This window comes from Mercenaria mercenaria, unplaced genomic scaffold (genome assembly GCF_021730395.1).
Source record: "Mercenaria mercenaria strain notata unplaced genomic scaffold, MADL_Memer_1 contig_1188, whole genome shotgun sequence".
Lineage (NCBI taxonomy): Eukaryota > Metazoa > Mollusca > Bivalvia > Venerida > Veneridae > Mercenaria > Mercenaria mercenaria.
In genome coordinates this window covers 1-56,003 of record NW_026459169.1, presented here as the reverse complement: position 1 = coordinate 56,003, position 56,003 = coordinate 1, and the positions used below count along the sequence as shown (strand labels likewise).

Genomic DNA, 56,003 nt, shown 5'->3' with positions numbered 1-56,003 from the left:
TTCATGAAAATTGGTCAAAATGTTTACCTTGATGATATCTAGGTCAAGTTCAAAACAGGGTCATATGCCGTCAATAACTAGGTCAGTAGGTCAAATAATAAAAACCTCTCTAGAGGCCATATTTTTCAATGGATCTTCATGAAAATTGGTCAGAATTTTTATCTTAATGATATCTAGGTCAGGTTCAAAACTGGATCACATGAGCTCAAAAACTAGGTCACTATGTCAAATAATAGAAAAAACGACGTCATACTCAGTTCAGAACTGGGTCATGTGGGGACAGGTGAGCGATTCAGGACTGTCATGGTCCTCTTGTTTCTTACATTACAGTTACTGACGTCAGATGCTGGAATAATAGAGTTAGGAGCGGATGTGTACTACAAGGTCACAGATCCAGTAAAGTCTGTGACGTCAGTGCAGGATTTGAACACCCAGCTGAGGGGACTGGTGAGAAACAGGCTGATGAACACGCTCACAAAATATGACCTGCAGGATATAGAGGATAGGAAAGATGATAATGTTGCTAAAATTGTTGTGAGTCAGCATTTATGATTTGGAGTCTACTTGATTGTAGTTTTTCTGTTCAAGTTCCCCTTAAGCTGTTACTAGAGAGCATTATATGTTTTGCACATTTCATTACCTTTTGAGAACTGTTTTTCTGCCCGCTTAGCTCAATATGGAGAGCGCAGATCTATCAATTGCAAGTCTTGAGTTTGATCCCTGGGCCAGGAGTTTGTTCTCTGCGCCTGTTGATAAAGACATTGTGCCTGAAATCATTTTGTCCTTCATCTCTGATTCATGTGGGGTAGTTGACAGTTACTTGCAGAGAACAGGTATGTACCGGTACAGAATCCAGGAAATTTGAGTAGGTTCACTGCCATTACATGAGTGAATTATTATACCCCCATAAAACAAAGTTTGGGGTGGGGGGTATATAGGAGTGAGCTTGTCGGTCGGTCGGTCCGTTGGTTTTCATGGTTTCCGGATGATAACTCTTGAATGACTTGACCGATTTAAATAATTTTTGGTACACAAGTGCAACATCAGAAAATACAGGCCAAGTTCGAATTTGGGGTCAGTAGGTCAAAGGTCAAGGTTACAGTGACCCTGAACAGTAAAACGGTTTCCAGATGATAACTCATGAAAGGCTGGACCGATTTAAATACTTTTTGGTACACAGGTGTAACATCGTAAAATACAGGTCAAGTTCGACTTTGAGGTCTGTAGGTCAGAGGTCAAGGTCACAGTGACTTGGAACAGTTAAATGGTTTCCGGATGATAACTTGAGAACGCTTGGGCCTAGGATCATAAATTTTAGTACACGGGTGTAACATCATGAAATACAGGTCAAGTTCTACTTTGAGGTCAGTAGGTCAAAGGTCAAGGTCACAGTGACTTGGAACAGTTAAACGGTTTCCGGATGATAACTTGAGAATGCTTGGGTCTAGGATCATAAATTTTTGTACACAGGTGTAACATGATTGAATACAGGTCACATTCGACTCTGAGGCTAGTAGGTCAGAGGTCAAGGTCACAATAATACGAAACAGTTAAACAGTTTCCGGATGACAACTTGAGAATGCTTGGGCCTAGGATCATGAAAATTGATAGGGAGGTTGATAAGCACCAGCAGATGACCCCTATTGATTTTGAGGTCAGTAGGTCAAAGGTCAAGGTCACAGCGACTCGGAAGATTTAAACTGTTTTCGGACAATAACTTCAGAACGCTTGGGACTAGGATCACAAAACTTAATAGGGAGGTTGGTCATGACCAGCAGATGACCTTTAATGAGTTCCAAAGGTCAAAGGTCAGAGTGACCTGGAACATTTAAACCTTTATCGGACAATAACTTGAGAACGCTTGGGCCGAGGATCTTGAAACTTCATAGGGAGGTTGATCATGACCATCAAATGACCTCTATTGATTTTGATATCAGTAGGTCAAAGGTCAAGTAAGTTCAGCTTTGACATCGGCTTAGTTCTGTGACAAGGCCATATTGTGGGGGTATAATTTGTCACTCCTGTGACAACTCTAGTTTTTGTTAAAAAATGGTGCTTAACCAAACACAACAGTCAAATTGTCCACATTCTATACTTCAAGTGGCTCTTCTTACAAATTTAATTGATAAGACTTTATATGTACTGGAGTGGCAGCTGTGGCAGTAACTACCCTAAATTCAGAGGTTACAGGTCATACCCTGTTGAAACCATGTTCACGAGTCCAAACAAAACCACCAACAGTATACTGGAGTTAAATCTAGAAAACGGTCACTTAGCTTAAGTAAGAAAGGTTGTAAGGAATTTCTCAACAACTAATGGTGAAAAAATATTATATAAGTATGTGTCATGTGTATTATGAATTATACAGACCTGTTATCTATGTTTAAGCTACACAGTGATATATCTGTAAAGATGCTGACAGTTTGTAACTTGTACTAATATCCCAAAAATGTTAAAAAGATTTATGGGAACATGTTTTGTTCCATGTCCTAGTGTGCTCTTATACTTTTGTATTTTCTTGTAAAGTAGAATTAGTATGGAAATGTTTCATTTTGAAATATTGAATTTTGTAGCTGAAAATCTTTATGTTACAGGCCGAATGTAATAATACTGCAAGAGGATGGGGAGCTGATATATGTAGACTTGAATTGTAAGTAGGAGAACTGTTCACTATTCAGTCAGTTAATTTTTAGTAAACACCCATTTGAATGATATATGGTATTGCCGAAATTGAATGATGGACCAATCCATTATAGAAATTTAGCAGGGTAAAGGTTAATTTCACGTGTCAGTATCACTTGAGGAATACAGCTGTAATTTGTGTAATTTTAACATACTGTATAGCGGGTTATTTTCACGGTGCCAAATGTTCGCAGTTTTTGAAGAGTTTTGAATTCACGGTTTCTTAATTTCGCGGAAACTACTTCGGCCACGAATTGTAAACCTTTGTTGTAAACAACAGAAAGGTTGGACACTCTTCCTAGACATGCAAATGATAATAATTACGCAAATTTTGAGGTAGATTGAAAACGAAAGTAGGATTTATATCGCACCTGATAATAAATTACCTCCTTTGTGGAGAGCGTAATCAGTCTCACTGAACCATCGAGTTTCGTTTTCTTGAAAATATACTAGTAACTGATAAAATATTGTTATATTTGTTGTTTCCTTTTTAAAATTTAAATATTTTTATGAATGGATAGAAAGAAATTTTCAATATCTCCGAATAGCATTTTTCAAATGACACCAACTTATCAATTCAAACCAATAACAAATGGTGTCATCGTCATTTGTTACATCTGTTAAACTTTGAAGATGAAATAGCAATTAATTATCGGCAATGTGTCAGTTTTGATGTTCACAGTTTTATCTCTGTTAAAGATTATAGTCTATCTATTATTAGTATCATATTTTTGTCTTCAAAATACGCCTATTTTTAGCTCGACTATTCGAAGAATATGGGAAGGGGAGCTATCCTACTCGCACCGGCGTCGGCGTGAGCGTCACACAAATGTTAAAGTTTGCGTACCACCCCAAATATTTTCAAAGTCCATTGAGATATTGCTTTGATATTTTGCATACTTGCTTACCATCATGACCCCAGTCTGTTAAAAGGAGGAGGCAACTCTATCAAGCATTTTGACTGAATTATGGCCCCTTTTCGACTTAGAATAAATGTTAAAGTTTGCGTACCACCCCAGATATTTTCAAAGTCCATTGAGATATTGCTTTGATATTTTGCATACTTGTTTACCATCATGACCCCAGTCTGTAAAAAGGAGGAGGCAACTCTTTCAAGCATTTTGACTGAATTATTGCCCCTTTTCGATTTAGAATAAATGTTAAAGTTTGCGTACCACCCCAAATATTTTCAAAGTCCATTGAGTTATTGCTTTGATATTTTGCATACTTGTTTACCGTCATGACCCCAGTCTGTAAAAAGGAGGAGGCAACTCTATCAAGCACTTTGACTGAATTATGGCCCCTTTTCGACTTAGAATATGCTTATTGTAATGTTATAGTTTTACTCATAGCTTATATTATACTATCAAGCACTGAGAATAGTCGAGCGCGCTGTCCACTGACAGCTCTTGTTATATAAAACTAGAGCTATCACTGAAGGTGGTGAATGTAGCCCAGGCAAGCATTGACACAGTACATTGCAATTTGACGTACACAATTTAAAGTAACAAAAACAATGTCAATAATGCTCATGAGTAAAGTTTGTAATAGAGTGGTTTTCCTTGGTGAAATTTATATGTTCATGGTAACAAAAAATCGCGGTGTTTAGATTTCACGCTGTCAATATTGACCGCGAATATAGCGAAAATTAAACCTCCGCGAATTATAACCCGCTTTACAGTATCTTTGTTATACGCCCGAAGGGATGTATTATGTTATGACGCTAGTGTCCGCCCGTCCGTCTGTCCGTTAGCAATTTTGTGTCCGCTCTGTAACTCTTGAACCCCTTGAAGGATTTCAAGGAAACTTCACACAAATGTTCACCACACTGAGACAATGTGCAGAGCGCAGGTTTTGGGTGTCTTGCTTTAAGGTCAAGGTCACACTTAAGGGTCAAAGGTCATATATGACTTTGCTTTGTGTATATTGCTCTACATTGCAGTGCTCTTGTTTTTATTAGCTCACCTGAGCCAAAGGCTCATGGTGAGCTTTTGTGACCGCTCAATGTCCGTCGTCAGTCGTCCGTCGTGCGGTGTGCGTCAACAATTTGTAAAGTTTTATATAGACTTACACAGGAATAAACTTTAAAAATCTTCTTTTCTGAAACCATGTGACCTAGGCTTTTGATATTTGGTATGATGCATTGTCTAGTAGTCCTCTACTAAAATTGTTCAAATTTTAGTAGAGGACTTAGGGTCAGATATGGCCCCGCCCCGGGGGTCACATGGTTTATATAGACTTATATAGGGAAAACTTTGAAAATCTTCTTGTACAAAACCACACGGCCTAGGGCTTTGATATTTGGTATGTAGCATCATCTAGTAGTCCTCTACCAAGATTGTTCAAAGTATCTCCCTAGGGCCAAATATGGCCTTGCCCCAGGAGTCCCAAGCTTTACATAGACTGATATAGGAAAAAAAGTTTAAAAATCTTCTTCTGAAACCACAACACTTAGAGCTTTGATATTTGGTTTGTAGCATTGTTTTATGGTCCTGAACCAGAATTGTTCAAATGGACCCCTTAGGATCAAATATGGCCCCACCCCGGGGGTCCCAAGTTTTATATAGACTTATATAGGAAAAAACTTCAAAAATCTTCTTGTCTGAAACCATGTGACCTAGGCTTTTGATATTTGGTATGAATCATTGTCTAGTAGTCCTCTACCAAAATTGTTCAAATTATGCTCCTGGGGTTAAAAGAGGCCCTGCCCTGGGGTCACTTAGTTATTATGAGTTGTATAGGAAAAATACTTAAAAAATCATCTGATCCTATTTCCAAGACTGTTTAACTATAATTACATGAGGACCCCAAGTAAGCTCATATTACTCAGGTTAGCAATCCAGGGTCATCATGACCCTCTTGTTTGGCAGATCTTTCTTTTATATTACTATAAATAGCTTATTTTGAAACTTTTTTATTACCGGTATTGGCCGTAGGGAAAAACCGAGACCACTTTTCTGTGGTACAACATGGATGGTACCTCCAATTTTTAGGTGTATTTTTACATACCTGTACCTGATAACGATTTTTTTTGTGGACTTTGAATATTTTTTTTGTGGACTTAGATTTGTTTTTTGAAGTTTTCCTTTTGTTGTTCCAGTCCTTTGGGCTACAACAGTCAAGTTCTTTAAATTTTGCTCCCATCCTATGATGTAACCCTTCTTTCAGGTCACCAATAAAGGTATTACAAGCTGCTAAAACTGGAGCAAGTTTACCAGGGCTGGGAGGACAAGAAGGTCTCACACAAGTATTCCAGCACCTAGCACAGTCATTTTTATCATCCGGTATGTATTTTTTTGTTGTTGAAAATATACTACATTTGCTTGAGAATTTTAGACAGTTCAGTGATGGAAGCGATGTATACCCCCAGAAACTGAGCCAGCTTACCCAGGAAGCCCGCACAGTTGGCTGAGCAATTGGAGTTTGAGACTTATGAATTAAGATCGAGGTCTGTAGTTTGATCCTCTTGCATCACAAATGTTGTAAGTAGTGATTTGATGAAAGACAGCATACTTGTATGATATTCATCCTGTGTCAGATTCAAGTGGATAAGTTATCAGTTACTGATACATTCCAGCACAGGTTTGTTTAACTGTTTTCTTTTACATGATTTAAATACTTCCAAAAAGTAATATTACAAAATAACAACAAAATTATAGTTGGGTGGTCCTACTGAACTTGCTTGTTTTTAGCTCACATGTCACAGAGTGACAGTGTGAGCTTTTGTGATCGCGCAGCGTCCGTCGTCCGTCCGTGTGTGCGTCCGTGCGTAAACTTCTGCTTGTGACCACTCTAGAGGTCACATTTTTCATGGGATCTTTATGAAAGTTGGTCAGAATGTTCATCTTGATGATATCTAGGTGAAGTTCGAAACTGGGTCAACTGCGGTCAAAAACTAGGTCAGTAGGTCTAAAAATAGAAAAACCTTGTGACCTCTCTAGAGGCCATATTTTTCAATGGATCTTCATGAAAGTTAGTCAAAATGTTCACCTTGATGATATCTAGGTCAGGTTCAAAACTGGGTCACGTGCTGTCAAAAACTAGGTCAGTAGGTCAAATAATAGAAAAACCTTGTGACCTCTCTAGAGGCCATATTTTTCATGGGATCAAAACTGGGTCAACTTTGGTCAAAAACTAGGTCAGTAGGTCTAAAAATAGAAAAACCTTGTGACCTCTCTAGAGGCCATACTTTTCATGAGATCTTCATGAAAATTGGTCAGAATGTTCACCTTGATGATATCTAGGTCAAGTTCGAAACTGGGTCACGTGCCTTTAAAAACTAGGTCCTTAGGTCAATTAATAGAAAAACCTTGTGACCTCTCTAGAGGCCATACTTTTTATGAGATCTTCATGAAAATTGGTGAGAATGTTCACCTTGATGGTATCTAGGTCAAGTTCGAAACTGGGTCAAGTGCCTTCAAAAATTAGGTCATTAGGTCAGATAATAGAAAAACCTTGTGACCTCTCTAGAGGCCATATTTTTCAATGGATCTTCATGAAACTTGGTCAGAATTTTTATCTCGATATCTAGGTCAAGTTCAAAACTGGGTCACATGAGCTCAAATACTAGGTCACTATGTCAAATAATAGAAAAAAAACGACGTCATACTCAGATCAAAACTGGGTCATGTGGGGACAGGTGAGCGATTCAGGACCATCATGGTCCTCTTGTTGTTAATCCCCCGCCACGAGTGGTGGGGGGTTATAGGAATGGTCTTCGTCCGTCCTTCCGTCTTCCGTCCTTCCGTAACATTTTGTGTCCGCTCTGTATCTCCTAAACCCTTTGAAGGATTTTCATGAAACTTTGGTCAAATGATCACCTCATCAAGACGATGTGCAGAACCCATGAGTCAGCCATGTTGGTTCAAGGTCGAGGTCACAACTCAAGGTCAAAGGTTTGAGCCTTCCATTTCGTGTCCGCTCTGTATCTCCTAAACACCTTGAAGGATAATCATGAAACTTTGGTCAAATTATCATCTCATCAAGACGATGTGCAGAACCCATGAGTGGGCCATGTCGGCTCAAGGTCAAGGTCACAACTCGAGGTCAAAGGTTTGAGCCTTCCATTTCATGTCCACTCTGTATCTTCTAAACCTCTTGAAGGATAATTATGAAACTTTGATTAAATGATCACCTCATCAAGACGATGTGCAGAACTCACGAGTCAGCCATGTCAACTCAAGGTCAAGGTCACAACTCAAGGTCAAGGGTTCGAGTCTTCCATTTTATGTCCGCTCTGTATCTCCTAAACCCCTTGAAGAATTATCATCAAACTTGGGTCAAATGATCACCTCATCAAGACGATGTGCAGAACTCATGAGTCAGCCATGCCGGCTCAAGGTCAAGGTCACAACTTAGGGTCAAAGGTTTGAGCCTTCCATTTTGTGCCCACTCTGTATCGCCTAAACCCCTTGAAGGATTTACATTAAACTTGGGTCAAATGATCACCTCGTCAAGAACTCATGAGGAACCACCTCGGTAGCCTAGTGGTAGAGCGTCCGCTTCGAGTGCGGGAGGTCGTGGGTTCGATCCCCGGCCGCGTCATACCAAAGACGTAAAAAATGGTACTAGTTACTTCCTCGCTTGGCGCTCAGTATTAAGAGGGTAGTGCTAGGACTGGTCAGCCCGGTGTCAGTATAATGTGACTGGGTGGGGTATCATGTCACGTGCCTGCGGCGTGATATTCCAGTGAGGCAGCACTATAAAGTTGGGCATTGTGCTCACTGCTACAAGTAGACACCGTTGTTTATATGACTGAAAAATTGTTGAAAAAGACGTTAAACCCGAACACACACAGAACTCATGAGTCAACCATGTCAACTCAAGGTCAAGGTCACAACTCAAGGTCAAAGGTTTGAGCGCTGTATCTCCTAAACCCCTTGAAAGATTTTCATGAAACTTGGGTCAAATGATCACCTCATCAAGATGATGTGCAGAATTCATGGGTCAGCCATGTCAGTTCAAGGTCAAGGTCACAGCTCAAGGTCAAAGGTTTACCCTTTCACCATCCATACCAGTGGTGGGGGATTTAGTTGTCTTTCAGACTGCCTTGTTTTTTTTTTTTAATAAATACACTAAACCCATGCATTCTTTTATGGTTTAGGTGTTTCTTTTTACTTTTTAAGATGACATTTATCTGATTTAAAATACTTGAGAAGTATGAAAATCAATAACAGAATAAAAAGTTAGGTCAAAGGTTAAATAGAATTTTGTTCATGTCTGCACTATATCTGTTAAACTTTTGGAAGGATTTTCATAAAACTAGCATCAGTTGTTTATCCAAATTGATTTAAACCTGATCTTACCTCAACAATAAGATGTTATGAATGCATGACTCTAGGTCAAGATTGCACTTTGGAGGTCAAAGGTCAAATGGCTTCATTTCATGTCCACACTACTGGATTGTCTTCTAAACAGCAGGAAGTCTCAGGGGTGTAAAATTCTTTTTCACACCACTCGCCCTGCAGGACTAGTAGCTAGTAAAATCTACTCGCCCTCAGTGGACAGTCACTCGCCCTAATATTTTAATATTGTCATGTTTTATGGAAGGAGTATTATATACAACAAGAAAATTTCAAACATAACACATAGCTCGTACACTACGTTTCCTTTTTATTATTCATTTTTGTTACTCTTAAATTTCCTTTTCAAACCAGACATTTTTCTTTCACTAATTTTGTCATCTCCACCATCAAGTTGCTCTCCATAATAACTGCATTGATAGTAAAAATAATCAGTCTAACCCCTACCGTAGTTTGCCAAAGTGTCAGGAAAGTATTAAACATCAGTTATTTGCATTTTCTCAACTTATTTCCCGAAAAATAATTATTTTGAAAAGTGTCCTAAAAATATGGACACAATAATCATCATACACCTACCCGTCTTGAAAGCGAAAAAAATGTTGACGATCATCGGTAATTATTCTGTCGATAAACTAAGTAATTGGCCTGTTTTCATCATCAATTAACATCCTCTCAAAGAGCTAAAAGAAGTGTGTCGGTATCATGACATCTGATGTGGAGATCAAAGCGGTATTGCTGCACGAGATTGTCATGGCATTACGTCATATTACAGTTTTCGCGCCATGTGACCTATTTGCCCTCAAGGAATTTACATTATCGTTTGAGAAGAATATTTTATAAAAAAAAATACATGTAGATCTACAAAGATTCATTTAAAACTTATTTAAAAACGCAGCAACATCATTTTGTTTTATTTTAAAATTACATTTCTATTTACGTTCACGAGGTCACGTACCCTATTCCGTCGCACTAACAGAAACCTTTTTACCAAAAAATCGTTTTACTCAATGTATATAAATTACTGCAGCTTTTTCATTATTTAAGATTTTTTAATTCTGTCTTTTGTTCTTTCTGGTCAAAAGTCCGAATTTTATGCCCATAGTATGTATCACTTATTTTCACTTAGAAAGAAATCAGTAATTAAGATCGCGCTGTTTGAAATTTAACAAATGATTATATGAAAATTCGACCGTTTTCATACAAATTTGCTTACATTTCCGTCGATATTTTATTGAAATCTTAGTAGAATTAAAATTGTATTACTTCTCAAGCGATGTTGAAAAACTGAATCGATAATGTTAAAAAATGAATGCACTATGCGCGTTTTTTGTGTACGTGTTGATAAATAAAGGTAACGGAGATGTAAATTTGACAGGTCGCACGTGCTCTCGGAATGGAAAATTACCGGCATGACGTTTTGATATCTTTACGATTCGCGGGTAAATTCCAGTCAATCAAAGTAGCAACTGAACTATCTTAAAGTTTGTTGACGTTTTTCAAGATGTAATTTCTGAATTTCATTAAAGCTACGACGTAAAAACCACTCGCCCGATCGGTCGAGTATACAGCGAGATCCACTCGTCCTATCCAGATTTTAACTCGCCAATGCGAGCGGGCGAGTGGAATTTTACACCCCTGCTGGAAGTACTTTCATGAAACAAGCATTAATTGTTTACCTCATCAAGACAATGGACAGAAAGCTTCCTGCAGGCTGCTTGTTCAAGTTAATGAAAATCAAAGATCTTTATATCTTGTCTGTTTCTTAACGTCTGTACTGCTGGAAGGACTTTCATAAAACTTATGTTACTTGTTTACCTCATTAAGATAGCATGTAGTCCCATGAAATAGTTCACTAGGGTCAAAGTCAAGGTTACACTGAGATATAAGGTCAAAAAGGTGTACTTTGGGTCCATTCCGTGTTGTCTAAACTGCTGCAAGGATTTTCACAAAACTTTTTAGAGTCATCTTGAGGTAATGATTACCTGCTGTAATAACTCTAGTTTTTATTTCACTTATTTCAGGTCAAGGACAGAGGAATACACCTCTGCAGGCAATCAATGAATCTCAAGAGGCTGCTGGAGCTGCTGTTGCAACTGAAGATGTAAAGTTGTTACCTCAGGTTACACCTGCACATCTTGTTGAACTGGTTCGAGGTGTCCTTAGTGAGTCCTTAGTGAGAACTGTTAATGCTGTATACCAGTTTAATCTGTCTGGTGATAATGGTGGAACCTTCTACTTAGATTTAAAACGTGGTGAGTTTTTGTAAATTTGAACTATTTGCATTAAAACTATGATCCCACGAAGTTGCAGGGGATTAGTAAAATGATCTAGTCATACAGGGTTTCAAGTGATCCTGATGTAGAGCATATAACGAAAACATTGGGAACTTCATGAATTTAGGTATCGATGCCCGAGTGAGCAATGTTTCACTGTACTTCAGGATGGGAAGCCAAAGTAAGAAAAAAATTAAACACTCTTAGAGGCCACATTTTATACCTGATGTACATGAAACTTGGTTGGAATGAGTTTTTTGTGTTCAATTAAATGAATATCGTGTTCTATCAGTTATCCATTAATGGGGTCAATGGATAGTTAGTATTTGCTACTGACAATCAAAGTTCTGTATCTTGGAATGAAGTTCATCTGAATAAGAGTTTCACAGGCTGTAGTTACATGTTGCACACATGTACATGCACATGTACTTCCATGGCCAAGTTGTTAAGGTTGGAATGAATTGCCACCCATCGATGTTGGTTTGAAATGTTTCATGGGGTGTAGAATTCTTCATGTGTCAGAGGAAGCCATCCAGCCTGCTTATGGAAAGTTGATAGTTCTACCCAGATGCCTGCCCATGCCTGAAATAATACTTGGAGGGGCTCCTGGATTCTTTCTTCACCATGAAAAGCTGGAAATGTCATCATATGACTTTATTGTTTCTATGCTTCACAAAGTCCTAACATAGCAAAAACAAACATGCACATGTGACAAAGGCCATGCATCAAGTACCACAAAAAATGGATGTAAGGTTTTATTTTTCTAGAGTGTAGACACTACATCTTCTTGTAGAAAAACCTTTTAACATTTTAGAGGCCGTATTTTCTACCTGATGAAACCATGTCAGAATGTTTTTCTTAATAAAGAACGGTAAAGTAACATATTTCATTCTGTAATTCCAGGAAATGGATTTGTTGGGGAAGGGCCAGCTACTATGCATGAACCAGACGTGACGCTAGATCTATCAGTGAGGGATATGCAGCGAATGTTTGCAGACCAACTCAAACCTTTACAAGCCTATATGAGTGGGAGACTAAAAGTGTCAGGTGACCTATCAGCTGCTATGAGACTGGAAGAAGTGATGGACAAGGTTGTCAGTAACACAACCAGTAGCTCTGTAGCTGGACATACTGTAGTGAATATATGAGACAAAAGTGTTAGATTTTAATGATAGTGTATGTAACGTCCATTTTTATCAGCGTTTGAACTAAATGTGCCAAAGTGTAATAATTATTTTAGACTCAGTGAAATTAGCTCAAGCTAGGATTGATGTATTACTACGTCAATTAAAGTTTATCTCCTGTATTGTGAGCAGTATTTTGACAAAGTTGAATGTTGTTTCCCTTTCCTACTGAGCTGTCTGTTAAAAGTAATCTTCCTGTGACCACACAAAATTGCTAAGCTTGTAGGTGGAGCATTTGTATTTTACTTTCCTAGTTTTCATTAAAGAAATCGGAGCAAATATGGAGCATTATTCATAAATTCTGTATCTGGTTCTCATTTTATTTAAAACAAGTGACCTAGTATTGCAGAGGCAATACAGAAGTCCCCTACTGGTGGGAAACTTTCAATAGTGACCTTGACCTTTGACTGACAAGAATAGGTCATGTGTTGACACATTGTCTCATCATGTGGAACATTTCTGCATAGCACTAAGATAACCCATCAATGCATATAAAAGTTATGGAGCGGAAACAGTTTTTACTTGACCTTCAGTAGTGACCTTGAGTTTTGACCTACAAGCATGTGCATAATCCACATGTATTGCCCTTTATTCATATACCAAGTTTTATGAACCTAGCTTGAGTAATTGCAGGATCCAGATTTGTGGATGGATGGGTGTGATTAAAAACACTTTTTCTTTAAAGGTCTATTGAAACTAACTTTGCACTGGAAAACAAGCTGTATATGACTTTGCAATAGAAACTATTTACTGTTGTTTATTATTCTTTATAATATCTAGTTTAAATGTAGAGTAAAATCTGATTCAGGCTAAATACCTTTTATTGTTGATATATATACATTTTTAGCTCATCTGATTTTTTGAAAAAAAATGATGAGTTATTGTCACCACTTGAGCGGTTGTCGGCGTCGGCGTCGGCGTTGCCTGGTTAAGTTTTATGTTTAGGTCAGCTTTTCTCCTAAACTAGCAAAGCTATTGCTTTGAAACTTGGAATACTTGTTCACCATCACAAGCTGACCCTGTATAGCAAGAAACATAACTCCATCTTGCTTTTTGCAAGATTTATGGCCCCTTTTGTACTTAGAAAATATCAGATTTCTTGGTTAAGTTTTATGTTTAGGTCAACTTTTCTCCTAAACTATCAAAGCTATTGCTTTGAAACTTGGAATACTTGTTCACCATCATAAGCAGACCCTGTACATCAAGAGACATAACTCCATCTTGCTTTTTGCAAGAATTATTGCCCCTTTTGGACTTAGAAAATCAGTTTTCTTGGTTAAGTTTTATGTTTAGGTCAGCTTTTATCCTCAACTATCAAAGCTATTGCTTTAAAACTTGCAACACTTGTTCACCATCATAAGCTGACCCTGTATAGCAAGAAACATAACTCCATCTTGCTTTTTGCAAGATTTATGGCCCCTTTTGTACTTAGAAAATATCAGATTTCTTGGTTAAGTTTTATGTTTAGGTCAGCTTTTATCCTAAACTATCAAAGCTATTGCTTTAAAACTTGCAACAATTTTTCACCATCATAAATAACAATGTACATCAAGAAACATAACTCTATCCTGCTTTTTGCAAGAATGATGGCCCTTTTTAGACTTAGAAAATCATGGGTAGGACAATATTTCTGTTATACAAAAAAAAAATCAGATGAGCGTCAGCACCCGCAAGGCGGTGCTCTTGTTTGTGTTGTATTGTGTGTCCATATCATTCTGTGATATGTAGTTTGTACAGCGCTTTTGAACATTTATTTTATGGATGAAAAGAGCGCTATAAAAATCTGGTAAAAAATGATAATAATAATAATGGACAGGGGGCATTTCCTATAGTCCCCTCCAGTTGTTAGCTAGAGGACTAATAAAGGAACCAGAATAGGACATCCACATTCTTTCATCAGCCTGAATGACTGCTGAACTAACCATACTGTATGTGTAAGCTGTAACTAACCGTACTGTATGTGTAAGGTGTAACTAACCATACTGTATGTGTAAGGTGTAACTAACCATACTGTATGTGTAAGGTGTAACTAACCATACTGTATGTGTAAGGTGTAACTAACCATACTGTATGTGTAAGCTACAACTAACCTTACTGTATGTGTAAGCTACAACTAACAATACTGTATGTGTAAGCTACAACTAATAATTCTGTATGTGTAAGCTACAACTAACCATACTGTATGTGTAAGCTGTAACTTACCATACTGTATGTGTAAGGTGTAACTAACCATACTGTATGTGTAAGGTGTAACTAACCATACTGTATGTGTAAGATGTAACTAACCATACTGTATGTGTAAGCTACAACTAACCTTACTGTATGTGTAAGCTACAACTAACAATACTGTATGTGTAAGCTACAACTAATAATTCTGTATGTGTAAGCTACAACTAACCATACTGTATGTGTAAGCTGTAACTAACCGTACTGTATGTGTAAGGTGTAACTAACCATACTGTATGTGTAAGCTGTAACTAACCATACTGTATGTGTAAGCTACAACTAACCTTACTGTATGTGTAAGCTACAACTAACAATACTGTATGTGTAAGCTACAACTAATAATTCTGTATGTGTAAGCTACAACTAACCATACTGTATGTGTAAGCTGTAACTAACCATACTGTATGTGTAAGCTGTAACTAACCATACTGTATGTGTAAGCTACAACTAACCTTACTGTATGTGTAAGCTACAACTAACAATACTGTTTGTGTAAGCTACAACTAATAATTCTGTATGTGTAAGCTACAACTAACCATACTGTATGTGTAAGCTGTAACTAACCATACTGTATGTGTAAGCCGTAACTAACCATACTGTTTGTGTAAGGTGTCGGCACAGTACAATTTCTTCTTCTTTGATGTATAGTAAAACAAGCACCTTCTGACATGGATTGTGACTTTCACAACAAAATTGCAGCATTGACAGCTCTGTATTTCTAAAGAATAACCCTGTTCAAGTCAATATAGCTTAGAAAATCACTATCATCAACAATGAACTTTTTTGCTACACATAAAAGTTTTAAGTCCATGTTCATATTTCCAATACACATCTATCATGGCTACCAGTCTGGAGTAGTTTTTAGCTCACCTGTCACATAGTGACAAGGTGAGCCTTTGTGATCACCCTTCGTCCGTCGTCAGTCCGTCCGTCCGTCAACAATTTCTTGTCTGCATGATAGTGGTTTCATTTATGATTTTATTTTAACCAAACTTGCACACAACTTGTATAATCATAAGATATCGGTTCCTTTCTTTTACTGGCCAGATCCTATTATGGGTTCCAGAGTTATGGCCCCTGAAAGGGCCAAAATTAGCTATTTTGACCTTATCTGCACAATAGCAGCTTTATTTATGTTTTGATTTTTACCAAACTTGCACACAACTTGTATCACCATAAGATCTTGGTTCCCTTCTGGAACTGGCAAGATTCCATTATGGGTTCCAGAGTTATGGCCCCTGAAGGAGTCAAAATTAGCTATTTTGACCTTGTCTGCGCAATAGCAGCTTCATTTATGATTTGATTTAAACCAAACTTGCACAAAACTTGTGTCACCATAAGATCTTGGTTCCATTTTTGAACTGGCCAGATCCCATTATGGGTTCCAGAGTTATGGCCCCTGAAAGGGCCAGAATTGGCTATTTTGGCCTTGTCTGCACAATAGCAGCTTCATTTATGATTTGATTTTAACCAGACTTGCACACAACTTGTATCACCATAAGATCTCGATTCTTTTTCATACCCCCACAGGGATGTATTATGTTATCGCCTCGGTGTCCGTCTGTCTGTCTGTGTGTTGATTAGCAATTTCCCTTCCGCTCTGTAACTTGAACCCCTTGATGGATTTCAGAGAAGTCTGACACAAATGTTCACTCATTGAAAGGATGTGCAGAGCGCATGTTTCAGATGGCTAAATTCGATGTCAAAGTCACACTTAGGGGTCAAAGGTCATATGACTTTGTTTTATGTGAATATTGCTCTGCATTTGCGTTGCATTGCAGTGCACTTGTTTTTATTTGGCAGATCATTCTTTTGTGCTTACAATATTTTGTTTTATTACTTCCCTTTTATGTTACTATAAATAGTTTATTTAGTAACTTTTTCATTATTGGCCGTAGGTAAAAACTGAGACCACTTTTCTGTGGTACAACATGGATGGTACCTCCAATTTTTAGGTGTATTTTGACATACATGTACCTGTACCTTGTAAGAATTTTTTCTTTTTGTTTTTGGTTAAAGCAATGGTACTCAGGTGAGTGATATAGGGCCATCATGGCCCTCTTGTTTAGTTTAATCCATCCGCACAGGAATATAGTCCTGAAAAACACAGACGAAACAACTGTTAAAGACATCAGAAATGACACAAAATGTACACAGTGACAGTAAATACATTTAGAATTTAACATGTCAAAGTAGGGATGGCTTTAAATTGGGAACTTCAAAATTTCAAAGAACTACTTCCTAGGATACAATGACCTGGAAGTACTTCAATACTGGGGTTACACCTAAATCTAACCAAATTTTAAATTAAGCCAAATTTTTTACCCATATTCTGGTAAATTAGGGTATTGCGAGAAATGCTCAACAAGGCATTCTCACCGCAAACTAAATTCTGTACCGTAGTAACACTTTAAACATGAGGCCTACTTTGCGGACAGATTGGCTCGGAAACTGGTATTTCAAGTGAAAATAGACACATTAGGAAAATTGTTAGATCTTGAAAAAAAATTGATGGATTTTTATGAAATAAAGTTTTATGTCACCAGTTGGTCTTGTACAATCTTTTAATAATATGTAACAGTATGCCTTATTTTATCTGTAAACTGGTATATCATATAAGAAATTACTAAAAAAAAAGACATTTTCATTAAAAAAATACAGAGTTTGCTAATTGAAATGAAAATAAATTGATATTTTAAAGATTTAAAGGACAAAATTCCATGACAAAGACCAATTAGGATTACTGCAACTAATATCTGAAAGTAAAACACACCCATACACCACCCTACTTACTACTAATATCAATTAAGATCAAAAGTGATTATCTAAGACTTATCACCTCTTAATGATGCATTTCAAACAGACTTTCTGATAGCTGGATTAGCATATATTATCCTTGAAAAAACAAACTGAATGTGTTAATAATGGTACAAAAAAGACTTCTAGTTACAATATTGCCAGTCTTTAAGCAGACAGCATCAAAATCTTACATCAACTGTATAGAATTCAACATGGCAAACGGAAAACTTAAGCACCGTGCAGCTGGCGGACATTTCAAGCAAGGACACAAGAAACCACCTGCTTACCTTCTTCCTTCTAAGGCTGCAACCAATCCTGGATGTAGTTCAACTGTAAATGAAGACCAGGTGGATAGGGGCTACCCAAAGAAACCCAAGCTTCGACCACGACAGCCGGATCTGAAAATGGAATGTGAACCATTAGGGAACAGGGTTGTAAATCTGGACCAACTAATTTACCTTATGAACAATGTCTATCAGCAACATAGTTCTGGAAAGTGTAAACAGTTAAATATTTCACTGCACAAGGAAGAGATATATGGACTAGGCTCAAAATTGCAGTTCAAGTGTAATTCCTGCCATTTCCTCTCAAATAAAATGGAAAGATAAATGACGCCAGGATGGCAAAGGAGCAGCAATTAACATGTTACTTGCGTCTGCCCTCCAGGATACTGCCATCGGAATAGAAAAAGTGAACTTGCTCTTACTTCGATGGACATACCACCAGCAGCTAGAAGCAACATGCAAACTTTGATGAATGCTGTCGGCCTCAACACTGTCAAGCTGAATGAGGAGGACATGGCAGAAAAAAGGCAGCTAGTCATTCAGCATAACCAGGAACAAGGACGGCAAAACCCGTAACTTCTAGACCTGTCCTTTGATGGCCACTACAATGCAACAAGAATGGTGTCCTTCTACAAACCTGGACAGGCAGCTTCACAAGCCTGAAAACAATACAAGCTACAAGTACATAGTGGGATTAGCGGTCCAAAATAAGCTCTGCTGGACAGGGGCTTATCTGAGGAACAAGGGGTTCGACATAACTTGTCCTGGTGGCCATGCTGAATGCACAGCAACAATACCATGGAGCCTCATTCTGAAAGAAAAATGGCGTACGACATTGTTGAGCAGTTGTCAAATGAAGACCTACTTGTCTGCACACTGACAACTGATGGAGACATGGCAGCCCATCTGGGAATGAATGACTTCTATGATAAGCTAGGCTATGCCTGGAGTGTCAACTGCCAGGCAGATCCACATCATCTTGGAAGCAGGCAAGTAAGAAAAGCCTGGACTTCCAACTGGAACCAGACAGTATTCCAAGGCAAGAAACTGACAGGCAGTGCCATACAACAAGCCATTTCAGCTCTGGGTAAAGACATCAAGGCTAGATGTAGCGCAATCATAGAGAAACTTCATACCAATGGAAATGGGCTGACAGAAGAAGTAAATTGCTTACTGGCAATAAGAGCAGGGGGTGTTGGTGATTGGTGGTACCATTCTAAGTTTCTACCAACACATGGAATTCATCACCTGCAATTGAACAAAAATGACCGTGAGCTGTTGTCAGCAATTCTTGAGATAAGACTCAGTGAGTGTGCCATTATGAGTGTGACAAGCAACACTTCAGCACAGAAATGTGAGGGGTTCAACAGGGCAGTACTATCTACTACTGTGAAATCATTTAATTTCGTGGGCATGAAATTTCGTGGTTTTGGTCAAAACGGCAATTTCGTGGGGATATGAATTCGTGGGTTTCAACTTTTGAACACAAATTGAATTGGAATTTTACTTGTTCGTTGGGATTAAATTTCGTGGATTGACTCAACCACGAAATCCACGAAAATTAGTCCCCCACGAAAATTTGTGATTTCACAGTATGCCGAAAGACATTAACCTGTCCAGAAACTTTGCTGGTAGTCTGGCATCAAAAACACTTCAGCTGAACAATTCACTGCAAGCTTCTGTGGAAAAAAAGTCAAAAGCATTACCGGACAGGCTCTCACCACGAGCAAAAAGGTATCTCAAAACATCTTTAAAGAGGTCACAGAGACATAAATATCATCAAACAACAGCCAAGTTCAAGACCAGCAGAAAAAATAATCGAGCAAAGCTGGAATATGTCTATCATCAAGCCCGCAGTTCAGGCCAGTATCCGGACGAGTATGTGAAAGGACAGCTTGATGAGGCCCCGTCAGCAAAACAGTGTTTCTAAAATTTAATGCCTTAGAAACACGGTGGTTGTACACCTAAAAAAAAAAGAAAAATGGGAAAGAGCACCGTCCCATTCATAGCAGAATGTCTGATGATGGTCTGATGCCAGCCGAAACGGAAAGAGCTCTTGAACATATACTGAAACTAAAATAATACATAAACAAGAACAACAACAACAACCAAAACAACAGGCATAACTAATATCCATCTCAAATTCCTTGTAATACAGACATTGCCCTGCAAATTAAAAAAATAAATAACAGAAAAATAGAACTATAGTCAGTATGTTGATAAATGCACTAGACAGTCTGCTAAGCGGTGCCCTGCCACGTCAAAATGCCCATAACACCTACATGTAGAATGAGAAAAACAATTTTTCCTTAAATTATTTGTACTGTTTCCCTCAAAAACAAGGTGTTCAACATTTATGCACAGTTTATTATTGCACAAATGTGATGCCTGTTGACTGGCTGAAATACCAAAATCTCTATAATGAACCATTAATGCAACACAGTGACTGGTTCGTGTTCTATAACCGGCAGACAGTGGGTCTCTTTGATCTCTGTAACGAAACTGGCCGTAGCCAAATTTGTTAATACAACCGGTCCAAAATATACATTCTCCATTTTCATGCAAGACACTGTTGATCTGCAGTTTGTTGCGGCATTGTTCCAGAAGTTAATCCATCCTAAAAAGACTTTGAAAAAGCAATACACAAAAATAGTGAGGTTTTTTTTAAGTAAACAAATTAAAAAAATCTTCTTTTTTTTTTTTAAATCAATAATAATCTGTATGATTTTCTTTTATATAGCCTGGTTAATAGTCTTTTTCTTGTTCAGAGTCTTTGCGCTATTGCAGACGACTGAATAATCAAGGGGAGATGACTGTTACTTAATTTAAATGAAAAAATAACTTAAATTTTTAAAAATTCAATAAAATTGAAATTTCACAAACCTTGATAAAATCCTTTTAGCCACTGGTTTTTTAGCTCACCTGTCACATAGTGACAAGGTGAGCTTTTGTGATCACGCAGCGTCCGTTCCGTCCGTCCGTAAACTTCTGCTTGTGACCACTCTAGAGGTAACATTTTTTGTGGGATCTTTATGAAAGTTGGTCAGAATGTTCATCTTGATGATATCTAGGTCAAGTTCGAAACTGGGTCACATGCCCTCAAAAACTAGGTCAGTAGGTCTAAAAATAGAAAAACCTTGTGACCTCTCTAGAGGCCATATATTCATAAGATCTTCATGAAAATTGGTCAGAATGTTCATCTTGATGATATCTAGATCAAGTTCGAAACTGGGTCATGTGCCTTCAAAAACTAGGTCAGTAGGTCTAAAAATAGAAAAACCTTGTGACCTCTCTAGAGGCCATATATTTCACAAGATCTTCACGAAAATTGGTCAGAACGTTCACCTTGATGATATCTAGGTCAAGTTCGAAACTGGGTCACGTGCCTTCAAAAACTAGGTCAGTAGGTCAAATAATAGAAAAACCTTGTGACCTCTCTGAAGGCCATATTTTTCATGGGATCTGTATGAAAGTTGGTCTGAATGTTCATCTTGATGATATCTAGGTCAAGTTTGAAACTGGGTCACGTATGGTCAAAAACTAGGTCAGTAGGTCTAAAAATAGAAAAACCTTGTGACCTCTCTAAAGGCCATATATTTCATGAGATCTTCATGAAAATTGGTCAGAATGTTCACCTTGATGATATCTAGGTCAAGTTCGAAAGTGGGTCACGTGCCTTCAAAAACTAGGTCAGTAGGTCAAATAATAGAAAAATCTTGTGACCTCTCTAGAGGCCATATTTTTCATGGGATCTGTATGAAAGTTGGTCTGAATGTTCATCTTGATGATATCTAGGTCAAGTTTGAAACTGGGTCACGTGCCATCAAAAACTAGGTCAGTAGGTCAAATAATAGAAAAACCTTGTGACCTCTCTAAAGGCCATATTTTTCATGGGATCTGTATGAAAGTTGGTCTGAATGTTCATCTTGATGATATCCAGGTCAAGTTCGAAACTGGGTCATGTGCGGTCAAAAACTAGGTCAGTAGGTCTAAAAATAGAAAAACCTTGTGACCTCTCTAGAGGCCATACTTGTGAATGGATCTCCATAAAAATTGGTCAGAGTGTTCATCTTGATGATATCTAGGTCAAGTTCGAAAGTGGGTCACGTGCCGTCAAAAAGTAGGTCAGTAGGTTAAATAATGAAAAAACGTTGTGACCTCTCTCTAGAGGCCATATTTTTCATGGGATCTGTATGAAAGTTGGTCTGAAGGTTTATCTTGATGATATATAGGTCAAGTTTGAAACTGGGTCAACTGCGATCAAAAACTAGGTCAGTAGGTCTTGAAATAGAAAAACCTTGTGACCTCTCTAGAGGCCATACACTTGAATGGATCTTCATGAAAGTTGTTCAGAATGTTCATCTTGATGATATCTAGGTCAAGTTTGAAACTGGGTCACGTGCCTTAAAAAACTAGGTCTGTAGGTCAAATAATAAAAAAACCTTGTGACCTCTCTAGAGGCCATACTTTTCATGGGATCTGTATGAAAGTTGGTCTGAATGTTCATCTTGATGATATCTAGGTCAAGTTTGAAACTGGGTCAACTGCGGTCAAAAACTAGGTCAGTAGGTCTAAAATAATTAAAATCTTTTGACCTCTCTAGAGGCCATATTTTTCAATGGATCTTCCATGAAAATTGATCTGAATGTTCACCTTGATGATATCTAGGTCAGTTTCGAAACTGGGTCACGTGCGGTCAAAAACTAGGTCAGTAGGTCTAAAAATAGAGAAACCTTGTGACCTCTCTAGAGGCCATATTTTTCAATGGATCTTCATGAAAATTGGTCAGAATGTTCACCTTGATGATATCTAGTTCAAGTTCGAAACTGGGTAACGTGCCTTCAAAAACTAGGTCATTAGGTCAAATAATAGAAAAACCTTGTGACCTCTCTAGAGGCGATATTTATCATGGGATCTGTATGAAAGTTGGTTTGAATATTCATCTTGATTATATCTAGGTCAAATTTGAAATTGGGTCAGCCGCGTCAAAAACTAGGTCAGTAGGTCTAAAAATAGAAAAACCTTGTGACTTCCCTAGAGGCCATATTTTTCAATGGATCTTCATGAAAATTGGTCAGAATGTTCACCTTGATGATATCTAGGCCAAGTTCGAAACTGGATGAACTGCGGTAAAAAACTAGGTCAGTAGGTCTAAAAATAGAAAACCCTTGTGATCTCCCTAGAGGCCATATTTTTCAATGGATCTTCATGAAAATTGGTCAGAATCATGTTCACCTTGATGATATCTAGGTCAAGTTCGAAACTGGGTCACGTGCGGTCCAAAACTAGGTCAGTTGGTTTATGTTGTTTGTGTGTCCGTGCGTAAACTTTTGCTTGTGACCACTCTAGTTTAAGATCCAGCCTTGAAATTTGGATGACATGTACAGTTTTGCAAACCAATCATTAAACTGTCTTTCAGTGACCATAAATTTGACCTACTGATCTACTTTCTAATATTTTAGCATCAGTTTGCCATTTGAAACATGTGGTTCAATATACTCAGGTGAGCGATTCAGGGTCATCATGACCCTCTTGTTTTATACCCACTATTTGGGAAAAGGCCATATTATATGATGGTGTGTTTGTCTATCCGCCCTGATTTTTTGTTTTGCATATCTCAAAAAGTATTTGACCAGAGTCATCAAACCTCAGAGTTATTAATCAGTGTGTGAAGATGTGCACCTGGTGTTTTATTGGGATATCACACAGGCAGACCAGAGTTATGGCCCTTGACTTAGTCAAAAATATGCATAAAAAGGGCCTAAAGGTATTTGATTAGGACTATAAAACATTGCAGGAATATTATTCAGCATGTGAAGTTGTGCACCTGTCTTTGTAAGAGATTTCATTTAAGTCAGAGTTATGGCCCTTGACTTAGTCAAAAATATGCATAAAAAGGGCATAAACGTTTGTGTCACACATACTTAAATGTATTTGACCTAGGGTCATATAATAGGAGTATCATTCAGCATGTGAAGTTGTTCACCTGAGGTTTTTGTCGGGAGATTTCTGTCGTTCAGTCCATAGTTATGGTCCATGATTAGGTCAAAAATTTGCATAAAGGGTATGCAAGTTTATGTCACATGTATCTCAGAAAGTATTTGATTTAGTCATAAAACTTTTGAGGATTGTTTCATAGCATGTGAAGTTGTGCACCAGGGGTTCAGTATGGGATCTCACTCAGCCAGACCAGAGTTATGGCTCTCGATTTAATGAAAAATACACATAAAGTGCTTAAAAATTTATGTTGCCTATCTTAAAAAGTATTTCACCTAGAGTCTGGAAAGCATGTAGGAATGTTATTTAGCACGAGAATTTGTGCACCTAAGTTGTTTTTTTTTAAGGGTTCTCTCTGCAAGACCAGAGTCATGGCCCTTGCCTCGGTCAGAAATATGCATTAAGGTTTGTTTCACATGTATCTCAAAAAGGATTTGATCTATAGTCATAAAACATTAGAGAATTTTTGTATAGCATGTAAAGTTTTGCACCCAGGCCCAGTTGTTCAAAACTGTTAAACAGTTGATTAAGCTAACAGTCAATTAACTTTTATAGTAATATTTCAACATTTTAGAAATCATAGAAAAACAAATATATGACTTAAGGAATATGAACACTAAAACGTCTTTACAGTAAAATTAAAACATCGTACTAGTGATTCCAACCAAGACTACTATTTTGAATCAAAGTTTAACAGGCGATTAGTTTAACAGTCTGTTTACAAAGTTTCGAACAACTGGGCCCCTTTTGGGTTTCATACAGCTAGACCAGGGTTATAATCTTTGACTTAGTGAAAAATAAACAAAGGGCTTAAAAGTTTGTGTTGCTTATATCTCAAAAAATAATTTCATCTGGGTATGTATCAGAAAATACGGATCAAACAGCAGGGCGTCGCCATTTGCGTCCTTACTTTTTTTTACTCTGTCAAGACGTCAAAGTACATGTATTGACCTTGACCCAGCATGGCTGGAAATTGGGCTCTCCTCATCATTTCTATATGGTAAACATCTTGGGAAGCTTGTCATGTGTAGGTATTTTTATGCCCACACACAATGTGGCGGGGCATAATATTATAGCGTTGCTGCTGTCTATACATTCATACTTTCTGTACATCCTGAAATCTTGTGTTCGACTCCTCCTAAACTATTAGCCTGATATGCTTCAAACTTGCACAGATGAACAAGGAAGGATTTTTTAGCTCACCTGAGCACGAAGTGCTCAAGTGGGCTTTTGTGATCACCCTGTGTCCGTCTGTCCGTCGTCAACAATTTGACTGTCAACACTCTAGAGGTCACAATTTTGGCCTAATCTTAATAAAACTTGGTCAGAATGTTACTTTCATAAAAATCTTGGACGAGTTTGATATTGGGTCATCTTGGGTCAAAAACTAGGTCACCAGGTCAAATCAAAGGAAAAGCTTGTTAACACTCTAGAGGTCACAATTTTGGCCCAATCTTAATGAAACTTGGTCAGAATGTTACCCTCAATAAAATCTTTGAGGAGTTCGATATTGGGTTATCTGGGGTCAAAAACTAGGTCACCAGGTCAAATCAAAGGAAAAGCTTGTTAACACTCTAAAGGTCACAATTTTGGCCCAGTCTTAATGAAACTTGGTCAGAATGTTACCCGTAATAAAATCTTGGATGAGTTCGATATTGGGTCATCTGGGGTCAAAAACTTGGTCACCAGGTCAAATCAAAGGAAAAGCTTGTTAACACTGTGGAGGCTACATTTATAACTGTATCTTCATGAAAGTTAGTCAAAATGTTACTCATGATGATCTCAAAGTCCAGTTTGAATCTGGGTCATGTAGGATCAAAAACTAGGTCACCAGGTCAAATCAAAGGAAAAGCTAGTTAACACTCTAGAGGCCAGATTTATGACCATATCTTAATGAAACTTGGTCAGAATGTTAATCTTGATGATCTATAGGAAATGTTTAAATCTGGGTCAGGTGGGGTCAAAAACTAGGTCACCGTGTCAGATCAAAGGAAAAGCTTGTTAACACTCTAGAGACCACATTTATGGCTGTATCTTTATGAAACTTTGTCAAAATGTTAATCTTGATGATCTTTAGTTCAAGTTCGAATCTGGGTTATGTGGGATCAAAAACTAGGTTACCAGGTCAAATCAAAGGAAAAGCTTGTTAACACTGTAGAGGCCACATTTATGACTGTATCTTCATGAAACTTGGTCAGAATGTTACTCATGATGATCTTAAAGTCCAGTTTGAATCTGGATCATGTAGGGTCAAAAACTAGGTCACAGGGTCAAATCAAAGGAAAAGCTAGTTAACACTCTAGAGGCCACATTTATGACCATATCTTAATGAAACTTGGTCAGAATGTTAATCTTGATGATCTGTAGGTCGTGTTCAAATCTGGGTCAGGTGGGGTCAAAAACTAGGTCACCAGGTCAAATCAAAGGAAAAGCTTGTTAACACTCCAGAGGCCACATTTATGACTGTATCTTTATGAAACTGAGTCAGAATGTTAATCTTGATGATCTTTAGGTCAAGTTCGAATCTGGGTCATATGAGGTCAAAAACTAGGTCATCAGGTCAAATCAAAGGAAAAGTTAGTTAACACTTTAGAGGCCACATTTATGACCATATTTTAATGAAACTATCTTGATGATCTTTTTGTCAAACAGGTCAGGTGAACGATACAGGGCCTTCATGGCCCTCTTGTTATGTCTCCCCCAGGAGACATATTGTTTTTGCCCTGTCCGTCCGTCCGTCCGTATGTCACACTTCATTTCCGAGCAATAACTGGAGAACCATTTGACCTAGAACCTTCAAACTTCATAGGGTTGTAGGGCTGCTGGAGTAGACGACCCCTATTGTTTTTGGGGTCACTCCGTCAAAGGTCAAGGTCACAGGGGCCTGAACATTGAAAACCATTTCCGATCAATAACTAGAGAACCACTTGACCCAGAATGTTGAAACTTCATAGGATGATTGGTCATGAAGAGTAGATGACCCCTATTGATTTTGGGGTCACTCTGTCAAAGGTCAAGGTCACAGGGGCCTGAACATTGAAAACCATTTCCGATCAATAACTAGAGAACCACTTGACCCAGAATGTTGAAACTTCATAGGATGATTGGTCATGAAGAGTAGATGACCCCTATTGATTTTAGGGTCACTCCGTCAAAGGTCAAGGTCACAGGGGCCTGAACATTGAAAACCATTTCCGATCAAAAACTAGAGAACCACTTGACCTAGAATGTTGAAACTTCATAGGATGATTGGTCATGAAGAGTAGATGACCCCTATTGATTTTGGGGTCACTCCGTCAAAGGTCAAGGTCACAGGGGCCTGAACATTGAAAACCATTTCTGATCAATAACTAGAGAACCACTTGACCCAGAATGGTGAAACTTCATAGGATGATTAGTCATGAAGAGTAGATGACCCCTATGGATTTTGGGGTCACTCCGTCAAAGGTCAAGGTCACAGGGGCCCGAACATTGAAAACCATTTCCGGTCAGTAACTTGAGAACCACTTGACCCAGAATGATGAAACTTCATAGGATGATTGGTCATGCAGAGTAGATGACCCCTAACGATTTTAGGGTCACTCTGTTAAAGGTCAAGGCCACAGGGGCCTGAACATGGAAAACCATTTCCAATCAATAACTTGAGAACCTCTCGACCCAGAATGTTGAAACTTCATAGGATGATTGTTCATGCAGAGTAAATGACCCCTATTGTTTTTGGGGTCACTCCGTTAAAGGTCAAGGTCACAGGGGCCTGAACATTGATAACCAGTTCCGATGAATAACTTGAGAACCACTTGACCCAGAATGTTGAAACTTCATAGGATGATTGAACATGCAGAGTAGATGACCCCTATTGATTTTGGGGTCAGTCTATTAAAGGTCAAGGTCACAGTGGCCTGTTCATGTAAAATCATTTTTTGGAAATAACTCGAGAACCACTTGACCTACAATGTTGAAACTTAATAGGATGATTGGACATGCAGAGTAGATGACCCCTATTTATTTTGAGGTCACTTGATCAAAGGTCAAGGTCACAGGAGCCTGAACAGTGACTTGAGAACCACTAGGCCAAGAGTGTTGAAATTTAGCGGGATGACTGGACATGCCAAGTAGATGATCCCTATTGCAGCCAACCATCAGTGTCTCTTTGACTTTCGCTCCTGACCCCTGTTGACTTCTTGCCTATAGGACTTTGCATTGGGGGAGACATGCGCTTTTTTACAAAAGCATTTTCTAGTTTTTAAATATTTTTACTGCAGTTATGGCCCTTTGATAGTTTTTGCTATATAGAGGATATGTGGGGGCATCCATGTCCTATGGACACAATTCTAGTTTTTAGCTCACCTGAGCACAAAGTGCTCAAGGTGAGCTTTTGTGATCGCCCTGTGTCCGTCGTCGGTCGTCCGTCCATCGTCAACAATTTGACTCTAGAGGTCACAATTTTCACCTAATCTTAATGAAACTTGGTCAGAATGTTACCGTCAATAAAATCTTGGACGAGTTCGATATTGGGTCATCTTGGGTCAAAAACTAGGTCACCAGGTCAAATCAAAGGAAAAGCTTGTTAACACTAGAGGTCACAAATTATGCCCAATCTTAATGAAACTTGGTCAGAATGTTACCCTTAATAAAATCTTGGATGAGTTCGATATTGGGTCATCTGGGATCAAAAACTAGGTCACCAGATCAAATCTAAGGAAAAGCTTGTTAACACTCTATAGAGGTCACAATTTTGACCCAATGTTAATGAAACTCGGTCAGAATGTTACCCTCAATAAAATCTTGGATGAGTTTGATATTGGGTCATCTGGGGTTAAAAACTAGGTCACCAGGTCAAATCAAAGGAAAAGCTTGTTAACACTGTAGAGGCCACATTTATGACTGTATCTTCATGAAACTTGGTCAGAATGTTACTCATGATGATCTTAAAGTTCATTTTGAATCTGAGTCATGTAGGGTCAAAAACTAGGTCACCAGGTCAAATCAAAGGAAAAGCTAGTTAACACTCTAGAAGCCACATTTATGACCATATCTTAATGAAACATGGTCAGAATGTTAATTTTGATGTTCTATAGGTCATGTTCAAGTCTGGATCAGGTGGGGTCAAAAACTAGGTCACTGGGACAAATCAAAGGAAAAGCTTGTTAACACTAGAGGCCACATTTATGACGGTATCTTCATGAAACTTAGAATGTTAAACTTAATGATCTTCAGGTCAAGTTCGAATCTGAGTCATATGGGGTCAAAAACTAGGTCACCAGGTCAAGTCAGGAAAAGTTAGTTAACACTATCAAGGCCACATTTATGACCATATCTTAAGGAAACTATCTTGATGATCTTTAGGTCAATAGGTCAGGTGAGCGATACAGGGCCTTCATGGCCCTCTTGTTTATCAAATTTGGCAGTTCAGTCTCTTCAGAGTAGGGGCCCTATCTTGCCAGAAATTTCTTCTATGCAAATGTTTTTCAAAGTATGTCAAAGAGAACTGCTATGGATTTATCACAAAGCTTTTTTTAGCCTAAGTCAATACTGCTTAAGTACTTGTCAGAGGGAAAGTAGACCTTAGGTGTATTGACGAATAACAGTTTTTCTTTTCAATATAGACAAAGTTACTTAATGTATAAATTTTCAAAGGTCACAAAAGAACATGATGAAAACTGTGAAACAGATTTCTATGTCCTTCAAAATACCATAAAATATTTTTACAAACCAGTATTTTATTAAAGATTTTTTAATTAAACAAAATGAATTCTGGATTTTGGTGATCACAAATATATACATGTACACTTCTTATGCATCAATTTTTAGGTTACGGTCTAAGGGAGACAACAGCTGAGGAAATCGGTGAAAACTGATTTCATCGCAATATTAGTGAATTGTCACAACAAAGAGGAATTGGAAAAATGCTTTCGATAAAAATTTCCCTTGCACCAGTGATGCAGTTTCAGTAATCTTTACTGAAAAATATTCAAAAATAGATGTTAAGTTATCACTCAATATGCTATCGTATGGACGGTACTGGTATTTTATAGATTTTAACAGAATTAATGTTACATTGCGTCACAGAGTCAATCAAAAAAGGTGTTTTTGTTTGCATTTCTATGCCTCTTTAATAGTGATCTTAGCAGGTGAAAAAAACACACTTTGTAAGGAATAAAACTCACCACTCGAAAGTTTTCCACACTTTAATACAAAAATAATACAGAAACTATAAACATTGTGTAAAATAATGCACTAACAATAATATATGTAAAAGATACAAAGTAAGTGAAATGGGACACAAAAATCAGTATACAATGTAAACGTCCATTGTTTGGTCTTAGATTGGAAATTTATTAAAACACTTGCATGTTCAGTTTTGCATCATAATTAAACTTCTGTCAAATATTTTAAATAATCCAGTAATTGCTCTAAGTATCAAGGGGATGAGCATATTGTTTGTGTTAATGAGTTTCTAAACAAGCTAAAATAGTTTAAGAGCAGTGCCTTGCAGGGCAGAGCTCATCTGATTTTTTCATCTCTGTATAATAGAAATACTGATTTTCTAAGTCCAAAGGGGCCATAATTCTTGCAAAATGCAATGCAAATTTTATGGTACTTGCTGTGCAGTGTCAAATTTTAATGGTGACTAAATGCTCCAAGTTTTAATGCAATAGCCTTTGACGGGAAAAGGAGAAAATTTGACCTAAATGCAAAACTTAACCAAGAAATCTGATATTTTCTAAGTCCAAAAGGTGCCATAATAAAGGAGGAAGTTGCCCTATAGATGCAAACTTAACCAGGAAATCTAAATTTTTGCTAACTTAACCAAGAAATCTGATATTTTCTAAGTCAGAGTCAGCTCTTGATGGTAAAACAAGTGTTGCAAGTTATAAAGAAATAGCTTTGATATTTTTAGGAGAAAAAGCTGACCTAAACACAAAACTAACCAAGAAATCTGATTTTCAAAATCCAAAAAGGGGCCAGAATTCTTGCAAAAAGCAGGATGGAGTTATATTTCTTGCTGTACAGAGTCAACTATGATGATAAAAATGTTGCAAGTTTGAAAGCAATAGCTTTGATAGTTCAGGAGAAAAGCTGACCTAAACATAAAACTTAACCAGGCAATGCCGACACAGACGCCAACACCGAAAGGGGACCCTTTAGAAAAACTGGCATATAATTGCAAATCTTATGTGGCCGGAGTGGCAGATATGACCTATTAAAATTGAAATGTCACTTTGGTTCAATAAACAGGTCATTTGTACCTGCTTATGAAGTTCAGGTTATTGCCCCTTGTATGTGTAAGAATGTTAGGTCTTTAAGTACATTTATTTTATTTTAGGGGATGTTGTTATATATGTTCATTGAATAAACTTCCAATTATCATGTTTATTAATCGTGTTAGCACATCGTCTTCTCAATTACCTATCAAACTAAAACTGTAAACTTCACTTTCTACCTACTTCAAATAACATGCCTCCAGACGAACAACAAAATTCAACTTTTTTTTAAAAACCAGAGAGAATTGACACTGAATATTGAAAATAATAAAAAAATATTATGAATGAGTATGGTATTTTAGTACAGCTAATTTGTTTCATTTTGTAGATTTCCCCTTGTGTTGTGTTTATGCTACATTGTGCTACCTTTAAATGTCAATAATAAATAAATATAAGGGATATTAACATATCAAACTTCATTGAGGATGTTTTTAGAAATGAAATATTTCTTAAAACATATAGTCTAAGAAATGAAAAAACCCTAAAACTATGGGAATCAATTAATTTTGTTTTTTTATGTCTATTAACTAATGAAAGAATGTTTTTCTAAATTTTGAATCGTTGACATATCCCTGGTGGTGTACAGCTTTAATGTAATTGATGTAAGAAACCCATATAAACTTGAATTATGGCACAGTTTAATACTATGAACACTGTTTCGTTACTCTGTTGTTTTAAAATTGACACATTTACTCATAAAAGCACCTTTTGGGAATTGACCACTGTATGCAGAAATGAACACACTAGCCCAAATTTAAAAATTAAAAAAACAACTGTTTCTTAAATTTCATATTTCTTAACAACAAACTTGATATTCATTAACAAAACTAGTGGAATGTACTTGTATAAAAAGAAATACATGTGTACAACATATCTCATCATCACATTTATAGTGCAAGTACAGTTGAAACTAGGTATCTCAAACTATTTTAACCCTTCTTTATATGTATTTTCACTCCATCTAATCCAGTTTCAACAAACGCCACTTTGGTTATATCAAAGAGAACAAGAGGACCATGATGGTCCTGAATCGCTCACCTCTTCCCACATGACCCGTTTTGAGTATGACATCGTTTTTTCTATTATTTGACATAGTGACCTAGTTTCTGAGCTCATGTGCCCCAGTTTTGAACTTGACCTAGATATTATCAAGATAAAAATTTGACCAATTTTCATAAAGATCCATTGAAAAATATGGTCTCTAGAGAGGTCACAAGGTTTTTTCTATTATTTGACCTTTTTGACCTAGTTTTCGAAGGAAACGTGCCCCTGTTTTCGAACTTTACCTAGATATCATCAAGGTGAACATTCTCACTAACTTTCATGAAGATCTCATGAAAAATTTGGCCTCTAGAGAGGTCACAAGGTTTTTCTATTTTTAGACCTACGGGCCCTAGTTTTTGACCGCACGTGCCCAGTTTCGAAACTGACCTAGATATCATCAAGGTGAACATTCAGATCAATTTTCATGAAGATCCATTGAAAATATGGCCTCTAGAAAAGGTCAAAAGATTTTAATAATTTAGACCTACTGACCTCGTTTTTGACCGCATTTGGGCCCCAGTTTAAAAAACTTGATCTAGATATCATCAAGATGAACATCAGACCAACTTTCTTTCTGATCCCATGAAAAGTATGGGCCTCTAGAGAGGTCACAAGGTTTTTTTTATTTTTGGCCTACTGACCTAGTTTTTTAAAGGCACATGACCCAGTTTCAAACTTGCCCTTAGATATCTCAGGTAAACTTCTGATCAATTTTTATGGAGATCCTTCACAAGTATGACCTCTAGAGAGGTCACAAGGCTTTTCTATTTTTAGACCTACTGCCCTTTAGTTTTTGACCGCACATGTCCTGTTTCGAACTTGACCTGAATCACAAGATGAACAATGAGACCAACTTTCATACAGACCCCTTTAAAAAATATGGCCTCTAGAGAGTCACAAGGTTTTTCTATTATTTGACTACTGACCTAGTTTTTGATGGCACTTGACCCACTTTCGAATTTGACCTAGATATCATCAAGGTGAACATTTGACCAATTTCATGAAGATCTCATGAAATATATGGCCTCTAGAGAGGTCACAAGGTTTTTCTATTTTAGACCTACTGACCTAGTTTTTGACCGCACGTGACCCAGTTTCGAATTGACCTAGATATCATCAAGGTAACATTCAGACCAACTTTCATACAGATCCATGAAAAATATGGCTCTAGAAAAGTCACAAGGTTTTTCAATTATTTGACCTACTGACCTATTTTTTGAAGGCACGTGACCCACTTTCGAATTTAAACCTAGATATCATAAAGGTGAACATTCTGCCCAATTTTCATGAAGATCTTGTGTAATATATGGCCTCTAGAGAGGTCACAAGGTTTTTTATTTTTAGACTATGACCTAATTGTTTGATGGCATGTGACCCAGTTTCGAACTTGGACCTAGATATCATCAAGATGAACATTCTGACCAACTTTCATAAAGATCCCATAAAAAAATGTGACCTTAGAGTGGCCCACAAGCAAAAGTTTACGGACGCACGCAACGGACGGACGGACGACGGGACACGCGCGATCACAAAAGCTCCCCTTTGTCACTTTGTGACAGGGGGAGCTAAAAATGTTAACATGCCCTACATATGTAACATGTAAATAATTATGAGGCAACCAAGACATCAAACAAAAAAAATTTTTGCCAAGTATCATGGAGTTCTGGTTATCTCGAAGCAAAATGCTTGATCCCCGGGAATTTGAGATACCGAGTTAAAAACTTTACATTAAAGATAATAAAAATTCATAAACCCTACGAATCAGCAGTTGAAACTAGCACGTGGAGCTCTGGTTACACGACACTTCTAGAAAATATCAACTCCCAATATAAAACTTCACTATCTTATTTTACAAGAATAACATTCATGTAATATGTTTTATTTTTTTGTTTCTTCCTGAAACAAATAATTACAGTAAAAACAGGAATTTAGATTTGAATATAAATGAGCCTTTGCCATGGGAAAACCAACATGTGGCTTTGCAACCAGCATGGACCCAGACCACCCTGCGCATCCGCGCAGTCTGGTCAGGATCCATACTGTTCGCTTTCAAAGCCTATTGGAATTAGAGAAACTGTTAGTGAACAGCATGGATCTGGACCAGACTGTGCGGTGTGCAGGCTGGTCGGGGATCCATGCTGGTCCAAAGCCACTATGTTGGTTTTCCCATGGCACGGCTCAAATCTATAAAAATATCCTACAGAAGCACAGAAACACAACCAAGCAAAATAATCTCAGACTTGGTTTGTTTGGGTCTTTTTACGAGAGGTTTTAATCTGTACAATACCCACATGTCCTCCCAGTTTTGGGTTAAGGGGAATTCTTTTATATAGACATAGAGGACAGATCCACAATCTGAAGAAACAGAGTATGTAAAAATATGAGCCCAAGTATGGAAAGACCTTTTTTTCTGGCAGCCATATAAAAATCGATGAAGATCCTTTCAATAGACAAAACCCCAACCAAACAAAATACTGGCACACTTGGTTAAACCCGAAGTCTGTTAAAAGGAGGTAATGAAAAATGCAACATTCCACACTCCCTAGAATATATAATGTTGACTTTTCAAAAAACAATAACTAAAACTCCCGAAATTGGAAAACGAGTAACAACAACCTCTCTATTTTGGTGAGTTTCCAATTTGTGGAAGGTTTCAATAATTCAGTATATATGTCCCTCAATATATGTACTGGTATATGTCTTACTGTCTAAAGTATTTTACAAATAATATTCTTTGTAATGACGTAACTCTGCTTCATATAATTTCAGAAGCAGGTCAAATTCTCATATAATTTTTATGGCTGGGAATTCTTAAGTGATAAACATAAAATATATGATGATAATTTTTAACAGACAATTTTGCGTAATTTGTTTAAAAACAAACAAAAAATCTAACATAACCACTTTCCTATTACAACAACATTTTCCCCATAAAATATTATGCTATGAAAACTGAGTATTTATTTAAATACAAAATTTATTCTAATAAGTCAGTTAGACCCCAAAGTACGCCCAAATAAGAAATAATCTTATAAATGAGTTTTTAAAGTAGTAACAAGAAAGTTTTTTCAATTAAGAATTTAAAAAACTTCAAATAGTTTTGTGTTGCAGTGAACTGCTGTATACAGGTACAAATCAATTTGTAAAACTTGAAAAAAAAAATTTAGTTTAAAAAAATCAACAGAAGGTGCTGAGTTACATGGTCACAGCTATCTATGTCTACTTTCCCCAACAACAACTACACTAGAATAAGGTAAAAAAAATTGCTACATCCATATATATCTTAAATTTTCAAAACTCTTTATTCTTTTTCCAGCAATATAAAAAAATTTTATCACTTAATACAATGATATGTGTTTAACATTCACCTAGTTTCCATTCTATAATAGTATATTTCATATAAATGAAAACAGTGACTTTTTGGTACAGTCTAAAATACTTTTGAGCAACAAAAAACATCTGTGCTATTGGTAGAACATTTTAATTGAGCCGCCCATGAGAAAACCAACATAGTGGGTTTGCGACCAGCATGGATCCCGACCAGCCTGCACATCCGCGCAGTCTGGTCAGGATCATGCTGTTCGCTAACAGTTTTCCAATTCCAAAAGGGTTTAAAAGCGAACAGCTGGGTCTGACCAGACTGCGTGGATGCACAGGCTTGGTCTGGATCCATGTGGTCGCAAAACCCACTATGTTGGTTTTCTCTGGCGCGGCTCATATGCCCCCCAACCACCCCATGATGGCCTGCCAGGAGGTACTAGTAATTGGGTGTTGTAATTTTCAGTCTCCAATATGTTTTGACCTTGCAATTTAACCTAATGACGCCATGAATATTAGGTAGTAAACTGCTGATGTTACGAAAATGCTACAGATTTTTATGAACTTTGGCCCATGAGTGAACACCAGATTTTTTTACAGAAAACATTTTGGGCTGAAAGTATTTCATTTTGGTGTTGGACCACTGACCCCTATAAAACAGGGTCCCCTTAATTATTTATAGGCAATAATTATGAAGCTTGAAAACTGCAACCAAAGCATTCTTAGTAATTGATCAGTACTTAAAATGTTTAATAACTGACCAACTGTTACTTGCACCGACCAACAGGAACAAAATAATGTAGCTCCCCTTCTTTGAACAGCCCCTCTGCTTAACTTAATGGGAACAGCACAGAACTACAAATCGCAGGGTTGTGAGATCAAGTCCCATGCCAGGTATGTTCTCCATTTCAATTTGATAAAGAAATGTGTCTGGAACTGTTCGTCCTCCCCCCTGATTCTGATGGGAAGTTGGTAGTGACTTGTGGAGAACAGTTTAGTACTGATATAGAATCCATGAACAACTGGTCAGGGTTAACTGCCCCCCCCCCCACCCCCCCCCCAACATAATAAAAACTGTTGAAAAAATGGCCCAAAATCCAAAACAAACAAGGGTACATTTTTCGTACTCATTTTCAGTTTTGGAGTAATATAACACAGCTTGTGATAAAACTACATGTAGTAACTAAGGAAGTGGACCCAAGTGAAACCATTTAAAATTTGTTTATGTTAATAAGCAGATTTCAAAAGCTAAGGCTTTAAAAAAAGGATGTTTGGTGTTTTTTGTTTGGGCTTTTAATACTTCACCATGCAGCTTTCAAGATAAATTGAGAGCTTTTTCATAACTGTACTTTTAAATTGTTATCATTTTATATATTCAAAATTTTTAAAGGTGCTGCTTATTATTCAATTCAAACACACTTAATAGCTCTATTTAATGAGCATTTCCTTCAGAAAATAAGTTTGTTTGTTTGTTTGTTTTGGGTTTAACCTATTTTTCAACAGTATTTTTAGTCATATACGCGGCAGTTAACCCAACCAGTTTTTCCCGGATTCTTACCAGTACAAACCTTTTCTCTGCAAGTAACTACTAACTTCCCCACATGAATCAGAGGTGGAGTACGAATGATTTCAGACAATGTCTTTTATCAAATCGTCATGGGAACTACGCCCCATCCGGGGATCGAACTCACGACCAGCGATCCGTAGACCAATTGCTCTCCTACTGAGCTAAGCGGGCGGGCTTCAAAATAAGGGAAATTTTGTGAACCAAAAACTCATAAGGCGCATAAAACCCCTGGAAACTCAAACTTTTAAATCAAGTAACATAGAACAAACAATGGAATGTGTATTGGCCTAAACATATTTTTTCTTTTTTTTAAAATAAACACCCTATCCAACTGGTCATTTTAAGCAACTATGCCCCATCTTTCCCCCCAGTTTGATCTTGCGTAGTTTGGCGACCTGACCTTGCACCTGTCTGACCCTTTATCTGGCTGTTTTGGACCTTGCTCTTGTTGCCCTGATTTGTCCCGGGCCTTGACCTCGAGTGACCTGACTTGCTGACCCAGCAGGTTGACCCCGAGCCCCGGCAGCTTTCTTTTTCTCCAAAAATTCCTTTATCTTGGCTCGTACAATATTTAAATGTCTCAAAATATATTCTTCATTTGGAGCCAATGCATGCACCTTGCTGGGCATTTCTTGCTTTTTTGCAGAATGCCGCGTTTGCATACACTACACACAGATTATGCATGGCTTCCGTTTCCAGGTTCCCTTCACCACTTTGGTGAAACACTGCAAAAAAATTATGACACTAAATAAAAACGACAGTGTCATCACAGTAAAAACTATAAAAAGTGTGTGCAATCAGATGTTAAATAGCAAGTATGCATTTCAATTTTTAAAAAAAAAAGTATTGTGAAATTAGATGTAAAAATTTTCAGAGTACTGTGAAATCTAACCATCAAAATGACCGAGTAGGTATTGTGTATTAAGATGTAAAAATTTTCAGAGACATGTATGTGAAATCAGCCATAAAATGGCGGGTATCATGATTTTGTTTTTGGGTTTGGGCTAAAATTCACACCAACACAATTATTGGTCATTTTGACGACTTTCAAGCTTATCCTCCGGCAGGAAGACCCGAGTGCCCCCCCAGGCATTGTTTCATCATGGGCGTTCACCTAAGTTGAACTACAAACCTTCTGTAAGCTCTGGATAGCTTCCTCACATGAATAATTTTACAAACCCCAAAAGAGGCTCGAACCCACATTGGTGAGAGCCAAGTGATCCTTAACCTTTCATTCAGAGGAAAGACAATCATGTACGAGCACATGTAACTTTTTACGCCTGTTTGCATAACTAACAGGCTGAAAATAAATTAATACTGAACTGATGAAAGCAAAAAAAAAAAAAGTTTTGGAAATGTGCATTGAATATCAAATGGATTATGAAAGAGAGACTTTGAAATTCATTATTAAAGAAAAGAAACGCTATGAAATTTTTTTCTCTTTCATCTGAAACGGTTATTTTACACCCCTGGAAGTCAGAGAAAGTAGACTGCAATGCGTAGTAGTGAAAGCTTCTCAATATTTCCATATCAAAGAGAGGTAATAACAAAATTGATAATGCTATTTTTAGCTCATAGAATCTCTTACTGTTCAGCTTCATCCAGGTTTTTGGGGGACATTCACATTGAGTTCTCCTAAACAGCATCAAACCCTTGGTGTGGTCAGGATACACTGAAAAATATAGAACAACCCCCCATTAGACACCTTTCTGCTGTCAGCAAATTTTGCTGAAAATATATAGCAGCATCAGACCCTTTGTGTGACTAGGATACAGCTGCAAATAAATAAAAGTGTTACATTTTTTTATGTTTTGGGGAGCATACATTTGAAAAAAATATTTTTATGTACATGGAAATATGTGTGTGTGTGTTGGGTTTAAAGTCTTTTTCAACAATTTCAGTCATAAACAATGGTGTCTACTTGTAGTAGTGAGCCATTGCTCAACTTTATTGTGCTGCCTCACTGGAATATCACACCATAGACATGTGACATGATATCCCACCCAGTCACATTATACCGACATCGGGCAGACCAGTCCTAGCACTATCCTCTTAATGCTGAGCACCAAGCAAGGATGTACATAGGAAAAGCTGATTTATTACACCACAAAATTTAATGACACATAAATACAGCCAACCCTGTACTTAGCAGCCAGTTGTGAGAGTGATGCAATCTGGCTGTTGCACGCTGGTAGCTGCTTAAGACAATTTGATTTTAGAACAAATTTGTGGAGTATGCTGACTGGCTGCTTCAGGCAACAACTGTTAAAGGTCCAATACTAAGGAAAGTGAACATTTTGATTTCTTTTAAAAAGCACAGAACTATTTCATTTTATGGAAAATGAAAGTTGGTATGTAGAAATTCGAAAATAAATCGCAGTATATGTACAATTATTTTTCTATGAAGTATGAAGAAAGGGTTTAAAAAAACCTGGGGGGTCTTCTGTCGATTCATGAAATTTCAACATATATAATAAACATACATTTCTTTGGTTCCAAGACCTTCTGTAAATTTTGACCTGCCCAAACTTCATTTTTAGTGTCTTGCAGAAGTCTATGCATGGCTATGAAAAAAATTTTCCAACTCACTTTCCCTTAGTAATGGACCTTTAACACAGGAGGGGCTGATAAGGCGATTCAATTATAAATGGTTTTAAAAATTTTCATCTTCAACAAATTCTGACAAAGTAAAACTTAATCTTGTGTTACATACCTACTTTTCTGCAAACAAACAATTTCAAGATTCTTTCAGCCTTTAGGGTTTAAAGTAAGCATCAAGGACATACCCGCAAAATAATTGAGCGCACCATGAGAAAACCAACACAGTGCATTTGAGACCAGCATGGATCCCGACCCGCCTGCGCATCTGGTAAGGATCCATTTCTGTTCATTTCTCAGTTTCTCTAGTTACAATAGGTTTGAAAGCGAACAGCATTGACGCGACCAGACTGCGCGGATGCACTATGTTGGTTTTCACATGGCGTGGCTCATTGTTAAATGAAGAAGAAGATGAAAACCACTCACCTCTAACAGTTTTCTGACATACGGCACAGCTTTAATGGTTTCTTTTGATTGTTAGTCAACATCAGAGCCAAAGTTAAATATGGCACTCTTAAATGTGGGCTCTCTCTGTATTTATATTTATTTAAAAAACATTTTTTTTGTTCAATTTCAAATTCCCAAAAACATGGTAAACAGTTATATCCATCTGTATTAAAATAACATTCAAAATTATGCATGCGTTCCACTCTGTGATTAAAATGTAATCATGTCAATACCTTTACAAGTTCACAACTCCAGCTTTCAGTATAAAAAGTAAGTACCAAATTTACATTTAGCATTTAATGATTTCATTGCTTTGCAGATGCTGATTTTTTACTATCTTATATGGATATTTTTGTTTATTTTGGCTCAGTATGGTCAATGATTGTTAAAACTTTAATATTTAGCCCGCTGTTGGCAACTGATTTTGCCTTTACGATCAGTTACTGACCAAGATCAGCCCCAATGTCTGTGCAGGCTGAATGGTCTACACTGGTTTGCTATTCATCTTTTTAGTCCTTCAAATTTAAAAGATGGTTTTTGCCCAAATTGAATGATGGACCAGTCAATTATTGAAATTCAGTGGGGGTAAAGGTTAATATTCAATGGGCACTTACTTTTGTGGATTTTGTTGTTGTGTCAGTACATGAAATGAAATCCTAATGAACAAACAAAAATCTCATTTGAGCCGCGCCATAGTGGCTTTGCGACCAGCATGGATCCAGACCAGCCTTCGCATCCGCGCAGTTTGGTCAGGATCCATGCTGTTCACTTTCAAAGTCTATTACAATTAGAGAAACTGTTAGCGAACAGCATGGATCCTGACAAGAGTGCGCAGATGCGCAGGCTGGTATCCGCGCAGGCTGGTCTGGATCCATGCTGGTCGCAAAGCCATTATGTTGGTTTTCCAATGGCACGGCTCATTTATATCATTTAAAAGGTTGAAATGCATGAAATCATGTTTCCATGAAATAAGTCATTTTGCCAAAATCACAAAATTTCATCCCAAATGAAATGAAATGATTTCACAGACTATCATTATTTTTACTGAAGAGCTTTTCATTTTAAATTTTTGACCTTTACAGTGCTGAATTTTCTAAAATGGTTTGTTCATTATGCAACTTGGGCAATCCATCTATTATTCGAAGGGTTCTTTATTTAAATAGCAAACAGTGCAGGTCATGATCAGCCTGCCTGGTCACAAAGGCAGAATCATTTGCTGGCAGCAGGTTTAAAGGTTAACGTGTAGTATTTTAAAAATTCAAAAAAAATTCATGTCTTAATTATATGATGTACTTTAAAACCCAGAATTCTTCATCCCTCGAGAGACATTTTAAAATATTTTCTGAGGCTACGAAGCCCTGCATGCATGGCAAGCATGGCGAGGGAAAATGGTGCCGCAAATTCATTCTTTCTACTTTAATCAACTGCTGAAACCTAGAAAAACGAAATATTTAAAAAATGGAAAACCCTAAAGAGCAGTTTTAGGGTTCATAGAAATGATGGCACTTTAATATTCAATGTACAGCAAAGAAGAATAGAATGATTATCTGCTTTGTTAAGCTTTTCTGCATTTTTTTTCAATTTAAATACTAATGCAAATCTTAAGCGCAAAACATAAATTTGTTACTGTACCTTTGCAAAAATCTTTGACATACCTCTTGTCATTCACAACTCGGATGAACCAATTGTCTGGTCATAAACTGCTTTTTTCAGAAAACCTTGTTTTCACTTTAGGTAACAAAAAGCGTTTCACAATCAACAAAACTCAGTACGTACTGTACTGAAATTTCCTTCCAAATTTGAATCTTCAACAGCTCATATGTAACAGGATATTTCCATCAATGACAAGAAAAGTGATTCCAAATTATATTGACTTGTATGCATCAGTTTAAAAATTTTCATTTTAATATTCAAGAAGGGGGAGGACGCCCTTGCTGGGAACATAACCTGTCTATAGCAACTTGCCACTTGTCCTCATCCCTTGTTCTTGATCATTACAGCTGAATTTTTACAGTGATTGTGAAAAACAAAAAAATTTCATTTAGTCTAAATTGTCAGTGAAACCAAATTACAATACACCGGCAGATGAATATTTCATATTCATTCTATACTTTTAGAACTGTAACTAAATTTGAGAATTATTTTTCAGATATATTTCATGGGCATGGAATTTCAGGTGATACAAATTCATTTTTACAAGAGATGAAGAATGTATGACAAAGAACAGTTTAATGATCAATAGGTCATGCAGACACAGTGACCCTGTATTTTTATCCTGATTCAAACAGTAAGCTTATTTGTAATTTATTTTTTGTTTGTTTTTTTGTTTTGGGGTTTAACCGTTTTTCGACAGTATTTCAGTCATGTACCGGTGGGCAGTTTAAACCCAACCAGTGTTCCTGGATTCTGTACCAGTACAAACCTGTTCTCCACAAGTAACTGCCAAATGCCCCACATGAATCAGAGGTGGAGATTAATGATTTCAGACACAACGTCGTTTATCAAATAGTCATGGAGAACATACGCCCCGCCCGAGGATCAAACTCGCGACCCCGCGATCCTAGACCAACGCTCTTACCTACTTAGCTAAGCGGGCGGGTGTAATTTATTACAGCCAGATAGTGATGACACGGGAAAAGTTATTTGATTTTAGAAAATAGTCTCAAATCCATTTCCTATGACAGTACTTGATCATAAGAGGAAGGATACGTCGTAACCCAAAAAACCCCCCGGCTGCAGCTGCCAACAGCTTAAAAACCCTTTCTATTAAATCTCTGCTAATATGAGCTTGCTGTGGTAAAAGAAAAAGGAAATGACAGAGATCAAAAGAAATACATCTATTAAGAGCAAATGAAATGAAATTAAAAACTTACCCAGTGGTCTGGGTCATGATATAGGGCTTTTTCGAAACTCTCAAAAGCTTTTGGCCCATTCCCTAACTCCTTTAAGGACCACACCAAGCTGGAAAAATACCACATCAAATTCATTTAAAACATCAGAAGATACTCTTAAAAATCTAAACTTTTTTATTTGCCAAATAATTTGGAAGTTTAGATGTAGGCAAGAATACAACAGCAAGAATAAAATTATTTGAATCATAGCGTCGTAAGGAAATTCAAAATCATTAACTTAGACAGTTCTATCAATTAAAAAGTTTATATAATCTTTTTTATTAAAGACCAGTATTTGATGTTTTTTTCTTGAAAGTTTAAATTTAGTCTAAAACTGAGGAATGGAAACTTATAGAACCTGCTTAAAAATGATGCTTTTTTGTGGTTTTGAAAGGGTTTTTGGGAAATTTTTCACATTTAAAACATATTGTAAAGCTCTGCAACCGTATGAAGTACGACATGATTACACATTTACTGAAAATCACTAGGTATGGCGACAAATGTCGTTTTCAAGACCGATTTCATGTTTGTTTCACTTTGCATGGTCATAATGTCAAACAAGAGGACCATGATGGTCCTGAATCGCTCACCTCTTCCCACATGACCCAGTTTTGAGTATGACGTCATTATTTGACATAGTGACCTAGTTTTTGAGCTCATGTGACCCAGTTTTGAACTTGACCTAGATATTATCAAGATAAAAACTCTGACCAATTTTCATGAAGATCCATTGAAAAATATGGTCTCTACAAAGGTCACAAGGTTTTTGTATTATTTGACCTATTGACCTAGTTTTCGAAGGTAGGTGACCGTGTTTTAAACTTTACCTAGATATCATCAAGGTGAACATTCTCACTTTCATGAAGATCTCATGAAAAATATGGCCTCTAGAGAGGTCACAAGGTTTTTCTATTTTTATACCTACTGGCCAAGTTTTTGACCGCACGTGACCCAGTTTCAAAACTGACCTAGATATCATCAAGGTGAACATTCAGATCAATTTTCATGAAGATCCATTGAAAAATATGGCCTCTACAGTGGTCAAAAGGTTTCAATAATTTTAGACCTACTGACCTAGTTTTTGACCGCAGTTGACCCAGTTTCAAACTTGACCTAGATATCATCAAGATGAACATTCAGACCAACTTTCATACAGATCCCATGAAAAGTATGGCCTCTAGAGAGGTCACAAGGTTTTTCTTATTATTTGACCTACTGACCTAGTTTTTTAAGGCATGTGACCCAGTTTCAAAATTAACCTAGATATCATCAAGGTGAACATTCTGACCAATTTTAATGGAAATCCATTCACAAGTATGGCCTCTAGAGAGGTCACAAGGTTTTTCTATTTTTAGACCTGCTGACCTAGTTTTTGTCCGCACATGACCCTATTTCGAACTTGACTTAGATATCAACAAGATGAACATTCAGACCAATTTTCATACAGATCCCATGAAAAATATGGCCTTTGGAGAGGTCACAAGGTTTTTCTATTATTTGACCTACTGACCTAGTTTTTGATGGCACGTGATCCACTTTCGAACTTGACCCAGATATCATCAAGATGAACATTCAGACCAACTTTCATACAGATCCCATGAAAAATATGGCCTCTAGAGAGGTCACAAGGTTTTTCTATTATTTGACCTACTGACCTAGTTTTTAAAGGCACGTGACCCAGTGTCGAACTTGACCTAGATATCATCAAGATGAACATTCTGACTAACTTTCATAAAGATCCAATGAAAAATGTGACCTCTAGAGTGGTCACAAGGTTTTTCTATTATTTGACCTACTGACCTAGTTTTTGACCGCACGTGACCCAGTTTCGAACTTGACCTAGATATCATCAAGGTGAACGTTCTGACCAATTTTCATCAAGATCTTGTGAAATATATGGCCTCTAGAGAGGTCACAAGGTTTTTCTATTTTTAGACCTCCTGACCTAGTTTTTGATGGCAAGTGACCCAGTTTCGAACTTGACCTAGATATCATCAAGGTGAACATTCTGACCAATTTTCATGAAGATCTTGTGAAATATATGGCCTCTAGAGAGGTCACAAGGTTTTTCTATTTTTAGACCTACTGACCTAGTTTTTGAAGGCACGTGACCCAGTTTCGAACTTGACCTAGATATCATCAAGATGAACATTCTGACCAACTTTCATAAAGATCCAATGAAAAATGTGACCTCTAGAGTGGTCACAAGCAAAAGTTTACGGACGCACGGACGCACGCACCCACGCACGGACGGACGGACGACGGACACCGCGCGATCACAAAAGCTCACCTTGTTACTTTGTGACAGGTGAGCTAAAAAAGATTACTCATTTGTAGGACGGTAATACTTTTTTCTCAATAATCTCCCTTGGAATGGGCATTATGTCCTTACAGGTACATACATGATTCAGTCTGACCTTTTGTTTTGTGTTTATCGTCTTTTCTAACAGTATTTCACAGTAAGTTACAGTAGACAATTACACTAACCTATCCCTGGATTCTGTACCAATACATATTCTCCACAAGTAAATGCCAATTTCTCCACAGTTATTTAATCAAATGCAGAGGACAAATGTATTCTTTAGAGAACATACACCTGCATGGTGATCAATCTTATAACCCTAATATACATAGATCTGCACTTTCCCTATTTGGCTAAGTGGACACGCACCATTTGACTTATGGTACCTTTTATATGCTATGGCTCATAATTACTTGAGCCTCGCCATGGGAAAACCAACACAGTGGCTTTGCCACCAGCATGGATCCAGACCAGCCTGCGCATCCATGCAGTCTGGTCAGGATCCATGCTGTTCACTAACGGTTTCTCGAATTGCAATAGGTACCGACTGCGAACAGCATAGATTCTGACTAGACTGCGCGGATGTGCAGGCTGGTCTGGATCCATGCTGGTCGCAAAGCCACTATGTTGGTTTTCTCATGATGTGGCTCACTTACGTTATAATGAGCATCTGCATTTTGTGGTTCATATTTAAGAGCCTCTTCATACATGGATAAAGCATCCTTCTGCCTGCAATACAAACATTTAAGTTTCCACATAAATTTACATGTAATGGTGAACATATCTACCATATAAAAAAGTAACTAAATGCTTATTAATGTTCCTTAAAATTTAGGGGTCCTTGATGGCCAAGTGTTTAAGGTTGCTGATTTCGAAACACTTGCACCTCACTGCTGTAAATTCGAAAACCTTGCTTCATATAGAATTCTATCGCTCAAGAAAGCTATCAACTGGCTTATAGAAGGCTGATCGTTCTGATTTTATGAAACACCTTTGCCTTGTGCACATCTATATCCCGAATCCTGTCTGTTAATCACTGCCTTGCATCAGGCAGGAAGGCAGTCGGTAACCATTCTTTATCTAGATGGCAGCGTATCAACTGGTAACACTCGAAAGGACCTCAGTGGGGCTCGAACCATTCACCTTCCATTTCAATGACAAATGCTAAAGCGCATGACCATCTTGTACAGTAATTAACTTTGAATTTGAGAGGAAGCTATACAAACTTTAAAACTAATTTCTAGTGTTATTTCTAGAGCTCAAAAAGGGCAGGGTGCTGTCTAAAAGGGGCAGGGTGCTGCCAAAAAGGGGCATAGTGCCGTTTTAAACTGGAAAGTTACCGCAGCAGTAGTTACATTTCTAGATGTTTATAGTTATGTAGTTTTATACTTATGATTTTTGTGCACATACTTTTAAATCACAGAATAATTAATGTGGTAAAAGATATGTTCCCAAAACCAGTAACAGAGTTTACAAAGGGTTTAACATTACTTTATATTTTTTGTCAAACCATTCATTGAAGCTTTTTTCTAAAAAATGTTACCAAGGATGTCAACTTATTCATGCGGATAATTATGATATAGTGGAGGGTTTTTATATGTTATATGTGTCTAATAAGCTTGAAGCCAAGATCATGTTACAACATAATAAAAAGGTCAGTTTCAGGTCACATTGTAACTAATATGTATCAAAATTTATGTCATATTAATTAGGTCTTTCATCAATATTTCATTAACAGAAAAGTGCTATAAAAGTTTGTAAAAAAATGTATCCAAAATGTACTCTCCGGATACTGGTACACTTCCGGAATTACATGTGAAAGTGGTTTTGTTCACTTTACTTGACTCACTAAGGTAAACCAGAGATAATTCCTCAAATTATGATGATACTTATCATAAAAAATAGTGATATTCAGCTTTTTTGAAGGAATAATTGAAAATTTGCATGTTGTTATTGTTGTTTGCATACGACATCGGGTGTATTTAGAATCGTGAACGGACATCTTTAACTTATTTTTGCTTTCGAAATTCATTAAAATTTGTGGATTTTCTAGTAAAAATGAAGGTAGGATTAGACTGCAAAGATATATTCTTATTATACTAAACAATGGTTTAATTTAAAGCTTGAATGAAGAAATTTTACAGGGCGCTTTTCACATGCTCGGTAATCAGCTGGCCGCTTACGGATGATTTATTAATTGGCGCTTTTTTGACAGTACACATAATCAATACTTTATCAATTAATCATAACACCTCATTGATTCTCGTTACCTGTGTGCACTCGCCGTGACATAATTTGCTGATCAAAAAATCAGCGAGGCATGTCTACAGGATAAAGGGCGGGATTTAGCAGATCAAAGGCAGGAGGGCACACTATAAGGGCAGCGTAGCGGCAATTAAAAAGGGCAGCGCGGGGCGCCCCGCTGCGTCGCTCTAGAAATAACACTAAATTTCCCATCTTGACATCCAACTTCACTGACATGCTAACTCTGTCCACTACAGGTAACCATAGAAGCCAATATGTTTTGGTAAGATGTGCAAATGATTTTCAGTACCAGTAAGTTCTGAGACATGTTAGAGCTCAATGAAAACATCACAGGTAAATATCAAACAGTAAAATAGATCATTCTTCATCATTCACTTTTATACTAAAAGCAAGTAACATTTTATCTAGCAGGTCAACTTACCTTCCCATTTTCATGTAGATATCACCTCTGTTGATATAACCTTGTATGTAGTCTGGTCTCATATCTGTGGCCGTCTTCAATAACTGAAATAAAGTATGTCTAATTTATCTTGTTTCCTTGGGGGGATTTCAAATCACACCTAAACCTACTGAATAAAGTCATATGAGCCACGCCATGAGAAAACCAACAGTGGCTTTGTGACCAGCATGGATCCAGCCACTATGTTGGTTTTCTCATGGTGCGGCTCATATATGGTTGAAACATGATATTTCAAACTCACTTATCTCAAAATCCCGGTTACATCAAAAACATTTTTAAGCCCTTCCCAAAAACACGTGCACAAAAAAGCATTTTAAGTCGAATATCGATTATCTCTAAGTAAAACGCTTGATCCCTTGGAATTCGAGATTCGGAGTTTCAATTGTAGTTACTTTCAAGCTTAAGGGGTGATAGAAGAGCGTTTGCCCTTTCTAGCATTATTTCAAAGCAGAGCCAGGCAACATGTCAGAACACCAAACCAGTAATATACAGGCCTGTCAATAATTATCTTATATAAAAAGGATTTTACAGTCCAAATGGGGAAGTCTTTTTTCGTGCGTTTTTGTTGCATTTAACATCTTAATGACAGAGATACAGATCATACGACGACTTTAAAGGTTTTTCTGACAGAGGAAGGCCCCTTTAGTATTCTTCATATTTTTAAAAACAGTTGTTTACAATAAACCTTTATTTCCTAACATTGACTTGAGTCCGAATAGGACTGTTCAACAAGTATATACTTACAGTGGCAGCCTCCTCTAGTCTACTAGGATCTCTTGAATATATTGATGCCAAGTTAAGGAACACATTCAGGTGACTTGGTGCAACTCTTGCTGTATAACTCTTTCCTAAATAAAATATTTTCAAAAGTTAATGTGATCAAATAGCATAAAATTAAAAAGAAAACATGGCAGTCTGAAAGACAGCTAAATCCCCCGCCACTGCTATGGATAGCGAAAGGGTAAACCTTTGACCTTAAGCTGTGACCTTGACCTTGAACTGACATGGCTGACTCATGAATTCTGCGCAATGTCTTGATGAGGTGATCATTTGACCCAAGTTTCATGAAAATCCTTCAAGGGGTTTAGGAGATACAGAGCTCAAACCATTGACCACGAGTTGTGACCTTGAGTTGACATGGCTGACTCATGAGTTCTTGATGAGGTGATCATTTGACCCAAGTTTGATGAAAATCCTTCAAGGGGTTTAGGAGATACAGAGTGGACACAAAATGGAAGGCTCAAACCTTTGACCCTAAGTTGTGACCTTGAGTTGACATGGCTGACTCATGAGTTCTTGATGAGGTGATCATTTGACCCAAGTTTGATGAAAATCCTTCAAGGGGTTTAGGAGATACAGAGTGGACACAAAATGGAAGGCTCAAACCTTTGACCCTAAGTTGTGACCTTGGCCTTGAGCCAGCATGGCTGACTCATAAGTTCTGCTCAACGTTTTGATGAGGTGATCATCTGACCCAAGTTTTATAAAATTCCTTCAAGGGGTTTAGGAGATATACAGCAGACACGAAATGGAAGGCTCAAACCTTTGACCTTGAGTTGTGACCTTGACCTTGAGCCGGCATGGCTGACTCATGAGTTCTGCACATCGCCTTGATGAGGTGATCATTTGACCCAAGTTTCATATGAATCCTTTAAGGGAATTAGGACATACAGAGCCGACACAAAAAGGAAGGCTCAAACCTTTGACCTTCAGTTGTGCCCTTGACCTTGAACCGGCAAGGCTGACTCATAAGTTCTGCACATCGCCTGGATGAGGTGATCATTTGACCCAAGTTTCATGAAAATCCTTCAAGGGGTTTATGAGATATGGAGCGGACATGAAAGTGTTACGGACAGACAGTAGGACGGATGGAAGATGGGCGGAGACCATTCCTATAACCCCCAACCATTTGTGGCGGGGGATTAATAATGAAAACAAGAGGACCATGATGGTCCTGAATCGCTCACCTCTTCCCACATGACCCAGTTTTGAGTATGACGTCGTTTTTTCTATTATTTGACATAGTGACCTAGTTTTTCAGCTCATGTGACCCAGTTTTGAACTTGACCTAGATATTATCAAGATAAAAATTCTGACCAATTTTCATGAAGATCCATTGAAAAATATGGTCTCTAGAGAGGTCACAAGGTTTTTCTATTATTTGACCTATTGACCTAGTTTTCGAAGGTACGTGACCCTGTTTTGACCTTTAACTAGATATCATCAAGGTGAACATTCTCACTATTTTCATGAAGATCTCATGAAAAACATGGCCTCTAGAGAGGTCACAATGTTTTTCTATCTTTATACATACTGGCCTAGTTTTTGACCGCACATGACCCAGTTTCGAAACTTGACCTAGATATCATCAAGGTGAACATTCAGATCAATTTTCATGAAGATCCATTGAAAAATATGGCCTCTAGAGAGGTCAAAAGATTTTAATAATTTTAGACCTACTGACTTAGTTTTTGACCGCAGTTGACCCAGTTTCAAACTTGACCTAGATATCATCAAGATGAACATTCAGACCAACTTTCATACAGATCCCATGAAAAGTATGGCCTCTAGAGAGGTCACAAGGTTTTTTTATTATTTGACCTACTGACCTAGTTTTTTAAGGCACGTGACCCAGTTTCAAACTTGATCTAGATATCATCAAGGTGAACATTCTGACCAATTTTTATGCAGATCCATTCACAAGTATGGCCTCTAGAGGGGTCACAAGGTTTTTCTATTTTTAGACCTACTGACCTAGTTTTTGACCGCACATGACCCTGTTTCGAACCTGACCTAGATATCATCAAGGAGAACATTCAGACCAATTTTCATACAGATCCAATGAAAAATATGGCCTTTAGAGAGGTCACAAAGTTTTTCCATTATCTGACCTACTGACCTAGTTTTTGATGGCACGTGACCCACTTTCGAACTTGACCTAGATATCATCAAGGTGAACATTCTGACCAATTTTCATGAAGATCTCATGAAATATATGGCCTCTAGAGAGGTCACAAACTTTTTCTATTTTTAGACCTACTGACCTAGTTTTTGACCGGACGTGACCCAGTTTCAAACTTGACCTAGATATCATCAAGACGAACATTCAGACCAACTTTCATACAGATCCCATGAAAAATATGGCCTCTAGAGAGGTCACAAGGTTTTTCTGTTATTTGACCTACTGACCTAGTTTTTGAAGGCACGTGACCCACTTTCGAACTTGACCTAGATATCATCAAGGTGAACATTCTGACCAATTTTCATGAAGATCTCATGAAATATATGGCCTCTAGAGAGGTCACAAACTTTTTCTATTTTTAGACCTACTGACCTAGTTTTTGACCGGACGTGACCCAGTTTCAAACTTGACCTAGATATCATCAAGATGAACATTCAGACCAACTTTCATACAGATCCCATGAAAAATATGGCCTTTAGAGAGGTCACAAGGTTTTTCTATTATTTGACCTACTGACCTAGTTTTTGACGGCACGTGACCCAGTTTCGAACTTGATCTACATATCATCATGGTGAATGTTCTGATCAATTTTCATGAAGATCCCATGAAAAAAATGGCCTCTAGAGAGGTCACAAGGTTTTTCTATTTTTAGACCTACTGACCTAGTTTTTTATGGCAAGTGATCCAGTTTCGAACTTGACCTAGATATCATCAAGGTGAATGTTCTGACCAATTTTCATGAAGATCTTGTGAAATATATGGCCTCTAGAGAGGTCACAAGGTTTTTCTATTTTTAGACCTACTGACCTAGTTTTTTACGGCACGTGACCCAGTTTCAAACTTGACCTAGATATCATCAAGGTGAACATTCTGAGCAATTTTCATGAAGATCTTGTGAAATATATGGCCTCTAGAGAGGTCACAAGGTTTTTCTATTTTTAGACCTACTGACCTAGTTTTTGATGGCACGTGACCCAGTTTCGAACTTGACCTAGATATCATCAAGATGAACATTCTGACCAATTTTCATAAAGATCCCATGAAAAATGTGACCTCTAGAGTGGTCACAAGCAAAAGTTTACGGACGGACGGACGGACGCACGGACGGACGCACGGACGGACGACGAACGACGGACACCGCGCGATCACAAAAGCTCACCTTGTCACTTTGTGACAGGTGAGCTAAAAAAACTACATCATTTAAAAGAAGACTGTGTGTAATAAAGTCTGTTTAGGTAACTTTAATATTCAGTGGAAAACTTATGGTAAAATTAAATGCTTGGTACAAGTTATGAGAAAAACTAGAAGATGCTTTTGTAGAAAAGCGCATGTCTCCCCCAATGCATAGTCCTAATAGCCAACAAGTCAATAGGGGACAGGAGTGACAGTTAAAGAGACACTGATGGTCGGCTACAATAGGAATAGGCTACTTGGCATGTCAAATCATCCTATGAAGTTTCAACATCCTGGGTCAAGTGGTTCTCAAGTTATTGATTGGAAACTGTTTTCCATGTTCAGACTCCTGTGACCTTGACCTTTGATCAAGTGACCATAAAATCAATATGGGTCATTTGCTCTGCATGTCCACATCCTGCATGTCTAATCATCCTATGAAGTTTCAACATTTTGAGTCAAGTGGTTCTCAAGTTATTGATCGGAAAGGATGTTCCATGTTCAGGCCCGTTCAGGGAAAGAACTGACTGGAGGAAAAACTGGGCTGTTACACCAGAAACCTTTGAAAACCGCACAACACTCAAGGTCCAGTTTTTATCTGTTCTTATTTCTATATAGTTTTAACTTCTGAAAACCGGAACTTCCAAATTCTGAAAACTGGACGATTTTTGAATGACCGTTTATATTTTAACGCTTAAACTGACTTCTGAACACCGAACAGCAAAATATTTGCTGGTTTAAAATTGTCACCTGTTAATCAAACAAGAGCTGTCCGTAAGACAGCCAAGCTCGACTATTCGAAATATTGTCACAGAAGCAGGAAATTATTACCCAAAATGTTAAATATCAAAAGAGTTTTAAGTTCGAAAGGGGACATAATTTGACCAAAATACATATCAGAGTTATGGGACTTGATGTTATCAACTAGTTTTATAACCCCGAAGAAACATGTTAAGTTTCAATTCAATATCTGCATTAGTTTTGGCGATAGTAACTTGCATGTAAAACTTCAACCAGAATTTTCTAAGTCCAAAAGGGGGCATAATTTGCTCAAAATACATGTTAAGAGTTATGGAACTTGACCCAGTGAGGTTGGTAATTGACCTAGAAAAATAATAAATAAGTTTCAAAGCTATATGCCTTTTGGTCATAGCTGTATGTACTTGCACGCAAAACTTTAACCAGGATTTTCTAAGTCCAAAAGGGGGCATAATTTGCCCAAAATACATGTCAGAGTTATTGGACTTGGTGCTATCAACTAGTTTTATAACCCCGAAGACACATGTGAAGTTTCAATTTAATATCTGTAGTAGTTTTGGAGATAGTTACTTGCACGTAAAACTTTAACCAGGATTTTCTAAGTCCAAAAGGGGGCATAATTTGCCCAAAAGACATGTCAGAGTTATGGGACTTGACCCAGTGAGGTAGGTAATTGATCTAGAAAAAGAAAAAATAAGTTTCAAATCTATATGCCTTTTAGTAATAGCTGTATGTACTTGCACGCAAAACTTTAACCAGAATTTTCTAAGTTTGAAAGGGGGCATAATTTGGCCAAAATGAAGGTCAGAGTTATGGGACTTGGTGCTATCAACTAGTTTTATAACCCCGAAGACACATGTGAAGTTTCAATTCAATATCTGCGTTAGTTTGGAGATAGTAACTTGCATGTAAAACTTTAACCAGAATTTTCTAAGTTCAAAAGGGGGCATAATTTGCTCAAAATACATGTTAGAGTTATGGAACTTGACCCAGTGAGGTTGGTAATTGACCTAGAAAAAGAATAATTAAGTTTCAAAGCTATATGCCTTTAAATGATAGCTGTATGTACTTGCATGCAAAAACTTAACCAAGGTGTGACGCCGACGCCAGGGCGAGTAGAATAGCTAGACTATTCTTCGAATAGTCGAGCTAAAAACGCCCGTGGCAAGTTGTCAACATGTTGTTTTGTTTATCAATAGCAGTGCATGTATATTTTGACATGCTTTATAACCATAATGATCACTTGATGCAAAAGTAAGGAAGTAATTGGTAATTTGTATTCAGTTTATGAAAACGTGACGAATTAAATATCTTACGTGTGAAAAACTTTCTTAATGTTTCAATGAAAGAATGATTGGTGATTGCAATGCAGTGCAATATACACACAAAGCAAAGTCATAATTATGACCTGTGACCCCTAAGTGTGACCTTGACCTTGAAGTGAGTTATCCAAAACATGCACTCTGCACATCATCTCGATATGGTGAACATTTGTGCCAAGTTTCATTCAAATCCTTCAAGCAGTTCAAGAGGTACAGAGCGGACACCAAACAAACTGATATGAACTTTGACCCCCAAGTGTGACCTTGACATTGAATGAGACATCCAAAACATGCGCCCTGCACATCATATCGGTGTGGTGAACATTTGTGTCAAGCTTGTTCAAAATCCTTTAAGGGGTTCAAGAGTTACAGAGCGGAGAGACAGACGGACGGAAGGACACCGGGAGGTATAACATAATACGTCCCTTTGGGCGTAAAAATATTTTGGGCCATTTACCTGGCATGGAAGGTGGGAAGAATTAGTGTCATATTACCTAGTTTTTGAGTGCCACTTTACCTGATACATGTGTAAAAAAATTTGTATCACATTTTCGGGTAATCATAGGTGGGAAGATTAAGTGCCACTTTACCAGGTATAACAGATGTAAGGATTTAGAGTTATATCCCCTGGTATAAACGGTGGGAAGAAATAGTATGCATCACATTACACAGAATTACTGATTGGAAGATTTAGTGACATATTACCTGGCTTTACAAGTGGTATGTTTTAGTGACAATTTACCTGGTATCGAATGTGTAAAAATTTGGTGTCAACCAACTGTATTAAAGGTGAAAAAATTCAGTGTCAAATTACCAGGAATTACAGGGCTGAAGAATTACTGTCACATTAACATGTATTACAGATGGTAAGATATACTTGTCATAAAAACCTGGAATTATAGGTGGGGAATTAGTATCACATCACATGGTAGTGTATAGCCCGCCCGCTTAGCTCAGTAGGTAAGAGCGTTGGTCTACGGATCGCAGGGTCGTGAGTTCGATCCTCGGGTGGGGCGTATGTTCTCCGTGACTATTTGATAAACGACATTGTGTCTGAAATCATTAGTCCTCCACCTCTGATTCATGTGGGGAAGTTGGCAGTTATTTGCGGAGAACAGGTTTGTACTGGTACAGAGTCCAGGAACACTGGTTAGGTTAACTGCCCGCCGTTACATGACTGAAATACTGTTGAAAAACGGCGTTAAACCCAAAACAAACAAAACAAAACAAAACATGGTAGTGTATGTGTGTGTGGGGGGGTGGGGGGGAGGGGGGGGTGGGGTTAATATCACATCCACACAAATATAGGTAAATAAATATGGTGTCTTTTCAGCTTTTGATGGCAGAGAAAAACCCCAGTTTCTCATATGAAAAAATTCTACATCCCAAGTGAAGTTTTGCACCTAGAGTGGTGAAGGGTAAGTAATTCGAAGTCAGCGACCTGGTCAACTTAATCAGGAGATCCCTGTGGAAACGTTTACTGTCAATTTACCTTGACTTGAAGGGTGGAAAGATTTAGTGTTACATTACCTGGTATAACAGGTGGGAAGAGAGATTTAGCGTTTTTGAAAGCCTCCTCTGCCTTGTCATACATCTCTAGTTTCTTGTATGTACGTCCAACATTCATGTGGGCACCTATATCATCTTGTTGTACACTAAAAATAGATAGGTATCATTTTTCATTTTTAATTTCTACAGAAAGGCAACATCTAAGAAATGATTAAATATCGAACTTATTATAGGAGCATTCATTGCAATATCAATTAGTTTTGTTTCTTTTTGTTGTAAGATTTAAGTCATACTGATACAATTATTTGACAGCTTTCCAGCAGTAATTGTGTGCCAAGACCCTAGATGCCACTCCAGGCTTCATTTCAGGCACT

At 37.5% G+C, this 56,003-nt stretch overlaps 2 protein-coding genes across 2 annotated transcripts; one reads left to right on the top strand and one right to left on the bottom strand.

Moving 5' to 3' along the window:
• Positions 1-330: 330 nt before the first annotated feature.
• Positions 331-13,255, top strand: LOC128551506 (stomatin-like protein 1; the record flags this gene model as incomplete). The annotated part of the gene is made up of 5 exons (XM_053532394.1): positions 331-534; positions 2,595-2,650; positions 5,851-5,966; positions 11,006-11,236; positions 12,161-13,255. Coding segments are annotated over 5 exons (852 nt in total), but the record flags the coding sequence as incomplete, so codon positions are not given.
• A 29,644-nt stretch (positions 13,256-42,899) lies between these two features.
• Positions 42,900-55,775, bottom strand: LOC128551505 (protein O-mannosyl-transferase Tmtc3-like; the record flags this gene model as incomplete). Its single annotated transcript, XM_053532393.1, has 5 exons — positions 42,900-42,947; positions 45,836-45,908; positions 47,866-47,948; positions 48,649-48,752; positions 55,651-55,775. Coding segments are annotated over 5 exons (433 nt in total), but the record flags the coding sequence as incomplete, so codon positions are not given.
• Positions 55,776-56,003: the final 228 nt, after the last annotated feature.